At 31.0% G+C, this 54,370-nt stretch overlaps 2 protein-coding genes across 10 annotated transcripts; one reads left to right on the top strand and one right to left on the bottom strand.

Annotated features, from left to right (window-relative positions):
• Positions 1-820: 820 nt before the first annotated feature.
• LOC143067729 (sperm axonemal maintenance protein CFAP97D1-like) lies at positions 821-10,341 on the bottom strand. The gene is made up of 5 exons (XM_076241214.1): positions 10,156-10,341; positions 7,485-7,565; positions 2,352-2,470; positions 1,994-2,177; positions 821-1,368 (listed from the first exon to the last, which is right to left on the bottom strand). The coding sequence occupies exons 1-5, from the start codon at positions 10,246-10,248 to the stop codon at positions 1,222-1,224; spliced, it is 624 nt and encodes a 207-aa protein (XP_076097329.1). The 5' UTR covers positions 10,249-10,341; the 3' UTR covers positions 821-1,221.
• Positions 10,342-14,426: 4,085 nt separating this feature from the next.
• On the top strand, positions 14,427-53,564 carry LOC143067726 (uncharacterized). 9 transcript variants are annotated; one of them, XM_076241203.1, is made up of 17 exons: positions 32,287-32,694; positions 36,669-36,905; positions 40,131-40,187; positions 40,658-40,786; positions 41,660-41,713; positions 42,048-42,119; positions 42,500-42,613; positions 43,212-43,307; positions 43,731-43,859; positions 44,874-45,020; positions 45,344-45,406; positions 45,921-46,012; positions 47,387-47,492; positions 47,880-48,063; positions 48,882-48,949; positions 50,721-50,842; positions 51,669-53,564. In XM_076241203.1, exons 2-17 carry the CDS (start codon positions 36,699-36,701, stop codon positions 52,780-52,782), a joined length of 2,754 nt encoding a protein of 917 aa, XP_076097318.1. In that variant the 5' UTR covers positions 32,287-32,694; positions 36,669-36,698; the 3' UTR covers positions 52,783-53,564. The 9 variants fall into 9 exon arrangements, with proteins under 9 accessions (XP_076097323.1, XP_076097327.1, XP_076097326.1 ...); XM_076241204.1 differs by lacking the exon at positions 32,287-32,694 and adding an exon at positions 34,366-34,487; XM_076241208.1 differs by lacking the exons at positions 32,287-32,694; positions 36,669-36,905 and adding an exon at positions 14,427-14,552.
• Positions 53,565-54,370: the final 806 nt, after the last annotated feature.

Here is a 54,370-nt window from a genome sequence, read left to right as displayed (position 1 = left end):
AAAAGCAAAGTTATTTTCTGTTTATATATCTTTAAACTTTTCCTGTTTTGGCCAATTATTTTGTTCTTTTGATATTTTATACATGTAAACTTTTGAGTTAATTAAATGTTTTAACTATGCACCAACAAATATTTCTGCCATAAGTTTGTGTATGAAATCTTGCTTATAAGTTATATATATATAATATATATTTAAATAGCATAATAAAAATAGTGTAAAACTAACATTAGATGATAAGAAATATCTTTTTTGCTTATAAAGCAGTTTGATTTAAAATAAACTAACAAATTAATAAACTAAAGCATTCTTCAATTATGAGCAAAGACAACAACAATATCACAGCACAAAAATAATACTAATTATGTATACAACATAAAGTACAGATAAAATTTAATATAAAAAAAAACTTGACAGAGATGGTCAAGTGAGAAACTTTGGTCATTTTCATTTTAATAGCAATTGACCTTTAAAAAAACCCAGGACCACACTTACTTTGGTAAAAAGCAATAACAATTACATAAAATCTGCTTCTCAGGCACTTTTCAAATTGTTTGTATAAAGCAATGATTTTTATCTTTGGTATAGAGGTCCAAATTATCAAAATCAAATAGTTTTAAACATTTAGCATATTGTATAGATTAAATATAGACAATGTACCTTCAAAAATCTCTCATGTTTATTTTAGATGATCTTGATAAAAGAAATTACTTGCTTGATTTACTTTTACATGTTACAATTGGAGACAATCTATTCCTTTTTTAACATTTGGTGCTCTCATTATCACAATTTTTTTCAGAGCATTAGACATTATGTAGTATTTCTACAAGCTTGCTAATATATACATCTATTTACCCTGGTGTTATTTTATATTACAGTGTAGTCTATCCCTGCAAATCCCTATTATGAGCTAAATATATGATTTATGAACATTTTATTACCAGATGTTTTCATGATCTATTTCTATTCAGACACAAATTACATGTAACAAACCAGCCTTTAAAAATTTCAGAATATTATAAATAATTTATACATGTAATGATTAGAAGTTTGTAAATCATCAAAACATGAAATTAAATGTAATCATATAAGGTTAAAGACAGCTCAATTAAAGTCAGCGCCAGATCAGATGACACATCTAAGAATACTTTATGGAAATAACATGCTATCATTCATTCATCCATTCAACTGGTGTCAATTTTACATTCATGTCAAAACATTCTCTCATGCTTTTGTTTTTTGTTCTTCATTTTCATCTACAACTTTTGTTGATCCTGCTGAACCAGGTCTGGAATCTTCTTTCACTTCTTCTTTTTTGCCCATTGTTGACTTTTCTTTCTTTTTATTTTTATTCTGAACACTTGTATCCTCCTGTTGATGGAAAATTTGAAATTAGAAAACATTAAATAACTCAAGAACATCATTTATGTATTGTATACAAAACTATAAGAAAATGGTTTAACTTATAAGATCTTGTAAAACAAACAAAACTAATCTTTCATAAATGTACATAGATCCTGGACATTTGATATTTCCAAACTTCTCATCAAACAGAAAGTATGTCTTCAAAAAAATTCATTACACAGTACATACTTCATTAAACAACCCTTCTTTAGCGATGGGCTAAACAAATTTCACCAGTTTATCACTTTGAAGTAATGAATTCAAATTTCAAACATCTTTATAAAAAATTAAGTCTATGAAAGAGAAAGGGCTATCTGGAAATATTATTACAGATGTTTGCCTTTTTTTTTCTTCAAAGATTTTCATGAAACTAGTTTGAATAACTATATGACTACACACTACTCCCCCCTATAAGATAAGTCTTTTTCATAAAAAGTTCAGAATATAAGCTATTCATACCTTGTGCTTACTAGCTAGCATGCAACAGACTTACACTATGTCAAAACATGAAGATTTTGTGGTAGAATTGGACCATGTATAATATTGGTATTTAATGTTCAAATTAACTTTTACTCTTGCCAGGCTTTCTTACCTTCATCAACCACCAATTTTTAGGAAAATGAGAAATATTATCCATGAATTTCTGGTCATCTTCCCATTGTCTAGCCCATGAATCTGCACTGTATTCTGGTTTTCTTTGGGTTATTCTACCTAATATTGACTGGTTCTCTCTGGTCAATCGTAAGAGTTCTCGCTGGCGTTTTTCTCTATTTAAACTGTAAAATAAGTAGATGGGTATGTCATTTTCATTTGCATTAATAATCAGATGAGAGGAGCATATCTTACTGAATAAATCAATTATTTTACACTTAAATTATAGAATCCATATATATAACAATATTTTTGGAAAAACTATAGTGATATAAGGCTAACATATGGTAAATTCTCACCTTCTATACTCGTAATTATTTCTATTATCGACTCTTCCTCTAGTTCTCATTATATAGGACATCTTTTCTAGTAAAATTCTATTATCTCTTTCTATTGTGGCTAATCTTTCCTCTTCCAACTGAAAAAAGAGAAATTAATATTTCAAAATAATTAGAAAAATCTGAGTTAACAATACTTTTTATTATCTCTATCAATAATATGATACTATTTTACCTTTCTTTTAACTTCTCTGCTGATTAATTTAGAAATTGTGGAAATAGAGGTTCCAAGGAGCCTGTGTTGCTCAACTGATATTTTGTTTACATTCAATGCATATAATAATGCAACCATTATACTTTTGATTTAGTTTCATTCAGAGATATAAGCCAAAAACTTTATTTTTAAACCCCTATGTTTTATTTTTTGCCATGGTGGCATTGATGGTTGGCAGGCTGGGTCATCTGACACATTTTTTAAACTAAATGCCCCAATGATGATTGTTGCCAAGTTTGCAGTTAAATTTGGCCCGTAGTTTTAGAGAAAAAGATTTACAGTTAAAGAACAATGATGGACACCAAGTGATGAGAAAAGCTCACTTGGCTCATACAGGGGCAAGGTGAGCTAAAAATCTGAATCATGTGGTCAAACATACAAATATCAGGCTGAGATCACCTCTTGTAGAACAAAGGAGCTAGGATGTAAGAAATACATATGCCTTAAGTATTATCATGTAATATATATAAACAAAACTGAATAAAATGTCTTATTATAATACATAATTCATTCCAGCACACAATGTTTCTCTTTGTCAGAATTTAACTTATGGTTTGACCATGTTAACTATGTGTTTTTAAAATTCTATCCCATGTTTTAAACGAATTGTTTTGATAAACAACTACAGGTTTAAAAAATTTTTAGTGGTCAAATTCTTTCAAATTTCAAATTCTAGGTAAGTGGAGTATCTTAATTTGATCATATTTTATTCTAGCATTATTATATTGTCTTATTTATAAATGTATAAACCAAAAATGCAAAACAAACACATTGTCTTATTTATAAATGTATAAACCAAAAATGCAAAACAAACACAAACAGTGATTGGTACAATTTTTAAATATGGTGTGGTGTAACTTACTCCTGTGATTTTTGTATCTAAATCTGGGATTATTATACTAACTAACAGTATAATAGATTAGTCCCAGTCTAAATGATTAAATTGTGTAATAATTGAAAAAAAACACCTAAATTAAGTGATTTAATGGCAGTTTTTATATAACAACAGAAAGTTTACTTTTAACAATGCAGGTCTTTATACTGTTTACAGTGTGTTTAAAATAATGAAATGTAATATCAAAACATTTGTATCAGGTAACTATGTAAAGATATTCAATGTAAAGATCGCATGTATACCATGTACTTAGTTCCTCTACAAAATTAAAGACCATTTCATTACCTTTTCAAATGAAAATTTAAAACCCAAATTCTTCCACTTTAAACACAGTGTGTATTGTACATAAAATTTATCAATAAATATATTGCACATTAATAATTTGTTGAAGTATTTACTTATTTTAAAAGAGTTTTGTGAGAGCATGCAATTTTACCTTTGTATTCAAACTTAAATCTCAATCAAACTATGATACTCAATTGTCAAGTGAATAATTTTTAAAAGCAGTTGGAATTCAAAAATTTCAATACCGATCAACTTTTATAATAAAATGAGCACTAATGGCATAAAATTCTATGTATATTCAGCTAATGTATGGATATTTAAGTAACTTTTTACTGTCTGATACATATTGACTGGAATCATTCAGGTTCTATTTAATGCTTATTCTATAAACAAGTTCTCTATTTCTACAGTGTGAGCCTATATAGCTTGATTGGGCTATATTTACTCCATTGAGCTATAAAATGTTATCTCACTTAGACACTTTCAAATAAAATTTTCAATTTCAATAACAATAAACTTCAAAGTGCAATCTAAAGCTTTACAGGTATAATAAAGAAACATATTTGAATATTTCTATGTACAAAATTTCAACTTAATAACGTTTTTTTTTCAAAATAAAAGTGAAGATGTATACCAAAATAATTGAGTATATTCAGCAGACTTGCTTTTCAGAATCCATAATCATAGATTGCAAAGTATATAAAAGCAATGCCAAATAAAAGAAAATCTGAAATCTAAATAAAGAATGCCAAGGAATAATATTTGTTATAACCTGATAGATATGAGCCAGATCATAGTTTATCAGCTGTAACCTAAAAAAAATTCAACTGAGAAACCACAAAAAAAAAAGAAAAAGAAAGAGGGGACATAACTTAAAATATTTTAAATTTGTGAGAAAACTATTTTAGTTTCACTAGTTTAGTCAAACCATATCATATATAAATTTAGACATAAATATACAAATATTGAATTACTGGTTTATCATAGAGTACACTATCGTTCTTAAATTAATCACATATCATTTCCAATCAAGTATGATCAAATATTGATAATCAGTTTTATCAAGCTAAGAGAGCATTTTTTAAGTTGCTTTAATATCCGATATTGATATTGATCCACCATGAAGCATTGGCAATAAATGTCCTATCACCAGGTAAAGGTATTCTATGGATTCAACCATGTATTCAAACTTCTGTTTAAATAACCAAGCTCAGCAACTGACTTCATAATACCATCTATTGATGAATGAAGAATTCCACATTTGGGAACACTAGGGAAACTCAATCAATAGCTGATTTAATGTTTTATATAGATGCAAAAAATATGTCTATATGCAGGAAGTGAGGACTTTTTATGTTAACACCAACAAATCAATAGGCAGTGAGAATAAAGATATATGTAGTAGTATCCATATTTCTATCAAAATGGGGTACAGATGTGCAGCTGGGATTTGCCTAAAAAATTATCTCTTGAAGTCTTTTGAAAGCACAATTACCCATTCATATATTTCATAAAAATATCAAACCTATTTATATATTTCATTGCAAAATCATGACCCATTCATAAATTTCTAGATCACAAGATTACTATCTGAAGAGATTTTTGCTGATACTGGTCAGCATAGAAAACATCTGTTATTTCTATTTTTTTCATATAGAATTCAATATAAAAGAAAAATCTATATATACACAAAAAAAAATAAGTAAACAAGAATGACATAGAACACCTATGCTCCATCTGTACTATCATTTTCTATGTTCAGTAAACTGTGAAAATCGGGTAAAAACTCTAATTTGGCATTAAAATTAGAAAGATCATATCATAGGGAACATGTGTACTTAGTTTTAAATTGAATGGACTTTAAATTCATCAAAAACTACCTAGACCAAAAACTTTAACCTAAAGCGGGACAGACAGACAAACGGACAGACCAGAAAACATAATGCCCATAAAAAGGTAAAATTTCAAAGTGTTGGCATTTTGATTTCATTACATCTAAAATTATTCATAAATGCCATCTGCTTTTTCTGTATTGACTTTTAAAAATAAATCCAGTACAATATTAAAATTCAATGTTTCCTTATAATACATTCAGTATTGACAATCATCACAAGGCAGGTTGTGTTGATGAATTAATTACAGTTCTAGCTTTCACATTAAACTTTGTCATTTAAATATTTTGAATTTTATGTATTTAAAAGGCCAGCCTTTAAATGTTAATTATATATATTTGTACATAAAGATTGGCATTAAATGTTTGATTTTTTTAACATACAGATAGATCATACCTTAAAAGTAAACAAACTTGAGACTATAAATACTTTTTGACGTAAGAAAAAAAGGTCTATAGTTTTATGTGTCCACTTTAACAAGCTCATCTTTAGAAATAACTTACCACTTCAGTGATAACTTATTCATCAAAGACTTTGACCATTGACATGATAATAAATGTTTAAGAGACTGTATGTCAGAACTAATAAATCTTTATTCTTACAAAGGTGGCTTATTTTTATGGCCATTTTAATGTGAAAGGCTAATATTCTTAAAATGAGAATGTTTTAAAAGGAATTCATATTTTTTTTAAAAACAAAATAAGTATTTGTCCATTGAAATGAAGTAATTTGAATAGAAATATCTATTTGAAATGGAGTAATTTGAATAGAAAATATACTTATCAAACATGGTGGTTAAGAAAAAAACACCAAGTGATATTTTGATAATTTACAGAATTTACTTATTATATAAGTGATGATCCCATGCAGTTCCAAAAAAAAAGATATATTTCTATAATTTCATTGGTAAAACCTTTATTAAAAATAATAAATCTGGATTCTTGCTGACAAATTATACACCTTACATTTCATTTTAATTCCATAGGAGTTTATTGATTAACTAACAGAATTGAAAACTCCAATCAAAGATTCATTATTTACAGATTTAAACATCTTTTAAAACTCAAATGTTCAGCTGATGTGCATCTATAGGATTATATTATATACAGCATGAAAATAAATTAAGTGAAAACAGTTTTAGTTATCAGATCAATATCAATTAAAATATACAGCTAAAATCAATTTAAGACTAGTATGGGTATTTTTTTGTATGGAAAAACAGCAAGTCATTTTCTTGATACTTGTACATACAATCTTTAGCATAAAATTAATAATGTAAATCTTAATTCAAAACATGTAAAGAAATGTATGTGGCATAAATAAATTAACAGTTTAAAATTGAAAAGTCTAAGCTACAAGTACATTTTGTAATCTGTTTCCCATTATATCAATTACAGCACAAAGTGATTGTGAGCATGGTTTATTTAAAAGCAATGCATTCCATGTGAATTGTTAAAAAAAAAAAAGGGATGAGTTATTGACTAATGAAAACATGAAACTGCTTGCAATAACCTGCCCAGCCTAGTGTTTGTGTAAAGTGTAGCTCTTTCATTTTTGAAATTGCATTTCATATAATATTGGCTAATTAATTTACATTAGAATAAAATAATGCAAACTTCGTAATGCAAAAAATGATGTTAAACTTTTAAGTTTTTTGGAACATTTTCTACAGAAATAACTTGATTGAGTATCAGTTCTCAAGTCTTACAAATGTTTATGTATCATCTTGTTAATCTAAAGTAACTAAATTACCAATTTTTGTTAGTTTTTCAAACTGGTACACTATTTTCTATTTTCTTTGAACATACCTGAAGCTTCTTAAGTTTTAAATGAAGATGCATATATGTTGGTGGAGCTCTTGTGTCAACCATTGGTTTGGCTGTATAAACCTAAAAACAAAATGGAAATTAAAATGAACTTGGTTAAAATAGTTAATTGATTTACAGTAACAGACATCACCTATATATTGTATAATGAATTCTATAGAAAACACAGTATTCTACATCACCTTTATATTGTATAATGGATTCTATATAAAACAAACATGATGTTAATTTCATTTTGTAATTATTCATGCCAGTTTAAAAAAGAAACAAATAATTTGGTAGAAATTGATTTTTTTTCTAAGTTACACTACTGATCAGTAACTCTGAATACTCTTAGATATAGATTGTACTTTGCGTCATTTGTTTGATGTTTGTTCCGGGTTAGAAGGGGGGTTGGACTCACAAACATAGATCTAACCCAGCCAAGATCTATATGTGTCTGTCCCAAGCCATGATCATGTTATTCAGTGGTTGTTGGTTCACATCTGTCATGTTTGTTCTATGTAAATTGTATTGTTAGGACTTCAGCTTTCTTGCTTTTTATAGCTGACTACATTGTACATGTATATACCATATTGGATTTTCTCACTATTAAAAGCTGTATGTAAGGTGACCTATAATTTCTAATATCCATATCATTTAAACTCTGGCGGACAGTTGTCTTACAAAATGTATTTGTTACAAAACAAACAAACACACAAAAAGGAGAAAAAAATAATATTCATATAATGTTCTCACAGGTTCATGTAATCATGAAATCGTTGGTCAATTGATCGAAATACATATAAATCCTTTATTTGTATTGAATTTCAGAAAGCAGGAAGATGCGGAAAAATAATTTTGTACAATTTCAGTCAGTATAATGAAATATTAGCAACCAGTATATAATTACTTTCTTTTTTGCAGCAAGTTGAAGTTAACTTAAAAACTTCATATACTTCAATTGTGATGTAAATATCAATAATATCACCATACATGTACATGTAGTGAAAATTTATAAAAAAAACCAAACTCTAATAATATTCAAAAGTAAATTATTCAACAGGTTGATATTGCAAGTACATGTATGATCTTGTTGAAGTTGTTCCATTAAATTTTGATAAATTGGATTAATCATGATGTCAACATTTAGGTTCAATCTCCCCCAGTGAGATTGACATAAACAAAGTTCCAATTGTCAAATTAATTAAAAAAGTATTTAAATCATTGGATGTTTACACCTCTGAAAACAAGCTGTTACTATTAAGATTAATAAACTGTTTATAAATAAAGAATGGCAGCATTGTTTACTTTTTTGAACAAGTGACATGGTTTGAACAATCAACAAAAGACCTTTTTAATTTCTTTTAAAACTGTAAAATGCACTAACCGACTGACAATTCATTTTATTGAGTAAAAATACTCAATTTATTATAGTAACAGAATTTCATATGTTCAAATGTGGTATGAGATTTTAAAAACATTATTTTAACCCTGTGTAAAAGAAGCAAATTAAATGTAACTTAAGGTACCCTTGGAATTCTGTATCTTTTTTTTAGTAGACCAAGATTTTTTTAAACAAATTATAAAATGTCTATGAATAAAAGAAAATACAGCAATATCATATGCTGCAAACATATTCAACACTGCCACATTCTATATGTGCCTACCTTAAGTCAGTAGGCTTTAATTCAGTGGTTGTTTGTTTCTGTGTATCATATTTGTTTTCCGTTTATTGTCTTGTACAGAAATCAGTTTGAATTGTTTTGTCCTTTCAGGGCCTTTATAGCTTAAATTACTAAGATGTAAGAGTTTGTTTCTGTCGGATAATAGCCTCCTTCAACAAACTGAAGATTCTGCTACATGTATATATGTTTCTGACAAGTTCCGTTTGAAGAAGACATCCAAGTAATTAATTGTTGCTGTAATACCGTTTAAGTAACTATATACAGTGAACTTTTAATTAAACTTTAAATGAGTTTTATTCATTGCTGAAGGCTGTACAGTAACCAATAGTTGTTAATGTTTATATGATTTGGTATCTGATGGCACATATATGGATCTTCTAAATTTTAATTGTATCACTATATGGTGTATATAGATAGAGGGGGGTATGAGGGGTGACATTTATCTAAATTTGGAACCTCAGGATTTTGTGTTGTTAAGCCCAGGATGTTAAGGGATCAGGTCCTTTAAAATAAATTTAAATCCTGACATCCCAAAGTTCGAAGAAAGAATTCCCGGATCCCGAAAGGGTCAATCCCGAAATCCTGAGCTTAAAAACACCTGTCCTATCCCCCTCTATAGATACAGCTAGCATGCAACAATAAAAATGAAATCAAGGAACACGATAATTTTTAAAAGTTTTAAAATGTCAATAGTCTGTCTTCCACAATTAAGACAAGTTTCTTTTTCATAAATAAAAAGTCTACTGGAAATGATAGGATTTTGAAGTATAACTATTCTAAAAATACAACTCTTTGACTAATTGTTTGATCTAAAGAATCCCATCATGGGTGTATATTCTCAAATTATTTGGTACTCATTACAAATGTAAAGTAGGCAAAAAAGACAAAGCTGTACCAAGTTATATCTGACTAGTTTTTTACTCGCATATTAAGCAATTTAAGGTATACCAGAACTAAAAAGAAGTGTGCATAGCTTTGTAGTTTACCTTTTGTCTGTGTTCATTGTAGTACGTATCATCCCATTTCTTTTGAAGAAGCCTATTATGAGTAGGTAAAATTGAGTTATAACTCCGATGCATCTTGCTTCTGTTTACAATCCACACTACTGTTTCACACAATTTCCCTGTCAATGTTCAATGTGCTAACCACGTGATCAAGCCAAAATCTCCATAACAACAATGAAAATGAAGAAGTTTCGTATCTATTTGCATGTCTCTCAATTTATTCTTAATAAATAACAAAATAAATAGAGATTTGAAGGATAATTAATGTGTAAATTGTAGAGAATAGTTATCAAAGGACATTTTTCTTGTATCGGTCGTCAAGATGCTTTTTTTTAAACAGGGAAATAACTCTATTTACAAAAATGGAACCGAATAGAAATAAGCAGAGTTCCCTCCCATGTTATGATTAGGATTTTGAAAAGGCAAACATCGTAACAGATCAATAACCAACCTATAATTAAAATGTTAACGAAATCTATTTTTATTCCCGAAGAATTCATTTAAAAATAATAGTAACTTTTCAGGATTCTGTTATTTTAACTACTACATCTAAGATATAGATCGTAAACACTTTTTTTTTTACATGTATAGCAAACAATAAAATTGAAAATTATAGAGGAAAATGACTACATCTACATTGAACTTTAAACTGTCAAATTTAACTAATACTCAAATTTTTAAGTGGGCACAAGAAATAGAGGCATTTTACAAGATAAAATCAAAAATACCATGAAAAGCAAGTATGATAGGAAAAAAAATAAAAACAAAGTTTATCGACATATTGTAGGTATTCCGATAAGAACTACGTGTGCCCCTTTAATAGCAGACTTGGTTTTTGAATTGTTGTGAATCCCAGTTTATGAAAAAATTCAGTAAAGACCAAAGACCCGCCTAAATTGCATTTAATTGATAAAAACAATACTTACCGTTACATGTATCTTGATGATATGTTTTCGTTAGATAATCAAGAAGTCTAAATATACTACCGAAAATTGCACATAGGAACTTAAATTTATTAAATCAAATGTGAACACTAATAACTGTCCTTTCCAAAATTTAGATTTTTCAGTTTTACACGGAAAACTCTACACTAAAAGGAGTTGGTCCAGTAAGGGCCAATTATGGCCTCAAATTTCAAGTTCATTTGACGAAAGATTTTGTACTCTTTTTAAACATTTAAAAGGGGTCTCGCGGGTATAAACCAAATTTTTTTAGATGGTAATTGTTACAAATGAAAGTGGTCGCATCCGTGTTCCTACTCAACCTTTATATATGTTATATATTATCATCAAATACAACTTATACTTCAATATTAAGTATGAACTCAGATACGGCCACTTTCATTTAAGACGGAAACGGTCAAAAGTTTAACTGAAATGCTAAAATTGTGAAGTTTTCAGCTATTTATCATGCGTTAATGATGCTAGTACCCGATATATATATATATATATATATATATATATATATATATATATATACATGTATATATACATATATCGGGTACTAGCATCATTAACGCATGATAAATAGCTGTATATATATATATACATGTATATATACATATATCGGGTACTAGCATCATTAACGCATGATAAATAGCTGTATATATATATATACAACTCGTCTAAACATCAACCCAACAATGTTATATACAACTCGTCTAAACTTTCGCAATTTTTTTTGTTCTTCCCTCGCCGGGATTCGAACCCGTGCTACTGAGATATCGTGACACCAAATCTCCTGCACTGTAGCCGTCCCGCTAGACCACACGACCACCTGGGCTTCATAAAAAAGAAACTTTCGGTGGCTGTGTGTTACCTTTCCACGTCAGTTTTAATCTAGCGTTCGTACTACAGTACATGATAAATAAGGCATTGAGATGTTATTTTTACAGATCAGCTAAATTATCTGTAGTAAAGGATCCTACACATTAATGTAAGATACAGTCACAGAAAATAATTATATTTATAAGTACGTCTGAGCCAGTGACAACTCTACAACAGATTTATCCATCGAATCACCAGCAGTGATGGTGATACGTGGCTGTGTACATTATGTATATACAACTCGTCTAAACATCAACCCAACAATGTTAGATCTGTAAATTTGCTTTCGCAAAATTTTTGTTCTTCCCTCGTCGGGACTCGAACCCATGCTACTGAGATATCGTGACACCAAATCGCCTGCACTATAACCGTCCCGCTAGACCACACGACCATATAACTATGTGCATTGTATTGTCAAAAACAGCCCATATTTATGTTGTAGAAGCATTCTACTTTCCAATAAATACCTAACAGTTTACACTAATTAACAATTTGGTAAATCGTATTTCTAACGGGATAGCACATATTCATTTTTAAGGAAACGTTGTTTACCTTGCACGGAAATTTAGAAATAAACCTTGTAAACTTGTCGATCCTTTACATAAACTTATTCTAAAAGGTTACCAATTCTACGCTGTCACTGTCTTTGAATATTGTTTTTATTGGTATTAATATTGATTTTGATATCTGTATATCAAAAGCAAACTAAATATAAAATTATTTTTATGGCATTGCATGTGTTCTCTGACTGTTTATGGGGTCTTTAAACTAAATCCATTGAATGTTGGATGTGTTCTTAATAAAATATTGACAATATAGTATAAGATTCATAATATTTTTTATATTAGTTGTTATTGGCTTTGAACTAGCTATCAGTAACTGCTTCTACGCTCAGATCTGCACTTAACGTATTTTTGTTGTTGGGATGTACAAGTACTCTGCCACGTCCACATGTTTTTGTTTTATGTATTTCTATTTGTATATCCATCTAATGAGTTATTTATGCCTTTTTCATTTGATTTTTTTAATCCGTTTTTATGTTGTACTGATAAATACTACTGTCCCAGGTTAGAGGGATGGCTGGGATCCCTCTAACATGTTTAACCCCGACACATTTTGTATGTATGTGACTGTCTTTCAGTCAGGGTCCGGTAAATCAGAGATTGTCGTTTGTTGCTTTGTTTCACATTTGTTTTTCGTTAATTTTTGTGTACATTAATTAGGCAGTAAGTTTTCTCGTTTGAATTGTTTTACATTTGAGATTTCGGGGTCTTTTATAGCTGACTATGCGTTATGAACCTTGTCAATTGTTGTAGTTGTTAATTTCAATGTCATATTGGTCTCTTGTGGAGAGTTGTCTAATTTGCAATCACACCACATCTTCTTTTATATATATACATCCTACTCAATGAAATAAATATAATTTTATAAAAGTCTTGAAAAATTTAGATATTTTAGCAATATCAGGGACCAGATGATCGCTCTTATCTCAACTTTTGCTTACCAGATTTAATTAAAAAAGATAAAGGAACGTTTTGGTCTTCTTTCAACCTATAAACTCTTAAAAAATTAGAACAAGATATAATGATTGAGTAAAATATATAAATGTTAACTTTTTCTATAATCTTTAAAGCTACGAAGGACAGTTCATAAACCTGTCAACTTATTAGATTTACTAAAAATGTTACCATTTAAAGCTGAATATGATCTAATACACACAAGTCTGAGAATCTAAGTTTTACAAGACATTTTCGATAACATGTATAATAAAAACTTTGACCAATATATGATATCTATTCATGGATTATATCCCGGTTGTAAAAATTCGACTGATAGTGAAAGTATTACGTTCAACAGCGACGCCATCGACAAACACAGACAGAGAGAACCAACTAAGAAATGCAGACTCATCAAGAAGTACTCTTGGAGAAAGGAATACGTATCCTGGTAGTTATAAATTCTGAAAGAAAGATTATCATCAGAAATTATAATATTTTAGGGTATACAGGAAATGAATTCTATGATATACAGGCAAGGATATTTCTTTTGAAAGCGACTTAAGAAATATTTAGAAAACCTTGCTGACACAATGCCTTCTATTAAACTTAGACACATTACAGATCATTACACTTCACACTTTAAACAATGTCATTAAAATATGATGGAGCATGCAGTTCAGCGTTTTTAATATATATAGTTGTTTTAAATTATGTATAGAATTCACAGATATTAAACATGTCAATGAACTGATCGGATAAGGTAGAAGCATAAGTGATTGTTTTACCACGTATCATAAAGTTAAATTCATAAAACGACATAAATTATCCCACTATTTACATACACATTGAAAACAGAGACCTGAATGTATTATTAGATAGTATAACTTGTATCCCCATAAATCTTCTCCTATTTTACAATGACAGATACAAATAACACCGGACATTGCATAGTAGACATAACTTTCTTACACAGTTATGAGGATTTAGTATTATATTGAAATCTAGCCAGAAAAGTGAGAGTCTTTAAGGCATGTGGCTGCGATGGAGCGTACAGGTGGGTTCATTTTCTTTTAAACTGGCCTAATTAATGTATCCAACCTATTATTGTTACCTGTGGGTGTCTCAATACACATTCATCAAGTTTTTTGTTAGTCACTCAATTGTACAATGACATTTATGTTAGTAAATCTGTTGATCTATCATACTATCTAATCTTCAGTTATTATTTGACAATAATTTCCACCCTGGATTCTTTTGAGGAAATTTTAAGGTGTTTCGACTGGATTCACCTTTCTGCTGTTGGTGGCATATGTCATCTTAAATACAAGGTACAAGTCAAAAATTTTATTGTATTCATAATTTATTCTTGCACATAATTAATATATTTCCTATAGCATATAGATGTCAAAATTTAAAAAAAAAATGTCCTTTTTGTGACTGTGTTTTGCATAACCAAAGGTGTAGATTGGTAATACAAAATATAAGGAACAAATTCACGATAAAAGTAAATCTGCACACTTACAGATTTTGAATATTGCCATTAGGATTACGAGTTATCCTGCTTGTCATTAGAAATATGATAAGTTACTTACTGTATTGACACACGATAAAAGAAGGTGTGTTAAATATATTTCTTGAGATTTAAATTAAAATTCGAAACTCACATTTTATCCTTTAAAATAGTTGTTGAGTAAGAATATTGAATCCATAAATCTGAAACAGATTACAACTTACTTTACTTTGGTGAGGTATTCATTCGACCCATGGACCAACATTTTTTAGTTGGTTCAATTACTAAAACTATTTTCAGCAACTAGAGAAATGGAAGCGTTAAGCAAGTAGATCTTCATTACGACATATGGTCATTGCATTTATGTTTTTTTCCCTTTTTATTAAACTTTTGGTTGATTTTATCAGAGACATATATACACCTAATATGGCTCTGATTTTATTAAGATTTATGTAAGAGGAAATACTAAGCAAATTTCCCCCGAATACAAGGATAAAAGTCTTTGAATCTGAACCAATATCACACTATATCGGCTTTATGTCTGCATGCATGTACACGATGAATGTACTTTAAGGTTACAAAAAAAAAACCAACATTTAACCTGTAAGCATGTACTCAAATTACAATGTTTTCAGGTGGACACAAACTTATTTTTAACGGAATTTGGCATATTTTGATTATACTGATATTCTATCAGCTATGTATGTTTCTCTAACTACAAATCATCCAGATTGATTCTTGATGTTTTTCAATAAAATTGTTAACACAGATATTTTATATAGCAATTTTTTATTTAATTGTTTTTACTGGTATTGATAAGCGCTGAGTTTTTCAATGTATTGATATCTATATAATCTTTGAAGTATACTATAAATCTTTATATTCAATTTCATCTACGTTTTATCAATTTTTCTATTTTGTACTTTGTGAGTTTACTTAAATACATACAATCAAATATAGCCATGCATCAAGTTTCACTATAAACATGTATGTAAACTAGTGCTGTTTTGTTTAGTTTGTCAGATAGCTGGTAACATCTTTTCTAGTGGTACACATAATAGTAATTTCACCATTTGAAGGAATGTCAAGGGATGACAGTCATGTCTTTCTTTTAAAATCGTGTACTGGTTCTTTTATTTTGAAAAAAATAATCCATTAAGAAAAAACATGGACTGTTTGATGATAAGACCGAGTCTGTTTTGCATTATTACTCACAGTATACCCGCAAGTACTCTTTGATTGATTTTTTTATTTCCTTTTTTCTTGTGCCTTGTGCCGTTTTGACCGTTTAATCCCTTTTCTGAGATGTTTATAGTTTGTTCTTATGATGTTCTGTTTACCAATGTCCCGACTTAGTGGATGGTTGCCGGCGCTCGTCTTTTTTGTCTCTGGTAAAGAATTGTCTCATTGGCTATAGTCGATTTGCACGTTGATAGTAAACATGCATATTTGGTAGATTGGTACATATAAGTGATGTATATATATAAAAATCCAGGATTTGTGATTATAGGGGGGGACTATGGGGGGATCATAACAGGATCCTGTCCTCAAGCACCTTTGAATAAAAACCAATTTCTCATCGCTCCCGTTTTCTGATACGTCGCGTGGAGCACGCGACATATCAGAAAACGGGCTCCCATCAGAAAACGGGAGCGATGAGAGATCGGTTTTTAATTAGATTGTCTATAATCATTCAAATTTTAATCGTGCTCTTTGATGTTTAATTCACTGACTAGTATTTGTACTTTAAATCGCACTAGTTTTGACTATGTAATTTCAGAGAACAGTGCATTAGTTGTTGTTGCAGTAGTTTTAATTCGTCTGAATGATAAGTGTAAACAACTTCCTATTCCAACATATAGGTTAGGTCATGTTTGTACAAAAACGCATATGAAAAGATAAAAGAGATCTTTTATTAAGCGCATACCAGGTAAAAATTGAAGTAAATATGTGCATTATCATTTAAATGTTTTTGAAGAGTCCAGTTGTCGAGCAGATCTGTCAAAACTGGCTCAACCGAATTGAAGAGATTTAACATCTAGGTTATTAAGAAGTATTTTGATACTGGTAAGGAACTTCAATCATATCTTCTATATAACATAGAAATTTTATGTGCGTTGTCGTATTTTGACCTCTTGTTTGTATCTTGTTCATTTGTAACTGTTTGGGTGCTAAATGAATCACTCTTTCTCAAACAATACATGTACGAGATTGTCCCCGATAATATATACTCCATTTGTTTGTTTTTATGTTATACTAGTAACTACATTGTCAGCTTATATTTGAAAAATGTTTTATCTTTTTTTCGTTTCCTTACAAAACACCATGATATCATGAAAATCATTTGGATGTTCTGCATTTATCATGATTATCCTGAAATTAGATCCAGTTCCTGAAAAAAACCCTCTCGAACTATATAAAGTAATAGTTTTACATTTACCATTAAACTTTAATTGACATTTGTCCTCGAGGTTAAATTCAATACTTACATTTCCACAACATATATATATATATATATACTGAGTGCCAATGAAAACACTTGGTTTTTCAAAAAAAATAAATATATTAGAAATGATAATCTTTCAAAATAAATTGTTCTTGAAAATTAACAATTTTAACAATAGATCGATATCAAACAAAAATGTTTCATTGTCGTCTTTCGGGCGCAATAGGTAAACGAAACATTCAATGTCGAATCATCAAGTCACAGTCCTAACAAAAAATGTTACAAGATACAGTTAAAGGGGAGGTAATGACGTTGCTAACGTAAATTGTTATTTTCGCGACGTCAAACTATGACTTATCGGGAAACGATTCAGTTTTCGACTGATTTTTATCATTCAAACTTATTTAACTTGAAAACGAGTTCATGGACCCCTCTTTTTTAAATGCCATTTGGTTTGAATACGGGAGAAGATTATGTGTGCCAATTTTCATGAAAACGCAAATAGTGCATTTTTTTTAAATTTGATAAATATACAGGAAAAAATTATGTTTTTTTCTACATTCATGAACATTTGATAAATATGAGTTATTTCTGAATAAAAAATATATGTATTTTTAGGATACTTATAAAATACAGAAATTACAAATTATTTAACAAAAACCATTTTGTGTTTATCTTTTAAAACAAAAAAAGTGATGTCTTTCTTTCGAAAAGAAAAATACGGCCACAAATCCGAATTTTGAGCAAATATACAAAATTTCGACCTCATTTTACTCAAAAAGTAGCACATGAAGGTATATTTTTTATTACATATTTGATTTAATCAGGTAAAAAATAGTCTATATGGAAATTTTTATCAAAATGTAAATACATTGTCCCGCAAAGTAAACTCAAGCTGACTCATGATATTGGTGGTGGTTTTCATCGTCTAAACCATGTCAAATCTGATGCAAAATTTGCTCGATTGGACCAAAATCCGGCGAAAAGCATGACTTTTGGCCAAGGCGGGTGCCAAATCTCTATGTATCCACCACTGACGGTTTTTGGTACATAATGAATGATTTTTGGTCTGCAGAATTCGATGTTTACGCCAGACGGCCGTTTAGATGTCACTAAGGAAATGTATCGGTCTTGCTGAGCGTTTCTTGCTTTTTGTACCCCGAGAAGTGGCTTATCATTAAATGAACCATTTTGGTTGAATTTGAGGATGATTTGGGTTATTGTTGAGGCTACAACTTCAGTCTTCTCGTAATTGTATGCTGTGAAAGGCTTCATTGGATCATGCCCAAAAACTGCATTGCGCTGGTTGTCAGAAAGTCCTGGCATTTGCTCAGATGTTTATTGCAGTTTCTTAAAAATAAGGGCGGGAAAATTGGGAAAAAATAAGATCCATGTTGTTACATCTTGTGATCAATTAATTTGGCAATCGCCAATGGCAGTCAGTAGGGTTTAAGAACATCAGTTGTTCGACCTGTTAGTCAAATGCGTTTTGTTAAGATATACTTTTCCACTTTTTTGGTCTTTTGGAAAATATTGTTTGTGCTGTATTTAGACCCTTCTACAAAGAAATTTGTTTTACATGCACACGTATAGAAATTGCGGTTTTTAATTTAGACTTGTATATATATGTATATAAATAAGTCTAAATTGAAAAAAAACGTTCAAACCTATGATTGCGTTGGATTAAAAACCGCAATTTTTATACGTTGTAAAGGGGTCTAAATACAGCACAAACAACATTTTCAAAAAGACCAAAAGAGTGAAAAAATATATTTTAACAAAACGCATTTGACTAACAGGTTGAACAACTGAAGTTCTTAAACCCTGCTGACTGTCATTGACGATTGCCAAATAAATTGATCACAAGGTGTAACAAAATGGATCTCTATATTAACTGAAATACCAGGTAGAAAACAATAAACTTGCGGCGAAGATGGTAAACCACAACACGAGGTGCTAAATTTTGTACACCATATCCTGATTTCGACAAATAATGCCTCTTCAGTGATGTTAGGGATCGAAAGGTATTTAGAAGGCCATTTAATTTACCGCAATATATATATAATGTTCGTCTTATATTATTACTAGATAGCACTAACTTACATTATCAACACTGTTGTCAACACTTTAAAATTACCTCTATACCTTTTAACTCAGTCCCGATGTCTGACACACAGTATTTCCCATCTTCGCTAGCCAAGGGTTACGATCCACTTCCCCGCGTTACCCTTGTCTAGCGAAGATGAGTATATCCGTGCTGTTTTCCATATTTCCTAGTCTGGCTCATTTTTGTAGCCGGCAACTTGAAGGTTTATGTTGATGTTTTATGAGTAAGGAAAAGTGTCGAATTATCCATTTATTACATGTGTTCAGTGTCAGTTTCTTTGTTTACCATACAAACGACTCTCTAACGTTCTGCATTGGATTTTAGTATACATTACATTACCTAGTCCACTTTGCCACGATCAGCAGATGAAACCTTTGTGTCCTAGGAATTTTATTATCAATGCTGGAATTGCAGGCCAATAGGTGGTGCAGAGTCAGAGTTCAGTAATTCATGAGCTGGTGCTACTTTGAAGTCGATGAACTCTTCTTCTTAAATGACTGCAAATTTTGTCTCATTGACAAATATCCATATGTTGATACATCTGTTTAAAACAATTTTATTATTCCTTAACCAATGTTTGAAATATTGTTGAGCTCATATGAACACAGTGGTTTATAAATGTACCTTATGTGCTTGAGGTCCAATTTTGTGATCAACATTGTATAGAAGGTGGTTTACAGGATAGGTTGTGGTGCAGTACTATTCCATCGGATCGGCGAATTTTCGTACTCATGTACTAAGTTGGAGTTCTACTGCCAGGTAACCAAATGGTATCTGAGTCATTCAAAAGTGTTAAAAACGACGCCAAAAAGTACATGTGGATCTAGTTGTCGCATTGTCCAGTGCAAATATCTAAATGCGTCAGATTTTATCCACACCTGGATAAGATTTGAAGTAAATATTGACTTCACTGCATATGTATAAACAGAAATATTATTTTCAAGATATTTCTCTAAAGATTCATTTTTTAAACGAGACAGCTTAAATATTTTTGGTGAAACTTGAAGTATTTGTCTACAAGGATGATATAAACGGTCATTGGTATAGCTTTTACACAGGCTACTTAAACCCCCGGATGATCTAGTGGCACACACAATCAAATTCTAAAAAAAATATGGTGAATTGCTTTTTATGATGGTCTTAATTGAATTTTCTTGCTGATCACACTGAACTTTTTCGTTAAGTGAAGCTGAACACTTAGTCGGCAAAAGGATGATGTAGTTGGTTTAACAAGCTATGTGCATTACCAGAGAAACATTGTTCCAGCAACAACAAAAACATTGCTACCAATCTTGCTGTCTGGAAACTTTGCTTTGTAATAAATTTCGTTGCAGAAGTCTGCTATGGTGAATGATATATTGCGTTCAGCTATGAATGTAGCACGAAGATAACACCGTTATTATCTTGGAGGGTGAAATAGTTTGACGCAGTGATTTTGATACTTTTCTGTCCTGGCAGATTTCTCAGTGATGTGATAGATTATTTATCAATTTCCTATTGATTTTTATTTGAGAAGACGGACATACTTATATAAAGCTGCCTATGTCTAGGGAAACAAATCAAGTGCAGATAAAGTTAATATATCTCACCGACATCCTATATGACAGTAAATCAGAACAACATAAAGTACCTGTCGCATAGGTTTGAAATCACAACGAGAACATTAACTTGTCTAAGGATCTAAAGAGAAGATTCCATACTAATTCCCCGAATGATAATCTTGTATGTCTTTAACTTACATTGGAATCATGACTCAACGCCCCCGTTGTGACCGTAAAATAGCTTAAACTTGTTTGACGCGAGGACACGTTGAAAAAAATTAGAGAAATACTGAAAACGAAAGAAGAAAAAACAGATAACTTTAAGGATCTAAAGAATAAAAGATGAACAATTGCCTCATAAACGTAACTCCTGGCTCACTAATGAGCATTAGCAAAGTTGTGATAAAATTGAACATATATTCTATCTAGTCAAGTTTTGTCATTAAAAAAAAAGTAATTGCTTATTTATTTGACTCTTTGGTTAATCAAAGTCTAAGTCAAAGATTTTATTGATATAAAATCCAAAATCTGGATTAATGATGTGGTCTAGGAATGAAATGGAACAGTTATTTCTCGAAATACTATAATTACACAGTTTTATTATTGCAAGATTTTAAACTCAAAAGATATGATAATCCTTTGGTTTTCCCTCTCTTTTGATTAGAAATTTAAAAAAGCAAAGTAGATGTTCATTAGATGACAAAAGTCATTATTTGGAATTATTTGAATTTTTAGTTTTAACATATTTGAGCATTTCAGAAAAAAATGTCCTATTATATATCTAGTCTATAACAATTAGATATAAAATACCAGATGTCCTATCTTCTTCGCCGATGCTGTTATTTATATTTACTTTCAACCAAAAACATCCTATTCAATAACCAAATTATATAAAATTACATTTTCATCAAGCTTAAGTGACAATACGAATGACATGTCGGCGTTTAATTGACATGAACATAACATTGATTTATCAATAGATCAATTGAAAAGATTGAAGCATTTGACTAATTTTTCCTTTCCAACGGCCATGTCTCTTGTCATTATCTTTTCTTGTTTCTAAAAAAGTCTATCAAAAAACTTATGTAATCAACCATATTACAGAGCAAAGGCAAAGACTCTGACATTGTATGCAGCTTGTGATGTTTTTATAGATTTGTTAATAATTATAAAATGAGCAAAACAAATATTAATCATAACAGTTCTTGCTTTCATCATAGATGTTACTCTTCTAAGAAGAAATAGTTAGACGAGCCGTTTCATTGAAAAAAGATAGGAGAGACTAAAAGTTCTCACGATGGTTGATATACGCCTAGCTGTAATTCAGTGGTTGCCGTTTGTTTATGTGTTACATATTTGTTTTTTCGTTCATTTTTTGTACATAATTAGGCCGTTAGTTTTCTCGTTTGAATTGTTTTACATTGTCATTTCGGGGTCTTTTATAGCAGACTCTGTGGTTTGAGTTTTGCTCATTACTGAAGGCCGTACGGTGACCTACAGTTGTTTATTTTTGTGTCATTTGGGCTCTTGTGGAGAGTTGTCTCATTGGCAATTATACCACATCTTCTTTTTTTATATCCGACATGTCAGGCCATGTGTAAATTTACAACAAATCTATGGCTTCCATGAATTATTTCGATTCTAATAGGACAAATACGATCATTAAAAAACTGAAGCGATGATGGGTATACCGTGTGTGTGGCTGTTCTATTTTACCCACTGTTCGATAAATGTAAAACAAATCTAATAAACCTGCATGAATGATTTCTTAACTAACCGCTAGAAAAAATGTGATTACTTTTTTTACTTCTCAGTAAACCCAACATTTGCAATTTTAGATTTGCATTTTTTATCGTAAGTTACCGTCAAATTCACTGTTGACATGTTGTAACCAAGGAGCCGCCATGTTGACTTGCTGAAATCAGTAAATGTGCGAATATTGCAATAGAACAGAAAACTAACAACACCTACCTCAATACTTTATTTTAATGCAATTGTATCCGAGTTTAGAAGGTAAACGCAATAGAAAAACCTTCAGCTTTGACGTTTTCATTCGTATGACGTCATGTTTTGAGATGACGTTCATGCGCAAAAATCATTACTGGAATTTCGCGGAATTTTAATTTGTTTTGTTTTTGTCCATTTTTCCGTTCTCTAATGTGTAAATTCTTTTTGTTATGCATCAGAATCAGAATAAATGTTCTGTAGGGTTTTATTCAATTGTAATTGTTTACACAGCGAAATCCACAACCGTTTACACATAGGTTACGATACATGTGGATTTACGTGGGAGGCATATTTAAACAGCCATTTGTGTACATCTTGGAGTCTGCGCTAAGTATAGATATATCGAGAATTTTATCACGGTGTTGTTTACAAAGCGAAAGAAGCACGTCATATTAGAATTGATGTTAGCAGTATACAGATTGATATTTTAGTCTTAGATACACGAATTTGTTATAAGTTGGTATTGGCTTTGCACTAGCTACCATTTACTGCAAGCCAGTTCTTAGTGTCGTTTTTGTTGTTGTGAGGGATGGAAAAATACCCTGACACGTTCGGTCTGTGTTTTTTTTTAAGATGTTTTTCTGCTTTGTATCAATCTTTCCCAAGTCAGGAGCCTATAGTGCAGCGGTTGTTGTAGGATCATGTCAGTCGTATTTGTTTTTTTTTTAGTAAATTATCATATATTATTATTATTTATGCCGTCAGCTTTTTCAATTGAATTGTTTCATATTTCCACTTGGTGAGATTGACATGGTATTTCTGGGAGATACAAATACAAATCACGCTGCCACATGTCATTTCATTTTGATAGTCAGAAGTCAGTAACCTTTTCATGTGTTGTCCTTATATGATTCCTCTTAATGTTTTTGTCCTGTAGAGACCTTGATGCTGATATTATTACTTTCTTCGATTTATGTTTCTTTAATGTGTATTGAACAAATTTTATTAGTGGTATTAAGAGTGCGATCCCGCACTCCAACTTGACCTTATATAAAAAGTACAGTAAACAAATGTCCATATCCTAGCATATCTCATGATAGTACAAGCAGCAGTTCTGATAATCATTATTCAACAAATTTGTTCATCTAATTTTAAGATTTGGTTTGATAAGAGCAAAAACAACAATATGTATGTCTGGTCAAATCGATTATTTCAACTTACAACTAAATATTTCAATTGAAATAAATTATATAAGAAATATCACTTTTAAGCGTGACATATTACTTAAAAACCAGCGTCTTATAACAAGACGAATAAAAAACAAAACAAATAAACAAATGTGAGATACCTTCAACAGTACCCCAGCCATATACGATTTGTCATTCTGCACACCTTCGCAATAGAAATAAATACACACAAAAAACACCCAACAAAAAATTGCATTATCATTTCAATGTTTGTTCAAGGTTTATTTGTCTGGTAAATGCGTCACTTTCAGTTGTGTTTTATCTGACGAACTTGAACACCCAGACCAAACGTAAGTCTAGTTAACATAGGGGACTCCATTTATATCTAATAAACAGTATTGTGTATTATTTACTTCAGGTGGTATTTTTTCTTCTTTTGCATTTTCATATTCACATTTAAAATATGAATTTAGTATCATGATTTTTGATTGCTACTATCGCTTAAATACACTGATGCTGCCATTTATTTCGAGGAATGCACTTGAGATCATTTTGGAACCCTAGCCTGCATGCTAGATCGCTTTATGTAATAACAACGAATTCTGAACTTTATAGAAATAGTTAGATATCTCTATATCAAGATTGCAGCATAATTGGATCGCAAAATTTAAAAACATAGAGACCAAGGAGCTTTAATCCATCAGGCGACTTCAATAAACTTGTATTATAATAACGCAATGTTCTATAAATGGTATACATTAACTCTTTTTTATGATAATGGACACGATACTATGCTTTCCTTAAATTTTATAAGACTTTAGTCGCTCAGCTTTATATGGAAGCGCATATGGTACACCCCTTGTTAAGTTATTTTGTTGCTACAAAGTCGGAATTATTAGTTATGTTGTGTGTTATAAGCTGGAATCTAATCAACATGTGGAGTCAACATGTCGGAATGATGAATAAATAATTGCATTAAAATGTCGACTTACTAATATAAATGTAATGACATAGTAATAAGAAGTCGACATGATGAGTTCAACTTGTTCATTGATAAGTCGACAACTTTTTTTTTTAAGATGAGGTAAAACCACGTGACTACTTTGGAAAAACATAGGTCTATTTTTAAATCGATTTCCATATTTCATTTTGTTTAATGTGCTTCGGTTGTGTGAGTTATTTTGTATGAAAAGGCAGTCAAATATCAGACAAAAGTACTAAAAAAATAACAATAGGTCGGACAAAAGGGGGATATACCCCACTATTTAGTCAGGCCGTTTATTTTCCTAAGTTCTCAAATGGAATCAGTATAATGATGAATTCGTGAAGAATTCAACGGAACCTTCTGTTGTATGAGATTGCCGCTGTCAGTGCACAACTGTAATGTTGACTGTAAAAAGGCAATTTTTCTGTAACATACAAGATTTAAAAAAAAAGTGGTTATTTCTGTAGATGCTTTATTTTGATCTATTAAATCAAAGCATCTACAAAAAAAACATCTTTTTTAATCTTGTATGATCTAAAATATTAACTCCTATGACAATTCATGGAGATTTACAAAACAGTTTTACTTACTGCAAAAAAATATTGTCCTGTTCCCTAGTATCTATGTAGAATCGCAGTAAATTATATCGAAGGAAGAGAACGAGGAGGGATCCGCTAGCTAACAACAAATAAGGAGATCAGCAAAACCTTTACCGTATAGTAAGCTATGAAAGAATCCGAAATGACATGTAAAACTACATCGGCGGGAAACCTAACAATCTAAATGACGAAGACGCCGACGCCACTACTCAATAAAGTTGTGAGATGTGATGTTACAACTAACTGCCAGAGTTTAGATAAAGAGGATGTCAGCAATCACAGGAAGTCGTATGGCCTTTAACAAATCGTATAGTCAGCTATAAAAGACCACCACGTGGAAATGTGAAACAATTCAAACGAAAAATGTATCGGCCTTATTTATAACAAAACAATTTACAAAAAACAAATATGAAACACATGAACCAACGGCAACCATTGAACTACAGGCTCTTGACTTTTGACAGACATATGAAGAATGTGGCGGAGTTAAACATGTATGTGAGCGCTCAACCCTAACCCAAACCTGGGACCGCCGTGTCACAGCACAACAAAAACCATAAAAAATAAGCTGTAGCTGGATAACTCAATAGATCGGTATTACTGGCCAATATAAATTCAGCAAAATCTGTCGATGATCTCGAAGAGTGAGCTGATCCTGCTCAAAGTGAGTCACCTGTCGTGTTATTCGTGAATTTACAAACCCAGTTATTTGGTTGAATGCGGTAGGTCATACTTGAGGAAAAGCGGAAGGAATTATGGATACGACAATTGGAACATATATTATCCGTTGTTTCCCTGTAATTGAGTGTGAGATGATTAAAAGTGTTCCATTTGTTGACAATAAAGTACTAGTCATTTGATTTGTGTCGAGTCTGCGACATAAATGTCCAGGAAGTGAGACAAAGCAAATCTTTATTCAGTCGTCGGTATTAATGGCGTCGGCGTTGGCGTCTTTTAGATTGTTATGTTTCTCCTTTTTTTTGTTCACATTTATCATTTCGGGATCTTACATAGCTAACTATGCGTTATGGGGTTTTGCTCATTGTTAAAGACCATATAGTGACATATAGCTGCATACTTCTCAGTGATTTGGTATGTTTTGGAGAGATGTCTTATTGGCTATCATACCACATCTTCTTTTTTTCATATAAGTATAAAGAAAGAAGACGTGGTATAATTGCCAATGAGACAACTCTCCATAAGAGACCAAATGACACAGAAATTTACGATTATAGGTTACCGTACGGCCTTCAACAATGAGCAAAGCCTATACTGGCTAGTCCACTGTAAAAGACCCCGAAATGATAAATGTAAAACAATTCAAACGAGAAAACTGACGAACTTATTAATGAACAAAAAGTGAACGAAAAACAGATATGTAAATAAACTCATCATAGATACCAGGACTAAATTTAACACATCAACAAACGACAACCACTAAATAACAGGCTCCTGACAGTTGGCAGGCACATACATTTAGAATGTGGCGGGGTTAAACATGTTAGCGGGATCCTAACCCTCTCCTTACCTTGGACAGTGGTGTAACATTACAACATAAGAATGAACTATAGAAATCAATTGAAAAAGGCTTAACGCATCAGATAGATACAAATAGAAATAATACACAGAGTGGACATGGCCGGGAACTTGTATATCCCAACAAAAAAAGACACGAAGCACAATTCTGAGAGTTTTGTTTTGCAGCAAATAAAACTTGTTTGTCCTGATGAATTTGTAAATCTCCATTTATGTTATAAACCGTGTATCGTTGTTTATGAGTTATCTTTTAGATCAAGATAAAGCATCTACAGAAAAGATCTTTTTTTGAAATCTTGAAATTTTTAGAGTCAACAGCAATCTCAGGCAAAGAGAGAGGGTTCCTGGGAATCTCACGAATTTAGTATAGTACTGAATCCATTTGAGAACTTAGGAAAATAAACGGCCTGACTAAATGGTGGGGGTATATCCCCTAATGTACGAAATATTGTTATTTTTTTGTACTTTTTTCTGATATTTGACTGCCGTTCCCCCTTTTCATACAAAATAACTCACACAACCGAAGCATATTAAACAAACGAAATATGGAAATCAATTAATAAATAGACCTATGTTTTTCCAAAATAGTCACGTGCTTATACCTTATCTTCAAATAAACAAGTTGTCGACTTAATCAATTAACAAGTTGAATTCATCATGTCGACTTCTTATTACTATGTCATTACATTTATATTAGTAAGTCGACATTTTAATGCAATTATTTCTTCATCATGCCGACAAGTTGACTCCACATGTTGATTAGATTCCAGCTTATAACACACAACATAACTAATAATTCCGACTTATTAGCAACAAAATAACTTTACAAGGGGTGTACCATATGCGCTTCCATAGCTTTAGGCTTACACTTCTCTTGAACTTGACTTTATTGATGTTTTCTTAATACTGTACGCTAGGATACTAATACATATATACTAGTTTTTCACATCTTATTTTATGGATATCTACTTTTCATTTAATCTAACACAACTGACCACTATAAAAGGATGTCAGAATTGTTTGTCCATTTATTTTCAATTGTCGAGGTCTTTTCGGTTTACTTGTAGATGAGGGAGTGTGTTTATAGTTCTTTAGATTTAAAGTTTGATTGCATGTTATGTTTGTTGGTGTCTCATAGGCGTTAAATTCATTACTTTATTACTTTATATTTTATTAGATTCACAGATTCTTACCTTTTCAACAAAACCGGTTTTCGTTTGATATATGCTATCTAAATGTTATCTAAATGAGACGAGAAAATATAAATCTTAAATAAACCTACCCTTTTCCTTGTTGTAAGTGTAAAACATAAAGCATTGAGCCCAAGCATATCTAATAGTTATGAAGCTTGATACCTTATTTCATATTTCAGTGGATTAGTATAAAAAAAAGTCATTAAATATTCAATCCAGGGCGATTCTGTATGGGATGTAGATAGTGGTATAAAAAATCGTTTTAGATTAGAATATTTATATAGTATGTGTATTTAAAAAGCCATTCACTAAAATGTTACGATGATAAAATCGACGAAATGCAATTAATTAATGTTTGGTAAAAGTAACATAGACCCGTAACAACCACGCATATAAAGTTATTTTTTTTTGTATTTTTATTTCCCTGCATATCCATTGCCATGTACATATAGACAAAAGTACCAATGCACAAAATTATAAAAAGAACACAAGGTCCCAAACCACATAACTAAGTCAATAGTATTTTTCACCTAACTCAAGGCCTTGTGGAAAGGACGACAAAGTCAGATGAATTTTTCACTTTTAAAACTTTTTTAAAAGCTCTAGTGGAAGAGAGGTGTGCAGTAATTCTGGTAGAAATACAAAATGAATTTTAAAAAACCAATAATAAATATCTTATAATCAGTTGGTTTATCGAGATTGCGGTCCGTTGATACTATACCGAGGTGGTTACTCGTAAGATGAAGCCTTTGCTGTGTCAACTTGGTTGTAGAAAGTTTTTTTGAAAAAAAAGGTTTTAACAAATCAATATCGTATATTATACTACTGATATTTAAGAATGATGATATGTGTAATGATTACCCGTTAAAGGACTAAAGGACATGGTATGAACAACTGTGTGTTTAGCAAAAACATTATCAGCTACGTAGCACAGGCATTTAAGAGAATCAATCTTCTTTTTCTGTAAAACAAAATGGAGATGATACATTCTTGAAATCCGTTTTGCCTTTTCATTTTCTGAAACTATAATCACTAAGACAATCATGTGACGGGCTTTCATTTAAGAATATTATGTATTCAGTATGTAAAACTAGAGAAAATGTAACATGATGGAGGACCTAAATGACACTGTTATTATGACCATTCACCAGTTAGGTAAATGTTTATCTCATTGTCACTTTGAAAGTTATATAACAAAGTTGACATTTTATTCCACAAATAAGTGGTTACATCTTTATACTGTCAGTCACGTTTGCTGGAAGTATTAATTTCATCCGTAAAAGATCAAGAAAAGTTGTATATAAATGCATTTTAAATGGTTTTACGTGAAAAAAGTGATTTAAATTTAAATACATAAATTATATTTGCAAAACACGTGACATTGCTGGAAAGGCTTCATTGCTCATGGGAAGCTTTAAGTCACTCTTTTGAACTGGAAAGATATAACAAGGTGGCTTGTCATTTTAAACAGGTAAAATTTAAAAATCTAAAATATGATGTATTGACTATTTGACAAGGAAACAGCGTGTCTATATCATGTTATTTATATAATATGTGCTCCTATCATACGAGAGGACGATCAGTTTATCAGTTTTGGTTTATGGTAAGTCCAATCTTGCAAGTCTAAGCCTTGGTGCAAGGCGAAAAGCATTTAAAAGTTCTAGTTCATGCCTTAGTGATGTTATATTCACTTGTACTTTTGCTCCAAGCAAGGCACATTTGATTATATAGATTATGTCTAGCTATATCTATTATGACGGCCCTATATGCAAAATTTATTAAGTATAGAGATAACCCCTAAAATGTTAACTCACTAATTGTTATTTTTTAACATATAAAATAAGACTATACAAATACTGATTTGTCAAAACAATCAGCTAAGAGGTATAAAAACATTATTATAATGTTTAATTCTGGTTCACCCATATCGATTATGTTACATTAAAATACTACCCATTGATGGTATTTATATGCATGTAGTTACAGAGGTAATTTGCAAATTATCGTTATTCAAATCACCCTATCAGTTTACATTACGTCGGGTTTTTATAGAATAATAGTTCTAGCTGGTGTTTGTTTGTGTGCTAGATTTCTTCTTATCATACACACAATCTACACAATCTACAATGTCCCATTGCTAAAATTTAACCTGTATAATACTTTTTTACAATATCAAGTGGGGAGATAATATTTGGTAGCCAAATACATAATGAATATGGACACACATTTAATGCACATCCATTTCAGTACCGTTTGATAGTTCAAAATTTAAAGTTTAAAATTCGATATTTGAATTTTTTTTATCATTTGATACTAAGATCAAAGCAGAATTAAACTTGACTATTTTATTTATCATATGATCGTAAACACAGTAAGGAAAGTAAGCTATCACTTTACTATCATTGTGATTAACAGACGATTTCACATGACTCCATGAACCCATTACAAAGAATAATCTTATAATCTAAAAGCGATTTAAACGTAACAAAATGTAAAATACCCATCAAAATAGCGTATCTGATATAAAAGTGTAACCAGCATTAAAACATAGCCAGCAGGACAAACATTTATGGTCATTAAAATTTAAAAGATGACTAAGTCTACCTCAACTATAATATATTTACTGGTTTAAATGGTCACAAAATATTTGAAAGAAATTGGTTTGGTATGTAAATCTTTACAATTATGCTTGTGTTTTTGTTGATGCGCGGTTATGGTACCAGCTTGTAAAGTGTGAAACATAATTCGAATCAAACGTATTTTGATTTCAAGACGCATTCCTAACATCTTTAATATGAGTGCGATTTTAAATCGACTAAAGTACTCGATTTTTTAACTCCAAATCAACCTTTACAAATTGGATTAATCGAAACTCATAATTTTGATACAATTTCTATACCTGAAACCCTGGCGAAAATCGGAAATCAAATCTACAATTTGGAAATTAGTATGGCGTTCATTATCACTGAACTAGCATATATTTGTTAAGGGGCCAGCTGAAGGACGCCTCCGGGTGCGGGAATTTCTCGCTACATTGAAGACCTATTGGTGACCTTCTGCTGTTGTTTTTTTTCTATGGTCGGGTTGTTGTCTCTTTGGCATATTCCCCATTTCCATTCTTAATTTTAAGATTTATAAACGTTCTCTTTCATCAGCAAAATTTTTAAAAAGACTCAGAAATGTCTAGCAAAGTAAAATTGGAAGCAAATGATGATAATTTTATTTTGTTTGGAACTTTAGTTGCAGATATTTAGAAAAACACAACATTGCAATTTAAACGTTTGCGATTAGATCTAAATAGTATCATTTGAATCTTAACGATTTAGGACATTGCTACTCCTGATAAACAAGTAACCTCTTGTTCCAAAACAAAGGTTATATACCAAGCTTATTAAAAGTCTTTTTATTCATTATTATTATCAATGCAATAGTTCAACATTTAGTTTGTCCAAGAAACATATCCGAATTTACTGATTTTCTGGCTGATGCTTTTCCGACTTTTAAATATATTCCATTCAATTTCCACGATTGATATATATTCTGTCCTTTAAAACAATGTTTTTGCTATTTGTAAAGATACAAAGCAAATTTAATCAATACTGTTTTGAATATTTAAATGAATTGAAAGTAATGTTCAAGGTTAAGAAGTAAGGCAAATAAATAACATATAAATAGTTCGTAATAAAATAGCACAATGATATGCTTCATAGGTAACTTTGTAATTTAACTTTGGAATCAACTCAACCATTCACATACATCGATTGCAAGGATGGAACGAGTGGGCTGTCTTCACAGTTCGTGTACCTTCATGAACATATTTTGTCATGCAGTGAATGAATGCTTGGATACGCAAAATTCTAATCCGGTTATAAGATTTTAAATGACGAAAACTTAACCAGGACCTTGTAAAGTAACGGACTGAAGTGTTGCAAGTTGTCGTCTGCTTGTTCCCCTATTGATTATGTAATAAATTCTGACATAAAAAGGAAGTGGCTTCGACTCAATGATTTTCGTCATACATAATAAATGCAATGGTTTAAATACCAATTGAAAGTGACTTCAAAATGCTGACTGTAGTTATCATTTGGTTTTATTTCCGAGACAATGCCAACTGTTTTCTTAACTGGCTTCAACATAAACAGAGGGTAAGTTTTAATTTTTATATAGTCACGTGACTGATTAAACCCGCCTTTTTGTTAGTTTACATGTAAAATTAGGGGTTTGTATTTGCTAAAGGGTGCATTCGGGTTCATGTTCACTTCAGGGTGAACCGTCTTTTTGCAAAAAAAAAACAAAAAAAAAAAACAAACAAAAACAAACAAAAAAACAAAAACGTAAACTTGTTTTGTGTTTGTAGTTAAATCACTGGTAATTTATATTGATGCTGGTTTCCATGGTAAATATTTCAAACCTTTTTGATGTGATTGGTCTACCCTCCTCCTAACATGTGACATTTATGTTTAACTGCAAAAATCAAAGGGCTTATTGACCCATCATATTTGCACTATCAATGAAATAACTAACAAGACCCTTTAACAAATGGAAAAAAGATAAAAGTACAAAACGTATACCTTTTTAATCGAATAGAGTTTCGGTACAGTGCTACCAAACAGTTTATATAGAACCTATTTTATGTGGACTGGTAGGTTAACTTAATAAAAGATTTTCTCCAGTCTGGTATTTAAAATGAATGTGTATGATTTACATTGCTAAAACATGTGACTCTCTTTTTAATCATAACTAATGTACAAAACATCTTCGACAAAAAATGAATACATAATTATCACCTACAAACAATGCATACGTGTTTAATCAGCAGGTAAATTACATATATCATACAAGTCTAATTTTACCTCGATGAGGAATTGTTCTTTATAATAATTCATCATCCTTGTCAAAATAATAATGTTTGTGTTACATTGAAAAGGAAATTTTTACAATAGACTTGTTTCTAATTGGTAGTGTAGACAATTCAACCAAAAGAAACAAGTAAACCAATTTTAATTTTATACAATTACATGTAAGTTAGCATATCAAATTGAGTTTCCAAGTGCATTGACTATTGCACATGAAATAATCTTAATCCTGATTGAGTCAATATACCAGATAATAGAGAACAATACATGCACAGTCAATCATAGTTTTCCAAAAAAAGTATGCGGTATTTTATTTATGCTTATTATTGTTCCCATTAATTTTCTGAATTAAAACTTGTTTATAGCTATGACTCTCACAATCATAACTAGATAATATTCCAACAACTCTATTTTCAACAAAATTTATGTTCATGGAACTCCTGGATGATCCAAAGTTGTGTTTTAAGCGGCGAAAAAATCTGACCAACATTATCAAAATACATCTAGAACTATTTTAGTACTGATTGGCGCTCATTTTGCCTCTGGGAACGATGAATCTTCAAGCACTTAAACCATAAAACGATTATTTCAACAACTCTTTATCAGATATAAACTATGCACTCAATACCTGATCGTCAAGTTATGTATATTTTTATTCGGCATTTATTAAAGTGGTTAAGTCAACAACAGAAATAAAGAAATTAATATATGCAATCAACAACTGCAATAGAGAATGACCCATTCTTACCTCGTAAATTACCAAATGTGTGGTATTAAGACATTAAGAGGTAAAACCTTCATTCAAATATCAACGAGTAAAATCTCTATACAAGTTGTATATGTATCCCCCTTACGTAATGACTGTGACAAATTTACCCAATTTCATACATGACCAACAACCCATACAGCCGGTTAACCTAGGGTATTTAAATGAACGGACCTACCCGCCAATAAAATGTCCTGTGTTTAAATGTAATAGTTCACTTTGAGTAAAGATTAGTACACTGCAGACGCTATTATAATGGAGATTAAGCTATAGTTTTTATAAGCTATTTATAAGAGGATCAATCGCATTTTTAGTAGTAGGTAAAACATATTTGTAGACCTCATTCATGAAGTTAATTATATAAAATGTAAGCCAGCAGTATATGTCATTAACATAATTTTACAAAGTTGTACAATATAATATTCCATTTATATACGCTTAATTCATGGTAACTTATACGCCATATTTGTACGGAAATTAGATAACTTACTGTTTGTTATTTCATGACTAACGCAATAATATTCCCTTACACAACTTATTCTAATCAATACCTCGGGTGTTTGCACTTACAAACACACACATACATACCCATGTCACATATATACTGAAATTAGTATTCCATCTTATTCTGTGGATTCACAATTATATGTGGAATACCAATTTTTCGTGCATTTTGTTGTTATTGAATGCAGACTTTGGCAAAACCACGAAATCAAATATCCACGAAAAGCCTTTTTTCCTCAATCCACGAAAATTGGTACCAACGAAAATCAATGAATCCACAGTAGATGTTGTTGGGTTGTTGTCTCATTGACGATTACGTCACTTCCCCTTTTTAATCAAACAAAGACCACGGAAAGGGTTCTGCTTGTTGTGTCATTGACGATTACTTCACTTCCCCTTTTTAATCAAACAAAGACCACGGAAAGGGTTGTGCTTGTTGTCTCATTGACGATTACTCCACTTCCCCTTTTTAATCAACCAAAGACCACGGAAAGGGTTGTGCTTGTTGTCTCATTGACGATTACTCCACTTCCCCTTTTTAATCAAACAAAGACCACGGAAAGGGTCGTGCTTGTTGTCTCATTGACGATTACGTCACTTCCCCTTTTTAATCAAACAAAGACCACGGAAAGGGTTGTGCTTGTTGTGTCATTGACGATTACTTCACTTCCCCTTTTTAATCAAACAAAGACCACGGAAAGGGTTGTGCTTGTTGTCTCATTGACGATTACTTCACTTCCCCTTTTTAATCAACCAAAGACCACGGAAAGGGTTGTGCTTGTTGTCTCATTGACGATTACTTCACTTCCCCTTTCTAATCAAACAAAGACCACGGAAAGGGTTGTGCAAGTTGATTTTTGTTTCATGTAGTGTACTAATAGTTTATTGAAATTGCATTTATCTTTCTATATCATATTTCATAGATTTGTGTAATTCATCTTTATTTCGTAGTTCATGCCATGTGCTTATTAGATATCAGAAACTTATCTGGTGGTGATAACTATTCATTTTTCATTTAGGCCAGCGTAGGCTTCAATGCTTTTAAATTTTGCAAACATCACTTTTGTGTGCACATGTACCTTTTGTGGGCGACATAATAATAAATATTACCAAAAGGACGTTGGAATTCAGTAATTTTATTCTAGTAGCAGTAAATAGTGACATTGCAATCTCTTTGATTTCTGATTTATATTCGTTCGTGCAATCCGATATTGTCTCAAACATAAAATGTACCTTTTATATAGAATTATATACTTTAAATATTAATGAAACTACAATACTTGAAAGGAGTTCCGTGTAAGTACAATTTATGCATAACTTGATTATTTTTGTCGACGCAGCGTGATTTGGACGACATTTCTTGGTAAAATATCATGCATATATTAAATTTATTCTGAGGGTGTGGTATCAAATAACTAAAACCAGATTTAAACGAGATATGATTATTTACAGCTATGGGTATACCTTTACAATAAATATTTAATATTATAGACAAATCATTCAACACTTTTATCCCTTGACATCTTTATCAATGGATGAATAACAACTGTATAATAAAACTTCCCTTTAAGTCGTACAGAATTTGGTCTATCGACTTCGTTTGGGGGAAAAAGGGGGGGGGCGTGTGATATATGCAGATTATTATTGAACCATTATAATGTTTCTCCTAAGAGTTTTAACTAAAGGATAGTGATCGATATACGCCATTGTAGAAGGCCTTTTGACCATGAACATCAACAACTATGTCTTTCATGTACACAACTACTGGTATAGTAAAGTAAATAATCATATAATTATGATTGATATTAATTTATTAGGCATTGATCAATGTTAATAAAAACGTAGATTTTCCAGTATGATTATTTTTGTATTTATTCTCTCATGTATAACATCCTACCCAGAGTGATTGCCTGCTTAACATGTCATTACTAATCACACTCTCATTAATACATGTATTTGCAACAAATGTGATAAAAGTGTTTGTTTGTTTCAGTCATAAATCATCTTAGAATATTCCAGAATCATGGAATACACATGTTTGGAAATCCCACCCTTGTTTTCTGCAAATGGTTTGATGGTAGAAATTTTTTGGCTCTCCTGGCTTTTGTTCGTGCTAGGGTTGATGATGCTGATTTTACTTTGCTATTGCATGTGCTGGAAACGAAATCGTCCAAAAGCAATACTTGTTCATCCAGATCCAATAGTGATGACATCAAGATTTGTACAGACCGTATGTACCCAAACTGGTTCTAGGTGTTGTAGGCCCTGCTTTCTTGTCTATGTTTAACATCAATAGTGTTAGTTGTATTCACTAGATAACCATAGCAATTCGCAGATATAGTGCACGTTAATAGAATTCCTCACTAATTTCGTCTAATAATACGTAGCTATTTTCCTATTTTCCTGGCACATTTTTATTTTAATATCGCACGATCCTTAATGATACATGTATATAACTATAGATAAAGTTTTAAAGCTTTTTTTATTGCATTATTGAGCTTTACCAATGGCTTTGTTTTAAAGATTTTTATTGCATTGTTGAGCTTTACCCATAGCTTTGGTTTGAAGCTTTTTATTGCATTGTTGAGCTTTACTCTTGGCTTTTTTGTTATGATCTTTTTAATTTTCTAATTATGTGTGTGGTGCTTTATGTTTGCTGTTTGACAATTTCTATAGTGCATTACGTTTGCTTGCTTTTGTCAGCATACATTTTGCAAACTTTTTCTTTGTATAGAATATTGTCAGTACTTTCCGTAGTCTTTATCCATTACTGAACCTGTTTATCCTTTTCACTCTTCTGTTTTGTTCTCTCTAACTATATGTATTAGTATTTTGATTTCTTATACATTGTCACGACCAGAACAATTAAATGTACCGTGCAGTTGTACGTGTGGATCAATAATTTATAATACATGTTTAAAAGTGGGGATCGTATGTTCGGAAGAAAAGAGCTTATTTTGAAAAAATCTAATTATTGGTTCATATTGAATTACTATCATTATGTGTATTATCCTATAAGCAGTATTTGATTTTGGCAAAAGGTATTATAATCAAGCTTTTACAAGTAAACAGAATGATTAATTTCATTTTTACCAAGTTGTGTGCCTCTAGGTTGCATGCCATTTTCTGGTTTTGATGATCTACTAGATCAAATCAGATCTTATGTTTTTGCTGCATATTCATCCATGATTGCAGCATTCAGGATGTGAACGAACACTGGTTAGCATGGAATAATAATAATAATAAGTTCGGCACGGGTGATAAGTCTCCATGTTTTATATTTTCATTTGTAGCTAGAATGTTAAAGGCATCTGAATCACCACGTCAGTCTATTAGTATAAAGCAGGACTTACTTATCATCATATAACATCAACACTTTATCGCACTGATTGCATGTCAATATTTGCCGCTGGACGATAAAAAGCAATCAATCAAACAATCATTTCATCCACTAGACAATCTCATTATTTTCTCCGGTTGAATCAATTTGACTGAAGCGTTTGATCCTTTTTAACAGCAATTACAAAAATTCAACATATGATTGCAGCTTCCTTATCGTACTTACAAATTGACTGTCTATAGATTTAACACATTAATCGCCCTTGACATGCAGTAGATTCGATCCTTCAAATATGTTTTTTTTAAGTATTTTCAAAATGCACTGTTGAATCATTTATTTAAAGAAAAACTGAATGGCGAACCTGAGTAAAGCAAATTTTAGTAAAATGTCCATATATGAATCAAAACCTACAATTTAACTTTCTTAAGATTGTCGTTGAAATATTACATCAAACCTGTATATATTATACGTAGCCACATTTGAAAAAAAACACAAAAGAGAAACCTACACAAATCCCCAGCATAAATTTTGTCGGCTTGTTTGAAGGATTTAATAATCGATGATATACGCCTTTAAAGTAATAGATATCCTCTTGAATCACTGGGTAGACTGTATTATATTTACTTTCAATAAAAAGGTGAACACACCTGCAAAGAAATAAAGATTTATATTTGAAATATTTAAACATATAAATTATAGCTTACTATCGAAAGTGCAAATATTGCATTTCAGTATATCAAATCATGTAAGCAAATGTTCATGTTAAATTAAACTACATACAAAAAGTCTATGTATGTTGTATTCTTGTGTAAAATCACTTCAAATATTCGTTATAAATGATTTGATGATTTCAAAAGTTAATTTGATATCTTTATATATGAGAACATACATAGATTATATTGAAATTAAGCTCTTTTCAAATTTGGAGATAAAAACGGCAATACTTAAAGAGAGTTTTTTGTAATTGAGTCGTATAGACAGACTTTAATAGTCATTTTTATTGGAATGCCCACACTAATAGTATAGGTAAGTTGAAATATGACAACATATTTGAAATCAATCGATGTTTTATATAACTTCTGTTGGGGAAAAGGTGTAGGAAGACGGAACATTAGACTGTAATGTTCATCTAATTACCTGGTTGATTTGGTTGCACGAGAATCTATGCTTTATCCAACTTCTTTAAAGATAAGCTTCTACCCTTTAGTAAAAATTTCATCAAATTGTAGAATATGTTACATGTAGGAGGATTGCCCACAACAAGACATAGAACAAATTTGGTGAGGTAAAACTAGTTTCAAATTCAGGGTCAGGTTTTGGTTTTTGATGGAGTATGATTTAGTTTAGGAAGCAATACACAGTTAAGATAAACCTTAAACCTGACAGTCATATTTTTTATTCGCCCTCTAACTACAAATTTTTGGTGTGCAACTTTTTTTTTATCTTTAATTCTGTATAACATGACTTATGGTGAATATTTTCTTTTGTCATAGAAGCTTTATCATTCAAGGCGATGTTACATGTTACCAATTCTTAATGTGTGAAAAACCTCCCTACTTTCAACTCTTTCCATATTGTCTGTGTCTTGTTGCAAGTAATGACACAGCAACTAAGAATTTAACTTAAGTACTCAGCATGTTGGTTTGCCTGACGCTTTTTATTACATTTTAAATATCTAGTAGTGTATAAATATAAAGTGCTTAGCAACATTTTTTTTATTGGTCAGTTCTTCGACAAGAAAAATCATTTATCTAAATGCGTTTTTTTTGTTTTTTGTATTACTTTAAATTGATAGAGAACTTTTTTTCTACATTTACGTTTCAATTATATGCGTATATTATTTTAGCGTCGTTATCATGCCTTTTCATTGAATATTATTACCGAGTTTTGTGCATATTCTGTTTCATTAACTTATAATCAGTAATTTAAAAAAGACATGTATGATAATACTCTGGAATACACCTTTTAACATAAAATTTGTTTTCAAATTTACAATATTCAGCGACGATAACCTCTACCTCTATTTAGTCCCGTTTGCATAAACTTACAAAACAGTTGCAGTAATTTGAAATAAAGTTTGATCATTTGATTTCACCTTTGATATTTGTCTTACAGAGAAAAATGTCCCAGGAGGACCTCCACAGTTGTCTGGACTGGCTGTTGCAGGAACAGGTACAAAATATATTCATTCTTTTACATCAAACGACGTCAAATTTAAAGTGTTTTTAATTTCTAGGGTCATAAAAGAAATACAAAAACGTTCTTAACAGAACATACATTCAGAAGGACTTCTAAGGTTATTCAGTCAAAATTTTATCTACACTGTTGCTATGTATACATTTGTATATACAATATTAAAATAACACTTTGTAAATTTTATGCGTCCGAAAATAAACTAAATTGATACCAGGATTAAAATTGTGTACGTCAGACGCGTGTATCGTCTACAAGAGACACTCGAAACAAAGGCCAAATAAAGAACGATATTGAAGAGCACTGAGGACCAACAATTTTGACGAAATTATTAACTGACACATTTCTACCATTTTTGAATTGCACATAAGTTAAGATACGAAAGTACATATACAAGCTTATTCACTAAGACAGCAGACTAACGACGATTCCATTTCACTATTTTGTAGGGAGAACTACAGTCAGCATCTTTTGGACAGTCGAAAGATGGGGTATTATCAGCAGCTCGACTTCAGAAACTGAAACAACAAAACATCAACAACTATAATGAAACCATTTCTAAAGTTGTAGCCAAACATGTAAGAAATTTTATTTTATTTTGGATTTGACTACTCCTAGGCTAGTACCACTGGTGGTGATCTGTCAAACCCATCATTCAAATCATAAATTTCGACTATATTTTTAAACCAATATTTGCACCTTCCTCAGGCAGAATTCATATTACACACTTTTTAACAGATTTTTGGTTATGATGCTCTCAAACATTACACGTCACAACAAAAATATGCCCACTAAACTATTACCTGTGACTGGTGATGTTACCATAGCTCCTTGTTTGTCAACACACCTGGCCATCTATCTGTTTAAGGTATTTGTTTTCGTGTTTAACCTGTTCTTTCGGGTTTATAACTTAACATCGGTATGTAACGTTGTATTCTTTCAAATGTCTGCAAGCAGATTATACTTCCACAGTACATTCCTATCTTTGTGATAAAAGCTTGGTATACAATATATATGTCTATTGTTTTTATAAAACATTTTAAGTAATCAGTAAACAAACATATTGCCAAAAGCCTTGCATAGGGAAAGAGTATTTCGCTGTCTGTCAGGTAAAGAATCATTGCAACAAATCTTTGAAGGGTTTGTAGGTGGACTATTGCAATGTTAAATTTCTATCCCTATCTAACATAAAATTGTACCAAACATTGTTCCGGTTGGAAACCAATTTTCTTGCCTGTCATTCCTGTCGACCAACCTTGTAGAACCTGCCTATTGTATCGCCTATTATATTAATTTTTAATAGTTTCTGATTATGAAAAATCCCGAATCAATTGTCACGAAAATTTATCAAGCAATAAACAACCGATCAATCATTTACGTGCATATGGAACGAACAAACATGAAGGTACATATTCAGAGTGTTTTAAACATGTTTTTATTCATCATTTTAGAAGCTGTCTCCAAATGAATCCAAAGAGTTATCAGAAGCATATGATTCTTTAAAGGTAAGACTGAGTGTTATTCAACTGTTGATTATATATCAAAAAATGAAAAGTCAAATAAATGATTTTTATCTATTCAATTGAGAAAAATAATTGAACAACAACGATTTAGTGCCATGAATGTGCAATCCTTATCTCCTATTGAATTGATGGTTTTCAAATATATAATATTATTTAAATTTTGGTTCTAAAGAAAACGTGTAACAGTAAATACATTCAGAACGGTTGGAAATCGATTTGACATACATGTTATGTTTTGTCAAAGTTTTCCAATGTTATAAGCGAAATGTATATATTATATTATTTTGTTAATGATCCAAATTTTAAACTATTCTAGGCAGTATCAAGTAAGAGAACAGCATGTATGGAGGTGATGGCTGGAGTAGCTTCCCTTGAAGATCCAATTGAGGTATAATTCGATATTCCATTCGATGCATTGAATCTTAACAGAGACATATAGTGCATATAATTGTGTAATCTGTCTCTCATCTAAAGTATGCAAACATAAATCATAGCAGCATGAACTTTTCCAGATTGATTGTGAAAATAACTATTATACTTTAGAAATGTTTTATAATATATATATTTTCATTCCTTTTTTTATGTTATCCTTCAGTTCAGAATAATAAAATTATCATAATAATATTATTTTTCAAATGTAAAACGAACATTTGTTATCAGACAATTTCTATGAATAATACAGACCATTTTGTAGTTTTGTAGAAATCATCTTGCAGGTTTACATCTTATCGTCAGAAACTTTTTTAAAATGCTTCCTAACACTTTCAGACTCTAGCAAGTGAATTTGACACACGAGCTGTACATCTTGTCAACTTAGGATATAACAACAGAGATACAGCAAATCCTTTGCAGAGTAATGAAAGTATGGCAAGGACTGCCCAGGTTTGTCCACAATATTTTATATCATACCACTCTTTGAAAGGTAGTTAATCTTCCTTACTTTTTGCCCTTGTAAGAAGTGAAATAGATATAATATCGAACTTAAGGTAAATGGTGAATATTATTTGTGTCTTTTCTCGTATGTTTGTGTCATATACGTATTTTTGTCTGTTTCTATCTCGTTGACCTACACATCACATTAAATATAACTTCAGTTACGTAATTGAAAAAAGGATGAACTTAAAATTAATTATATGAGTATCATTCATTTTGTCGTAAAGATTAAGGCAAAAGCAGCTTACCGATGTTCAAATCTTATAAATCGAGAAAGACGCATGGTTACAAGCAAAGACCGAAGAACTCGCATGACCTCCGAAAGGATCGAGACCAGATGCGTCAACATTGATAGTGTCTCCTGACTGTATTAGCAAGCATTCAGAGTAAACGTAAGAATTTTGTTTTTCTACAAACTAAAATTAAAGTTTTAATCTGAACAAAACAGATATGACAAACCCAATAAAACCCTAACATTTAATCCATTTAGTTTTATGTGCAGATAATATCATAAAAACATAATACGTGCAATGTTTATTTAAAACAGAACTGTGTAGCTGGCGTACGAAATAACTGGAGATGGATAGATACAGTTCTACAGTGCTCTCAGGTCCACCTTCATAATGCTGCTGCATATCATCAGGTAAAATACTGTTTAGTTGTTAGAAAAGAATTACTGTATAATCCAAAGTTCTAAGGTAAGAATCATCTGTCCTTAAATATGTACTTGTATCAACTCTCCTCGCATTATTTGAATTCCACCGTGACGGTTTGTTTGTAGGTGATTTCTTAAATTAAGTGTTTGTTTTAAAACCCCTTTAACAATTTGTTTTTTTTTACGCTCACAACCTCATTGTATTGATGACTTTCCATTTTTTTTACTCGAACATACCTATTGTTTTTTTTTTAGAATAATGTAAAATTTACCCGGATACTGTATCATAATAGATATCTTTTATTTTATGTCTTTTATGCAACAACAATTAAATCTTTTTTTTAATTACGCTTTACTTATTCATTTCACAAAAAGGTCTTCTATTTTATATTTAATCTTATTTTCATCTAGTTCTTCCATGAAGTAGAAGAAGTTGAATACTGGATGAACACAACACTTTCGCGTATTCATTTAACTTTCGATAGATCAAGACTAAAGGGTGATTCGTCTGATGTTGCCTTTATCCAGGAAGAAATGAAGGTATTTCATTTTTAAACAGAGTTTATAATTTTCATTATCACACTAACGTTGAAATAAAGATTCCAGATAAAAAGTTACTAACTATAAAATAGCTAAAATGTAATTGCAGTGTGCTACTAAATGCGTTAATAAATTGGTCCTCTAAAGAAATATCATTTACTGAATATAGATATTTCCATTTAGAAAATTTTGGCATTTAACCCCACATGTTTAAATTCCAGTTAGACCAGATCATCATAAAAGACGCAAATGAAACAATAACCGTTTACAATAATATACCCACATTATTTTTGTGAAAATATTTATTATATGCAAATTCAATTTTATTATGAACCTGTTCGGTATTGTGAATTTTGGTTTAATGGGAGGTAAGCGTGTCATGAAATAACGAGAAAAATAAAACTACTGATAGTAATTTGAGATTTGATTTCCTGTTACATATACAGTCATAAGCACGAATATTAAACGGATTAACGTTTTACACTTGACCTGTGGTCATGGTCCAATTTAATTGATTTTAAATCTGTATGCAATACATTCATCAAATTAAAGTCATCAACTTAATATGAATGAAATATGTTAAGTATAGTATAATCTGATTTTAAATTGAATGCATAAAAATAAGTTGTTCTTAGCGATTTATAATGATATACTTCATATGCAATAAGATCAGACTTCTCCCTCCGTAATAAAGTTTAATAATGTAAAACGGACGAAAGGATTAACCACTACCGTTTGTAGAAAATAAGTGGATGATTTGATTGGGTCATTGTTTCACAAAAACAAAATTACGAAAGAAGTAAAATCACAAACATGAACTCCAAGTAAAAATTCAAAACGAAAAGTCCCTAATCTAATGGCAAAATCAAAACATCAAACACATCAAACGAATGGATAGCAATTGTCATAATCTTCTCCTAGTATAGATATTTTCTTATGTAGAAAATGGTGGATTAAACCTGATTGTTTTTATAGATAATAGAAATAAAACATTTGATTTTAACAATTTTGTAGGATCATTTACTAGCATACCTACAGTGGCAGAGTAAAGTTGATAGACTTTTCGATCGTGCAAAAGACATTGTTCCAGTACAAGACAGAGTAGAAAAATTACAACATTCTAAACCAGTGATTGCCTTAACTGATTACAAGACATCTGAGGTATAAAATCATATTAGCTGTCAGAGAAGAAATGAACAAGTTAACCAGGGAATGATACAAATTATAAAACAGATACATAATGTATCTTTTCTGATACCCTGGAATTTGTGAAAATTAAATGTAGTTTCTTTTATTATGGCGTTTACACAATGTATTTTTTGAAGTAAACTTTTGATAACAAAACATGTTTAAATAGCCAAAAAATTATATAGCCTTGATATTTTCATTTTGTTACATCTTTTGACATACTTACAATATAGCGTTTAATTTTTATAAAATAAGATCACAGTATTAATATTTGCCTATAATTAATAACATTATAGATTGAATTCATCGAAGGGGAGACGCTTACCTTAGTAGACAATAGCAAGCGAGATAAATGGAAGGTAATGAAAGTAAACATATTCTATACCCTATCACTATTATTGACTCACAATATTGTTTGCATACATTTACGTATATACACTATTACTTGTTATTCAATTGTTATTTCAATCACCTTTTAGTAATTAAACTATGAATATTGTTAACAATGGAAATTCAAAACAAAACATTAAGAAACCAAGGGAATGAATGGCAACAAAAATAGGTTACCACGTATATTACAAAAAGTCAATATCCATTTTTACTGATATCATTTAAAACTATTCTCATTGAACGATTTGCGATCAATTGAAATAACTCTGCTTCGATATAGGCATAAGATAAAACAGGATTTATTTCAAACAAAATTTCGTCAGGAATTTAAAGAACACAACTTCCAAATTAGTTCCCTTTGATTGTACACGTGTGGCAATCTATAAAAGATCATTGGTATTTGTTTTTAAGGATTAATAAGAACTCTACCTAATTATGGTAAATGATTTAATATTTTCCTAAATTCTGAAATGAATATTTTAGGTACAAAACGAAAGGGAACAGACTGCCATGGTCCCAGCAGTAATTTTGCTGATTCCTTCTCCATCGGGGAGAGCAATTGATGCTGCAGTCAGGTAATAATAATGGTAATAGTAAAAATAACGTTGGAATAACTTTATTTGTATTCAATTGTTTCATATTTGATAATCCTCTTTTTATTTAAAGAGCCCGAAAACTTAAATACGATTCATGTAGATAAACTCATCATAGATCCCAGGATTGAAATTTTATATATTGCACCAGACGCGCATTTCGTCTACAAAAGAATATCAGTGAAGCCCTAATCATGTTAAAGGCCACATAAAGTACGATGGTAGAAAAGCCTTGGTTTTAAAACATTCCAAGTGTTGTAAACAGTTAATTTACAACTATGACCATATCAATGATAATTTATGTCAACACAGAAGGGCTGACTAATGGGCTAGTGATACCCTCGAGGAATAATAAATCCACCAGCAGTGACATCGACCCAGTGGTTGTAAATAAACTCATCATAGAAACCAGGATTAAAACTTGATATATTGCGCCAGACGCGCGTTTCGTCTACAAAAGACTCGTCAGTGATGCTCGAATCAAAACATGTTAAAGGCCAAAAAAAGTACGAAGTTGAATCGCATTGAGGACCAGAATTTAATTGCTATGCATTATCCTTTAATAAACTTAATCAACTTATAACGCCATAGTGAAATCTTTAAATATTGTGTCTATCGGTGTGTACTATCAAACTGATTTTGTTTTAACTATCTTTCAGTCAATACGAGTACTCTTATGTCTCCTGTTTTTATGTTAGTTAATTTTTATGCTTCGTTTCGATCTATTGAGACAAACCATTTACAAGTGATATTTTAGTTCTTTGAGTTATGCTGACATACCACTGTCCTATTTTTGGTAGAAGTTTCAGCGCTCACAAACATGCTTAACCCTGCAATTTTCTGAATGTGTCACTCCCAAGTCCGGAACCTTTTATACACTGATTGTCTTCGATTCATATAATTATGTCACATCAGTTTTTCGTTAATTTATTTGCTTTAAATTAGGCTGTTAGTTTTCACGTTTGATTTAATTTGTTTTAACTTTTGTCATATTGAGGGCTCTCGTATCTTGTTAAACCTTACAATTACCTATAATTTCTTACATCCACATCATATGAATTCTGATAGTTGTATCATTGGCTTTCATAAGAAATCTCCTTATTTTTATATTGATGATGATGGTAGTAGTCGTAGACGACATTTATTTTTAAATTCATTTTCTATCAACTACTTAAGGTCTGATTTTCGTCGAATCTCAGACAATTTATCATCATACTTTCAAGTTTTTGTTACTTTAGAAAAATAACTATTTGTGAAAAGTGTATAGCATAGAATCATTTTCTCTAAACAAACAATTCTTGAAACTGATTTAAACTTGCTGTTTTATTTAAATATTTTTTTGTCTTTGATATCTAGATTACGAATACAACTACTTGCACTGTGGACTGGAAGTATAAAACGTCTTGGCTATCAAATGATTGCCTTCATGACGTTGATGTTCAGGGACTGGTCAGAGGAAGAGGTAAGAGGATAAGTATTTAAAAAAAAGTAAGATATACTTGAACATGTTTCAAAATAAAACATTTAAAAATAACTTACGAAAACCACAAAGAGATGATTTTATCTATCTGAAACATGATAGTAATATGCTAATCATATTACCGTGCTTTGAGATGGTTAGGATCACAAGTTACATATCTCAAGTTGGGTGTAATCACGCAGGACAGTTATGGAAACAGTTTAAATATGATACTTTGTTGTGGTAAAATAAACTTGTTGTATAAAAGAGTCCAGTTTTCCTCCTTTTGCCAAAACTGTGTTTTTATAAATATTGTTTTTTTTCATTTCTAAAAAATAACATTGACATTTAAACTAAACTAGAACTATCATCAACTACTTTTATCCGCAGATAAGATCGCTGCAGTCAATGGGTCAGAAAGACAAACGAGATTTATTAGGGATATTGGACAACATTGAAGATACCCTGATCAGAAACTGGAATGGTTATGGGGACTTCAAGCTTCTCCAGGAACGAATGTCTCAACTCAGAATGATTCTCGAAGAATCTGATGATGCTAAAGGGAAAGGCAAGAGTAAGAACATTTTTAAAGCTAGAAACAAAATCTCTTGCTGTTCATTTCATTGTTAAATTATGAATAAGCATATACACTTTCTTTAGTATTGTATCTGTTATTCGATATTGAAAAGTATAACAAAATACCGAACACCAAGGCAAAATCAAAAACTATCAATCAACGGAACACGTGAAAAATAACTGCCGTATACCTAACTTGGGACAGATATTTTCCGAATAAAACTTGGTTTAACCTAGTTCTCTGGTATGAATGCTCTTGCGTATGTTTGTGCTGTATTTCTATCACGTAGTGTTGTCATTTTAGCGATATTTTTTTAAACATTGTTTAACAGCAGATTAGACTAGCCATAAGACCAGGTTCAACCACAATTGTTTTTTTAAATGTCCTGTACCAAGCCAGGAATATGGCAGTTGTTATCAAATATTTCGTTTATATGTGTATTTGCTTTTTTTTGTTTCACTACGGTGTTCCCCTCGGTTTTTGTTTTTGACCAGGATTTGTTTTCTTTCAATCGATTAACGACTTTTGAACACCGGTATACAACTGTTGCCTTTATTTATAGCTAGCTAAACCTACCATAAGTATTAGATATATATGCAACTGACATGAATATTAGATATATACCGGTATGCATAAAAATATTTGTCATGAAATATGTATTAAAAATTAAGAATGGACAGAAGGACTTGTCAAAGTGACAAATCATAAATAAGTGTACAATCTTTCGTGTAATTGATACATTGCGCTTATCTGTCATTCATTTGTCTACAAGTTTATGCAAACCATAGTATCTTTGACTACATCATTTGTTGTAGGTTCAGAAGTTTCTTCAACTGTTGTTGTTCAAGTAAAATCATTGGATGATCTCCTCAACAGATACAAAGTAAGTTATATCTTTGTAACAAAGTAAGTTATATCTTTGTCATACCGTGTAATTAGAACAGATACAAAGTAAGTTATATCTTTGTCATACCGTGTAATTAGAACAGATACAAAGTAAGTTATATCTTTGTCATACCGTGTAATTAGAACAGATACAAAGTAAGTTATATCTTTGTCATATCGTGTAATTAGAACAGATACAAAGTAAGTGATATCTTTGTCATACCGTGTAATTAGAACAGATACAAAGTAAGTGATAGCTTTGTCATACCGTGTAATTAGAACAGATACAAAGTAAGTGATATCTTTGTCATACCGTGTAATTAGAACAGATACAAAGTAAGTGATATCTTTGTCATACCGTGTAATTAGAACAGATACAAAGTAAGTGATATCTTTGTCATACCGTGTAATTAGAACAGATACAAAGTAAGTTATATCTTTGTCATACCGTGTAATTAGAACAGATACAAAGTAAGTTATATCTTTGTCATACCGTGTAATTAGAACAGATACAAAGTAAGTTATATCTTTGTCATATCGTGTAATTAGAACAGATACAAAGTAAGTTATATCTTTGTCATACCGTGTAATTAGAACAGATACAAAGTAAGTTATATCTTTGTCATACCGTGTAATTAGAACAGATACAAAGTAAGTTATATCTTTGTCATATCGTGTAATTAGAACAGATACAAAGTAAGTTATATCTTTGTCATATCGTGTAATTAGAACAGATACAAAGTAAGTTATATTTGTCATACAGTGTAATGAGAACAGATACAAAGTAAGTGATATCTTTGTGATACCGTGTAATTAGAACAGATACAAAGTAAGTTATATCTTTGTCATACCGTGTAATTAGAACAGATACAAAGTAAGTTATATCTTTGTCATACCGTGTAATTAGAACAGATACAAAGTAAGTGATATATTTGTCATACCGTGTAATTAGAACAGATACAAAGTAAGTTATAGCTTTGTCATACCGTGTAATTAGAACAGATATAAAGTAAGTTATATCTTTGTCATACAGTGTAATTAGAACAGATACAAAGTAAGTGATATCTTTGTCATATCGTGTAATTAGAACAGATACAAAGTAAGTGATATCTTTGTCATACCGTGTAATTAGAACAGATACAAAGTAAGTGATATCTTTGTCATACCGTGTAATTAGAACAGATACAAAGTAAGTTATATCTTTGTCATTCAGTGTAATTAGAACAGATACAAAGTAAGTGATATCTTTGTCATATCGTGTAATTAGAACAGATACAAAGTAAGTTATATCTTTGTCATACCGTGTAATTAGAACAGATACAAAGTAAGTTATAGCTTTGTCATGATGTGTGATTAGAAATCGAGAGTAGATTTGAGGCGTTCACCTGCACATATCCTAAATTTAGAAAAAAAATCTGTTTGTTTTCCCTAAAACCAGGAAGGAAAGTTACTCTTGTTTATCAGATTTTTAGATATTTTGGGTAAATGATGTCGACATCTTAATTATTATGAAAAATCCTCATAGATAAACAATTCATGCACGTGTTCAACTATGAAGTAATATGAAATACTATAAATAGGAAAAGTAAAGCAGCCAAGGAAACTATGTTTTTCAGCTCGTTTTACCACAGTGAAATTAGGTGATCGTTCGTTGGTTTTTCTTCTCTTTTTTTCTTTTTTTATGAAAAGCAACTTTTAGCTGAACGCGTACCTTTTATAGTTGATCTTTTGTGGATCATGTCACATATCTTTATTTCACTTTGTTTTAGGATTTCTGGGCGTATTGGGAGACATACAAAGTGGTTGTAGAACTTCTTCAACAACCCAAATATTTACTAGTGTGTGACAAATGGGATCAACTGAAGTATATCACTACTGCACATTTCGTAAAGTAAGTTTTAAGAACTATCGTATTTATCTTAACACATATTTAATTTTCTTAAATTATGATGTAAAAGTGCTGTTGCAGACATATCTAAATATTGAATACTTTTGTGGCTTTTTGATGCGTCCATATAGAGTACTGTTGCATTAAAAGCTATAACACGTTTATATGCTCATTAAAAATTAACAACAAAAGGAAAGGGGATAGTAAAACACAAAAACAACGCCTTGCAATGTCTTTACCAGTATTTCAATATCTATGTTCGGCAGATGAAGTCAAGACAATTCAAATTTATTTTTTTGACATCTTGAGGAATCTAAATACTGAAAACTTACACATTCTTCTGAAGGAAAAAGTTTGATGATGACAATGGATCACAAATGGTATTGAAACCCACTCATTTCTGAAAAAAAAAGTGTATATATTATTTTCTATGACAGTAGAATCAACACGATTATCCTTTACTTAAATAGAGTAAACTCGGATGTCTTTGAATATTTATCAGTTCCTGATTTCCTTATAGAGTCTTTGTTTATGTACATGCTTGTACAATTTGCTGTAATTCTGGAATAGATGAATAGCTAGGATTGACTAAGACGACGTTCGATTGACAGCTGTATACAAAATCCGTATACCGATTGTAAGACTTCCATAGTGAAGACTTTCATCTAACACTAGACACCTTTTGATCTTTCATGAAAACAGTTATTTATACAGTTATGTTTTCAGTTTTTTTTATCTTAAAGAATGGATAGTAGTAAACCTGAAAACTGTTATGACAAGATTTCTTTGATACAAGGTTATAATAACGGAATGAATAATTGTTTTGTAGATTCTGGAATACTCCATTAGATCTTCAACTTCCCGGTTACACATCAACAGATTACCAACTTGACCAATATTCCATTTCGGACCAAAGTATTACGTTGTCAGAAACGCCAAGTGAACCATTCCCAGACCGTGAATTGGAACGTAGAGCTTCAATTGAAGTAGGAGACGAATATGATGGCTTTGAAGAAATTGTCCAAGAAAAAGTAACTCAAACACAACAATCAGTACAGCAAACTGTCCCCGAAGATGAAACATATGAGATGTCTGAAGAAATGACCGAAACCAGAGAGGAAACAACAACTGATCAAATCTATTCAAGCGTGGAAGAGGAAACAAGTATCTTGGTTATTAAGTCGGTTGTTGATACGAGGACAAACACTTTGATATCTGTTCAAGAGGCAGTTATACAAGGAATTTTAGACCAAGTTGAAGGCACGTATGTTGATCCTGTTACAAAAGAAGTAATGAAATTGATTGATGCACAGAACGAAGGATTTGTTATAATGCAAACACAATCCAGAAAACGATTAAGAAAACAGGACCAGTCATATGGTCTTATAACAATTAAGACGACAAAAGAAAACCGACCATACACAGTGAAGGCAGTGCTGGATCCGGGCACTGAAGAGGAGATAACTGTTGCAGAGGCAGTAAAGAGAGGCTTCATTGATACCAAATCGGGAACTTACAAAATGGACAATGGTGATACTATATCAATACATGATGCGATAGAAAGCGGTCTTGTAAAGGCTGAGTTCACCGATGGACCAGATGCTACACATGATGCTGAAACCGTCACAAAAACGTATGCCGTACATGGGGTTATAGACCAAAAGCGTAAAATTAAAGTGTCCTTTACTGATGCGTTAACACGACGCTTGTTAGATAGAGAAGATGGATACTATTTTAACAATTTAACACGTGAAAAAGTTCCAATAAGTGAAGCCATTATGAAAGGTTTTATCAAAGCTAGATTAGTGAAGGATCCATCAAAATTAGATATAAATCCAAATAATAACATTGTTATTGAGAAATTTTCAAATGCAAAATCAAAAATAATGAAAGCAATGAAAATCTCAAAAGCTTTCAAGGCAGCAGCAAATGGAGATACGTGAACAAAATATCTTCCTATCTTATCCAATTATCGATTCTTTTATGTATAGTCTGCTACTGTTGTGTGTTGTAACATGCACTGTCATTTAACCATGCTTATTCAAAGCGTTCATTTTTACAGGACCTTTGTGAAGATGTTTTATTAATTTGATGTATATCACTATTCCTTTACCCTTTGATTTTGGTATTTGTTGATCTGTTTATCAAAAATTGATATTTTTTATACGGCTTATTTAAATAACTGTAACTATGATTAAACAAATATGTGGTTTTTAAAGAAAAGCACGATTACCTATAAATTCAACTTAAAACTTTAAAATGGCAGAATGTTCAATCTCTGATTTTAATTCTTCGTCACTCAATGTTTAACTACTTTAAAGCAGTCGTTGAATGCAGATGCAATTTCTGACACGATACAAGATTTACTCATGCGGTTAGAAAATATTAGATTAAACGAATAAACAATATATGTGTAAATAAAGTGTGTGACCAAGAATACATATTTTTTTTATCATATTTAGACCTTTCTTTCATTAATGTAGTTAATGAGTTGGTCATGTTTTATTTGCTTATTGTTGGCCTTCTAACTTAAAACTCTTTAAATGCAAGATCATGTATATTTGATGATAATAATATTTTTAACCTCTATAAACGTATTTGCAGTTTCTATTTGTTACATATTCTAAAGCTTATATTTTATTGCTTGATAAAGATTTTTTTACCGATTGTAGTAAAAGTCATTTGAATTTTGAAAATGAAATAAACATATTATAATATAGAACAATTTAATTCTTTAATTATGAATACGGTGATACGGTGAGTCAAAAAAGGACCGTTGGTATTCCCATTTGAATTGTTTCACATTTTTTCTTGATTTATAGTTGCTTACATCTATGTGATTTGGTCTCTAGTTGTATTATTGCCTATATTATCACATCCTATTCTATTAAAAATAACGTCAGTTTTCCTATACGAGAATCCAATGTAACTTTCCCATTCCATTCGCACATGGTTCTATATGTAATTATCATAATTACACTGTCAAAAGTATGCATCATCTGCATGAGTTTGCCGCTGGACATGCGAAGTACAGTAACTATTTCTCTTCTAATATGATAACCAGCCTTTAAGTTTGTAATTACTCGAACTAATCAATGTATGTTAATATCTTCTGATAAAAGATTTCAAAAACAGAAACAGAATTATAATTATAAGCATGACCGAATAAATAAAAGAACATATGGGCTAATGCTACAGCATCCTAACGACTAAAAAACCACAAAAAATCAAAGAGCTGATAGCTCTGAAGTGGAAGAAGGTGAATAAAAGGTAACTTGAATTACCATAAAAGCAGCCCCACTAACCCAGGCTGCTTTGTTCCATTATCGTTATAATGTATTTTTTTTCTTCAAACAAGAAAAGGTCATAAGTACATGGATTTCCCATCCGTACAATCATTTTCTATGTTCAGTTGACTATGAAAATTAGGTAAAATCTTTAATTTGGCAGTAAAATTAAGAAGATCATATCATAAGGAACACATGTGTACTAAGTTTCAAGTTGATTGGATTTCAACGTCATCAAAAACTA

Source organism: Mytilus galloprovincialis, chromosome 3, assembly GCF_965363235.1.
Source record: "Mytilus galloprovincialis chromosome 3, xbMytGall1.hap1.1, whole genome shotgun sequence".
NCBI lineage: Eukaryota > Metazoa > Mollusca > Bivalvia > Mytilida > Mytilidae > Mytilus > Mytilus galloprovincialis.
The sequence above is the reverse complement of the archived record's forward strand: the minus strand, read 5'-3'. Positions and strand labels throughout refer to the sequence as shown.

What these genes read in the sequence shown, in the direction of transcription:
- LOC143067726 (XM_076241203.1), top strand. Translation starts at nt 36,699, where the DNA reads ATGGAATACACATGTTTGGAAATCCCACCCTTGTTTTCTGCAAATGGT. An exon ending in CATCAAGATTTGTACAGACC is followed by an intron (nt 36,906 to 40,130) that starts GTATGTACCCAA and finishes TTTGTCTTACAG; the next exon opens with AGAAAAATGTCCCAGGAGGA. An exon ending in AAGCATATGATTCTTTAAAG is followed by an intron (nt 41,714 to 42,047) that starts GTAAGACTGAGT and finishes AAACTATTCTAG; the next exon opens with GCAGTATCAAGTAAGAGAAC.
- LOC143067729 (XM_076241214.1), bottom strand. Translation starts at nt 10,248, where the DNA reads ATGCATCGGAGTTATAACTCAATTTTACCTACTCATAATAGGCTTCTT. An exon ending in ACAATGAACACAGACAAAAG is followed by an intron (nt 7,566 to 10,155) that starts GTAAACTACAAA and finishes TTTTGTTTTTAG; the next exon opens with GTTTATACAGCCAAACCAAT. An exon ending in AAAATTGGTGGTTGATGAAG is followed by an intron (nt 1,369 to 1,993) that starts GTAAGAAAGCCT and finishes TTCCATCAACAG; the next exon opens with GAGGATACAAGTGTTCAGAA.